This window comes from Chenopodium quinoa, unplaced genomic scaffold (assembly GCF_001683475.1).
Source record: "Chenopodium quinoa cultivar QQ74 unplaced genomic scaffold, ASM168347v1, whole genome shotgun sequence".
Lineage (NCBI taxonomy): Eukaryota > Viridiplantae > Streptophyta > Magnoliopsida > Caryophyllales > Amaranthaceae > Chenopodium > Chenopodium quinoa.
Genome location: NW_018743850.1, coordinates 4682549 through 4751571, shown reverse-complemented (window position 1 = coordinate 4751571; position 69023 = coordinate 4682549). Strand labels below are relative to the sequence as shown.

Genomic DNA, 69023 nt, shown 5'->3' with positions numbered 1-69023 from the left:
TTGCTACACCCCAATCCTCACCTACACCTTTCTTTTTACCATCCCGTACACCAAATCCTTCTCCTTTTCTTGATGATGAATTTCCTAATGTTTTTCATTCCATGACTAACATTCCAGACAGTCCTGCTACACCTCAGTCTATATCTGTTCCTTCTACTTCTACTTCTTCTTCTGTTTCTTCTTCTTCTACTTCTCTACTTTCTAATCCCCTCTCATCTTGTGTTGTTGATATGTCTCATATTGTTCCCACTCCTATGCCTGGTCCTCAGCCAGTTAGCCATAGAAAACCACCTAAATGGATGGGTGACTATTTTTGTGGAAGTGTTACTGTTGTTTCAGACCATTGGTGCAACATGGTTTCTTACTGTCATTTCTCTTCTGTTCACAAAGCTTTCATAGCTAATTTTCTCCCTCTTAAAGAGCCTTCTACATATAAAGATGCAACTGGTGATCCTAATTGGGAGTTAACAATGAAGAAATAAATCAAGGCTCTATTGGATAATAACAAGACTTGGGATTTGGTAGATTTGAAGAAGGCTATTGGTTGTAAATAGGTCTTCAAAATTAAGCTAAGAAAGGATAGAACAATTGAGAGATTCAAGACTAGGCTAGTGGCCTAAGGGTTTCAACCAGAAATATGGGATAGATTTTGAAGAAACATTCTCACCAGTCATTACGATGGCCACTGCCAGAGGTATCATTGCCTTGGCTGTTCATAGAGGTTAGACTATTTTCCAACTTGATGTGAACAATGCTTTCTTGCATGGGGATTTTCATGAAGAAGTATACATAAAAATGCCAGATGGTGTTCCTAATCCTAGAAACAAGGTGTGTAGACTTAGAAAGTCCTTATATGGTTTCAAACAAGCAAGCAGACAATGGTTTGAGAAATTTAAATTGGTGATTTTGGGCTTTGTGCAATCCAAGAATGATTATTCACTCTTTGTTAAGAGTACCAATCATCACTTGACTATTGCTGTAGTGTATGTTGATGATATTATCATCACATGCTCAGATGTTCTTCAAATTACTTTATTGAAGTAGCATTTACACGATGTTTTCAGCATTAAGGATCTGGGGGTTCTCAGTTATTTTCTAGGCATGGAAATTGGGTATGACAACCACTGCATTACTTTGTCTCAGGCAAAGTTCACTAGAGAAATTCTGGAAGAGAGTGGTATCAAGCTTTTCAAGTCTGTAGCAACTCCCTTGCCATTGCATTTGAAGCTGAATTCTGATGATGGTGATGTTCTGGATGATCCTTTGTCTTATAGATGTCTTGTAGGGAAACTGAATTTCTTGACACACACTCGGCTAAATCTAGCATTCACAATTCATTGTCTAAGTCAGTTCATGCAGATTCCTAGATCATCTCATATGCAAGCCTTAATACATACTCTCAATTATATGGCATCTACTACTGGTCGGGGCATCATTTTCAAGGGTGGCTTAGATCTGAAATTACAGGCTTTTTCATATTCTAATTGGGCTGCTTTTGTTGATAGTAGAAGGTCAATTACAGGTTACATCATGATGCTTGGTTCCTCACCCATTAGCTGGAAGTCCCAGAAGCAAGCTACTGTCTCTAAATCTTCCTCCGAGGCTAAGTACAAAGCTATGGCAGTTGCTGCCTCTAAAGTCACTTGGTTGGTCAGGCTTTTAGGTGATCTTGGAATTACTAATTTGAAACCTATTACCCGGCACTGTGATAACCTGTATGCACTACACATTGCTAGGAATCCTGTCTTCCATGAAAGGACCAAGCACATAAATATTGATTGTTATTTTACCAGGGAAAAGGTGCTTGAAGGCCTTATCTAGCTTACTTACCTTCCCACAACTTCTCAGTTAGCTGACATTATGACAAAGATTTCGCCTTCTCTTCAGTTCAATGCTCTGAAGTCCAAGCTTGGCATGTTTCCCACACCTTAAGCTTGAGGGGGGATATGAATTAATACCCCGTGCCACGTCAACATAAGCCTAACAAACTCATGCCATGTCAGCCATAGGTTGTTAGAAGCTTTTAATTCTATTATCAATTGTAATAACAGGGCATTTATAAGCCACTATACACTGGCTTCCTTTCATTCATTCAATACAACACTTTCTCTCTCTAAATATTTCTCCTTCATTTTCTCTCTCTAGATTCTTCTCTCATGTATAGAATATTCGAGCTCACCATTAATGGAAAACATCCTTCCACTTCTTTGTCAGTTCATATTGCTATACTTATGTTTTCAATGGTGATAAGTAACAGTTAGTGTTCGACAATGCGAAGAGGGTGGTGGAGGTAGCAACCATTGCGTGCATGGAGAACAAAGGAAGCTAAGGAAGGTAGTACTGCGTCAAGTTTTCTGAAACAAGTCCCGGCCCATATGATTCTCTATGCATGTGTGCCTATAGTAATGCACGTGTCTTAGTGTACGACATTAGTGTCCTTATGTGTTATTTCCTTACTTATGGAAGGAAGAAATGTTTGTCGCACACATGAATAAGCCTGGCCTAGATCAAGAGTTTGGGTTAGGCGTCGCCCAATCGATTTATGCTCATTTTGTGACAAGTGGTTTTCATGGGGATAATGGGCGTATTAGTGAAGAAGAAGAAAGATTAGGCAGTAGTGTGGGGTAAGAAAGATTCCTTATCACAAATAAAAACATGTCAACAAAAAAGAATTAGTATCAACTACGGAGCAATTTGAAATAGAGGAGTAAGGTTATTTGATTTTAATTTATCAGATTTTATTTTATTTTTAATGGAGTGCATGCCAAATTAATGGATAAAATTTTAATAGATTTTATTTTATGTTTAATGGAGTGAATAATTTAATGAATTTTTTTCACAAGTATAAATTTTATAAATATATCTAGCAAAGATAAATTTTCATCTTAAATCACCAAATGCCCCTCTCTTTCAAGAATAATAAGAGTTACTTCGAATAGGATGTACTCGCTCATCAACGAGTGTCTCTCTATTGAATTCCGAAATAGGAATGGAGTGGCACACAAACTAGCTCATGTAAGTAAAGAATACGAGGAGACGAGAGTTTGGTTAACAGAAGTTTCCCCTAGTGTCTCTAATCCTGTAAATTGTAATGCTTGATTCTTGAGCCTTCAATTTCTCAATTAAAGGTGTGGTTCTCTTGTAAAAAATAAATAAATAAAATAAAATAAAATAAAATAAGATAAATAAAATATATTAACGTATAGTATGACTGTATGAGTATTAACGTGATTGTTATTTTGCATATACATTGTCGAGAATTATATTGTTTAAATAAAACTTGTATTTGTCAAAATTTCTTACACTCTATTAATATAGTGGTATAGTTTAATTTCAAAATAATTTTCCAATAATTATCGTACGGATGATGTCTTTTAGTATCATATCTTTAACTATGTTCTTGTATAGCCAATAGTTGTAGACTTAGTTTTATGTCTTCTAAATTTCTTTGTGTTAACCTTGTTTACTTCACCTTACAAAAATCGGAAAAATTGTCCAAAATAGTCCCAACTTGAACTTTGATGCGAATTTGCTTCTAATAGTCCCAATAGGTCATCCAACTTGTTATAATAAGTCACTTGACACGTGTATTAGTAAAAAAATATTTTAAGAAAAATCAAAAAATAAATAATTAATTAATTAACTATAAAAACACCACCTCACGTCCTCACCAGCCACCCTACCCTCCCCGCCAGCCTACCCCCCGCTGCCGGCCACGCCCAGACCCTCTCCCCCAGCGCCGGTGCGGGCGCCAGCCCTCTCTCCTGTTCGCGCGTCACCCCCCATCCCCCGAACCACCTACCCCCCTCCCTCCTCCGAATGAACCAATTCCCCGTCGATTCTGTTCTCACGAATCTCACCAGTCCTTTATTCTCCTATCAATGAGACTCTTCGTAGGAATTCTGCTATTCTTCTCTAATTCACTTTCATGCCCTTTGTCTGTAAGTCTTCTTTTTGGGTTTTCGAGGGTGGAGGGTGGTTTTTAGGGCAGTTTGTGGGAGAGGGTGGGGCGTCAGGGGTTCAGGGGAAGGGGGGTAACGCAATAAAGGGGGAGGAGGGGTCGGCACCGTTGCCGGAGGAAGGGAGACAGGATGCGGCCGGCGCCGTGGGGCAGAGGGGATAGTGGCCTGGGCTAGGCAAATGGTGGAAGGCGAGAAGGGGTGGCTGGGGCTGGTGGTGGTGGGTTTTTTTTTTTTTTTTTTAATTATTTTTAATTATTTTTTTTAATATTTTTAAAATACAGTAGTTAGTTTTAAATTAATTAGTCAAGTGTTAATTTTTTTTTTAATTTTTTCTTAAAAAAATTTATAAAACTTATTTTTGACCAATCACATGGTGAAACGTGTAAATTAATTTTTTTTTTCAAAAAAAATTACCTATTCAATAGGTTACAAGTCACTTGGGATCGTTGAAAGTAAATTCACATAAAAGTTCGGATTTTTTAAAAATAATCCAAAATTGGGATTATTTTGGGCGGATGAGATAAAGTTGGGATTATTCTTGACAATTTTCCCAAAAAAAATATATTAATAAAAATAATTTAAGTTCAGTAAAAATAATTTCAGTTAAGTAAAAATCAGTAACTTTAAAGAAGAAATTAGGGGTGGGACTTCAATCTGGCGGTTTGGTTTGACCTTGGTTTGAGTCGGTTTCGGTTGCGGTTCGGATTGAAACGGTTTAGTTTAGCTGGCGGGTCGGTTTGGTTCGGTTTGGGTTAGTCACGACTCGGTTTGGTTTCGGTTTATTTCTTTACGGTTTAAATTCGGTTTAGGTCATAAGCGGGTCGGTTTATAAACGATTCGGATCAAGCTCGGTTTAGGGGGCGGGTTTACCCGGGTCAATGTCAGTTCGGTTTACAAACGGTTTGGATCAAGCCGGTTTGGTTTGAAATGGGTCGGTTTAGGGGTGGGTTTACCCGGGTCAATGTCGGTTCGGTTTATAAACGGTGCGAATTATGCCGGTTCAGTTTGAAATGGGTCGGTTTAGGGGAGGGTTTACCCAGCTCAATTGGTTCGGTTTATGAACGATTTGGATCATGCCGGTTCAGTTTATAAGCGGTTTGGGTCATGAATTCATGATTGTTTTAAAGATCGCGTCATGACCATGATTTAATGAGTTGATACTTAGAATACGATAAATCGATAATTAAGAAAGTACAAGTATTCAATTAGATCGATCAACAAGTGTTTTAAACTTTTAAGTTTTAATAATCAGATATGTTTATCGGTTATACGTACATACCAATGATTCAATGAGGCAATGATAGTATGATACCAATCGTACATTCGTACCATATGATATACATAATACATATACATTAACAATATCGTATTCAATCAATTTCAATTTCCAAACATTTGCATTTCTTATAATTTATAAGTTACACGAGATTAAATGGATTAGTTATTTAGTTTGTTACTTTATTTAGATTACTAACTCAAACAACTTGATAAGTTAAATGGACGAAATCACAAAATCACTAAAGTGGTGATGAAATCATTATGCAATACCAATGTACAAATAGTCAAATATACAACGGTTAGATTGAATGCCCATGTAAAACAACGGTTAGATTTCATTACTTTATTAGTTATTACTTATTAGTTATTAGTCTTATTACTTATTAAGTTATTAGTTTATTACATATAAAGTCACAGACTCACAGATATATTTATATATAAAGTTAATTAGTTATATACATATAGAGATGTCAAATATTGATGTACATTAACTATGTCGTATTGAATCAATTTCAATTTTGAAACATTTGCGTTTCTTACAATTTATAAGTAATAAACTAATAATAATAATAATAATAATAATAATTATAGTAATAATAGTAGTAGTAATAAAAATAATATTAACAAAAATTATACTAACAATAATAATAATAACAATAATTATAACAACAACAACAACAACAACAACAACAACAACAACAACAACAACAACAACAACAACAACAACAACAACAACAACAACAATAATAATACCTCAAAATAATAATAATAATAATAATAATAATAATAATAATAATAATAATAATAATAATAATATGTTTAAAGAAAAAAAAGAAACGGTCAAAAAGACCTCGAAAAGCACAAAAAAAAAAATGAAGACCGTTGGATCTAGATGAACATTCTGGATCCTTTATTACTACCAAAAAACCAAAATGAATGGTGAGATGCTGAGATTGGACATGGACGGTTAGATCTAGGGGATGAAGTAAAACCTAAAGGCTAAACCTAGAAAAAACAATACCACGCCTCATTTCATCAAAATCTCAAACGGCTCTCTCTCCTAACTTCCTAAGCTATCTCCCTCTTCATCTGAATCCTTCTATCTCCCTCTTCATCTGAATCTCTCCTATTTCTCACGTCTCTGAATCTCCCTCTTCATCATCCCTCTGCCTCTGAATCTCTTGAATGACGAACAACGATCCTACCATTTTTTATTTATTTAATTTTGTAAGTTCTGTATTTTCATTTATTCTTAAAATTTCATCTTTTTTTTTTGGAAGTTCTAATTCTTTTGTTCATTTATTCCGAATGATTCGTTTGCAATGTAATTGATTAATTTTTGCTTTTTTTGGAAGTTCTAATTTTTTTTTCTTTTTTTTTTGTAGATCTGTCATATTCTACTCACGGACGATATAAGGTATTTGTATTTTTGATTCTTATTCTAAGTTCCGATTTTTTTTTTTTTTGAAAACTTCTAAGTTCCGATTTTTTTTTCTAAGTTCTGTTTTTTCATTTATTATTTTGTAAATTATAATTTCTGCTTTTTTTTTAAAGTTCTAATTCTTTTGTTCATTTATTGTTTTGCAATGTATAATTTGTGCTTTTTTTTTTTAAGTTTAAATTTTTTTTTCTTTTTTTTTTTTGTAGATCTGTCATATTCTACTCACGGACGATATAAGGTATGAATTTTGTTTGTATGAATTTGATCTTAGTCTCTAGATCTTGATTTTCAGAGGGAGGGGAATTGAATTATGGTTGTGTGGGTTGATTTGACTTTTTTTTGGGTGGTTTTTCAAGGAATTTTGTTTTTGTTTTTTTAGTTCGGAATTCGACAATGTACAAAGAAACGAATTGAACATGTGAGAGATTCATAAATTAGTACCAGTATATACGAGTTTATGTTGAATGCCTTCAATTATTATTATTATTATTTTATTATTTTTTTCTTCTGAATTCTTTCCTTTCTTATTACTGGAAGTATTATTATTGTCCTGTATGGGTAAAAAAAATGTTGTGTGTTTCAAAATTTACGGCCTTGTTTAACAATTACCGTCGTAAATTACCTAATGTAATTGACATTTTCTTTGCCTTCCATATAATTGTTGGGATTATTAGTTGATTTAATCGCCGATTGTGCTATTAGTTGAGACCTGCAAGTAATTTCGTATCATGACTTTAGGTTGTCATGTTTTCCACCAAGATGATTATCTTTATCGAATATAATTAATTGTCTAAAATTATACATTATTATCAAATTTGTCATGTACAGTACTATGTAATTTGATCTAGCGACTAAGATCAAATTCATATCTCTTTTTATTATCTACTTATTCAAGCAAGCAAGCTACAGTTTACTTTCTATAGTCATGTACAGTACTATGTATTTGTGCAGCGGTGTTGCCTCACTGTGGCCGTTGTTATATATGTACTTGTTTTTGTTGCCTCACTATGGTTGTCTTATTTTATCTTGAAAAATCGTTGCCCTTGTCATTTATTTTGAGACTTGATGGTAGCATTTTTCAAGATTTAAGTTAAAATCGTTGCCCTTGTCATTTATGTTGAGACTTCAATGTATTTTGGTACTTGCTGGCAGCATTTTTCAAGTTTTAAGTTAAAACAACCATTTCTCAGTGATGATACGATAAACGTAAATCTGAGAGCAATTTTAAAAAACAAAAATTAGTTCTGAAGTTGGCAGTTTTGTGAGCTGCTTATCTACTTTTGGTTGTTGTTCCTGCCGAGTCCCTTTTGCTTATATTGTTGCTTGCTTCTGATGAGTTGCTGATTTGTTGTTGCCTGACCTGGTTCCTGCTTGTTGCTGCTATTTCTTTTGCTCTTGAGTGCTGTGCTGCTGCTTCAAGATTGTTCCTGCCTTTTGTTTTTAGGAATGTTTTTTTAGGTTAAATTTTGTTTATTAGGATAATTTATTAATTTATGATCATATGTAAAATGTAAATCTTTAACTTATTTATTTTTAATGTAAAATGTAGATGAAATGTATTTTTTTGTAATAATTAAAGTTATTTATTTTAAATTTATATTTATTGTTACCTTTGTTAAATTAAAGTATGTATATAATAATACTAGTATGTTACATTTGATATTAATTAAAATAATAAGTAATCTAAAACGACATTATTCACATTAATAATGCCGTTGGACTAGGTGATATAAACCGTTGTATAAACCTAAGCCGTTTGATTAGATCTACATTTATTAACGTTAATTGTATTTATTTTGAATTTATATTTATTGTTACCTTTGTTAAATTAAATTATATATATAATAATACTAGTATGTTACATTTGATATTAATTAAAATAAATAAGTAATCTAAAACGACATTAATAATGTCGTTGGAATAGGTGATATAAACCATTGTATAAACCTAAGCCGGTTGATTAGATTTATATTTATTAACATTAATTGTATTTAGGTTGTAAATGATTCAATTTGAATTAAGTAGTTTGTAATCGGATCAGTTTAAACTTTAAAGTTTTAAACAGGTTGCGATTCGAAAACAGTTCGATTTTAACGGTTTAACGGGTTATGGCAGTTCGGTTTAGACGGTTAGCGGATTATAACAGTTCGGTTTAAACGGTTTTTCCTACGGTTTAAACGGTTTCGGTTCATAAACAGGTCGGTTTAAACGGTTAGCGGGTTATAAATGGTTCGGTTTAAACGATTATTTCTACGGTTTAAATGGTTTCGGTTTATAAACGGTGCAGGTCATTAACGGGTTTATAAACCATTCGGTTCGGTTCCGGTTCGGTTCGGTTTTGAGCAGTTTGGTTTGTTATCGGTTTACTGTCCGTAACGGGTTGACATTAAGCGGTTCGATTCGGTTTCGGTTTGATATTGTACGGTTCAGTTCGGTTTTCGGTTTAAATTTATCAATTTATAAACGGATAGGTTCGTGATGGTTCAGTTCGGTAACGGGCGGTTTCACAGTTCGGTTTGAAAAGTCCTACCCCTAGAAGAAATATAATAGAGAATCAGTAAAAATAATTTCAGCTCAGCAAAAATAATTTTAGTTCATTAAAATTAATTCAGTTCAGCAAAAATAATTTCAGTTCAACAAAAATAATTTCAGTTTAGCAAATATAAAGTAAAGTGAACGGGGCCTTATAAATATACTATTGTGAAAATAATAAAAATTTGTAGTAATAATCATTGCACAACTGCTCTAGTAATTAACAAGCCTCTCTTTCAAACAACTTCTTCAAAGCTTATTCAAAATTAATTTTTTCAGATTTAAGCCTCACTTCGAGTCCTCATTTAATTACAAACTCACATTACTAGTTTAAACTAGTCATACCTCTCTTTGATTCAAACCTTTATCAACTAAAAACCTCATTACTTTCTATTTTTGTTTTGTTTTTATGTTGCTCACCATCTCGCTAGGCTAGTTCCATTTGTTGTAGAGCAGGTATAGGAGAATCATTATCCTAGTGAAAATCTCCCCATATGTACTTTCGGATATTTTGACTCTTACTGAATAAATGAACTAGCCCACTTTACTTTAAAAAAAAATAAATAAAAAATACTGTAAAGTTACTAGTATATTTAAATCTAACTTGTATATTGCATATTTGCACCAATAATTAATTTTTATGTCATTGCCCACATTGGGTCAATAATAATGAGTCTATTGGCCCTTGTGACGATCGGCAATTTAACATTTTTCGCCAACCAAATTGCATCCGTCACCACAACTTTTTCACAATTATTTTCTCGTTGAAAGTCATTCCATCCTTCTTTCTTGCCACCCCACCTCTTTCTCCATTGTTGTGTGGCCTACCGATGCATATAAAATTTTCATTTGGGTTGGCCCAATTCAAACATTATTTTTTTCACTTCGTTGTTTATTTAGATAAAAAGTATTCTGTATTTCTATTCACATCTAAATGACTTATCTTAACTAATACAAGTAAGAGATGCACTAATTCAATAACGATTAAAAAGTCAGGTGATACAGTCGTTCAAAAGTAAAGGCAATATAAATTTAGTCATGTACACTATATTCGATGTATGAATTAGTTTAGATATGTATATTGATGAGTCCCAACATTGGTTGTAGCATATTGGAGAATTGTAAGAAAAAGGCATTAACTCAAATACAATGGATAAGTAGAAAAAATATCCAATAAGTCCAAAAATATAATCAAACAAGGTCCAAAATATTTTCCAATGTATGGATTCTATTTGAGACATCAAGTGCATGGAGAAAGTGGCTTAATAAGGGGTGTGGGCGTGGGGGCAAAAGAACCCAACACTGTCTAATCGTGCGATACAAAAACAATGCACAATATAATTATAGTCTTTAATCATGCGTCACAGCAATAAATTAATTAATGCATCACCGTGCGATGATTAAATATATTACCTCCTACCTAAATTATACTCTGTACTTCCTCATTCTTTGACATTGGATTAGTTTCAATTCCTGACCTGACCTGTAAATTCGACCTGTCTCAATTCTAAACAAGAGTTACTAAGAGAAAACCCAACCTAACTCAATAGTAATCCGATATGACCCATTTATCATAATTTGTAATGACATATACAATCCAAACCACTCAAACCAAACGGCCTAAAATTTAACACGATCGAACCCGACCCGTTAATCTGAATTGACAAGTCTTGTTTCAAACTATATTACTTCCATGCGGTTCCATCAGTACAAACTCTACGTTGACTAGTTTTTATGATTTATGTATGAACATCAATTATTTCATGGTTTATATATATAAATTTATTCATTTCAGATCATATTAGGTTCTATCAATGTGTACATTTAAAATCTCAACTTTTTCACCTATATTGATAGATAATTAAGGATATTCATGATAAAATTTATGAATTGAAAATGTGATAAAATTATGACAATTAATTACTGCCGAAGAAAGCATAAAAATATCTACTTTTTTTTTAATGTAATATTAAACAACAATATATTAAAGATATTAATAGTCATATTTATACATTGACAAATATGATCTCAAATTGTTGCAATTACTAAAGAATGGAGAAAGTATTTTTCATAAAAAAATTAATTTTTATATGAGTTCCTTAGTAAATATAGTATGCTAAAATTACTTTAAAGAAGTATTTGTATAAATCTAAAACCTTAAACAAATATATTACTCCCTCTGTGTTTTAATAAGTGTTACATTTACCAAATCGGCCGTGTTTTAATAAGTGTTACATTTACCAAATCGGCCGTGTTTTAATAAGTGTTACATTTCTTTTTTGGCAAAAAACTACATTTAAATATTATATCTATCTCCTCTCATGGTCCCCACCTAAATCCACTACTACTTTTTTTTATTATATCTTCCTCTCACATTCATTACTTTTCAATAAACTATTAACCCTACTATCTTTCTTTTATAACTTTTTAATACTCTAACTACCCCACTTACCTCTTATTTTAATTTATTTAACTCAGTTAAATGGCCTAAAATCATGTGTCGGTCAAACTGTAACACTTATTGAAACACGGATGGAGTAACTGTACTATTACTTAAACAGAGTATACTGACGTTATCACTATCCATATGCCATTCTCTTAATAAAATTTTTCCCAGCCTAAATGGACTGATGATGTCATCTTATTTTTTTATAGGAAAATGCTATATGTAGCCCTAAGGGCTATGTATAAGAATTTAAAAGAGGAAAGTATCAATGAAATATATTCATTAATTACACTGATTTGCGCGTGATTTTGTCATGCATTGCTAAACTTATACCAAAAAGGGAAAGATATTAAATGCTTAATTGTAGCCCTAAGGGTTACATATAGCATTACCCTTTGCTTTTTTTTTTTTTAAGCTAGCTATCCTATTTAACATGTTTGGAATTTAAATATTAAAAGCATTACAATTACAAATTTACAACCTATTAATTTATCCTAGAAGATTGAAATAATTTTCAATAGCACACTAATAAATTACCTCCTAGGGCTCCTACATTGAAATAAGTATTTGGCGACCTTGAACAGGTACTATGTCATAATTTTGATGAAAATCTAAAATTTTAAAATTACAAATATTTTTGTACAAGGAGCATAATTCTTATATAGATTCATGTATAGTAGCTATTTTTTTTTTAAATGATTTACAAATTACAAAAATAGGTTCTATATAAACCGTGCAACACACGGGTTCTAATCTAGTATAATTAACATTAAACTATCAATATATTTTGGTTTTAACCCAACAATAATTAAAATGATGATATTTATTTTTACATAATATCAATAAAACATGGTTAAAGTTAATATGAAATAGTATAAAAAGTCAAAGTGGTGCAACTACTGAAAAATTTATAAACTTATACTTCATACTATAACCGATTTTTGGAATGACATATGTCATTTTTTAGTTAAGAAAATTAACCAAAATTTAACTTACCTCCGCTTCATATTGTATGCAACATTTGTTCAAAATGAATACTACATATTATTTACAACAAATTTTATCTTTCTTTTTGGATAACTTTTTTTAATGAATTTACCATAATACCCTTATGCGTAACATTATTTAAGTTAAACTCTAATAGATTACTACTCCGTAAGTTTATTACTAATTAATGTATGGTGATTCTAGAACAACTTTTGAGGGGAGGTTGATAGATGGTTAAGGAAGGAGCAATATAGAGATATGGAAAGAGCAAATTGACTCATTGCACCTATCTACCTAAATAAAAATAAAAAGAAAGTTGTCGGACCAAATGATATAACATAAGACTATGATTCCAATTGACTCACTTAATGATGCCGGGTTTAAGTTATAACAGTAATTTGTTTACTTCCTAGAGTTGATACAACAATCTGCACCATAGTTCTAATCGGAATTTTTCATAACTTAACCTGATCTGGATTAGCAGAGAAGCAAGATATTTTTTGGGAATTATTTCATAGATTATGAAACTAAAATACTTACAAACAAATATTTTAGAATATAGTCTTATCTATGTATATTTAGCATTTTTAAACTATTTATTTATACGTAATACAATATACGTCAGTGGTCTTGGGTGCAAGGTACAACAATAGACCCAAGACTCTAATTTCAAATGACTAACTTAGGTCCTGTTCACTCCACCTTAAAAATTAATATTAAGTAAAAATAATTTCATTTCTGTAAAAAATAGTTTCAGTTTAGCAAAAATAATTTTAGTTCAGTAAAAAATCAGTAACTTTAAAGAAGAAATATAACAGAGAATCAGTAAAAATAATTTCAGTTCATTAAAATTAATTTATATTCATCAAAAACAATTTCAATTTTAGCAAAAATAAGGTGAAGTGAATAGGCCTTAATGATGCCATGTTGAAGCTATGACAGTAACTAATTATTGTACAAGTTGTTTTAAATGTATGTCAACATTTGAAAATTAAATTACTTCAAATTGAACAGTAAATTTGTGTATGTATTACTACCTCTGTTTTTTTAGTAGACACGTTTTGACTTTAGCACTATTCACACACTCCCCTTTGACCGTGTTTTGTGCTTTATACGTAATGAAAATTATAATCATGAGGGAATCTTGTTAGATGCGTCATGATATATATATTTTCAAAATACCAACTTTTCATAATTTTTGCTTATCAGTAATTAAAGATATGAATGGTTTAATTTGTTCTTTGGCAAACGTAACTAAAAAGAAACGGAGGAAGTATCTTGTACTCTTGTAGTCCTATGTTGTTCCTGTCCATCGCCCTCAAAGGCCCTACAAAGTTGGGCTTTAAGTACTGTTAGCCCATTGCTCTCCAGTCCTAATTATATATCCCTACATCCTAGAGTAGGGAACTCTACCTACACCCTCGTTAAAACGACGCGCATAATACTAAATACAACTTTTCTATTTTCGCTCTTTTGTTTACTCCGTCCAGAAACTTTCTCCATTCATTTTATTTTTCACCAAATCTTCATTGCCGACACAAGATCGTTATTGAGGTAACAATTTCTCTCTTCTGTTTTTTGAAACCACCAATTTTTCTCTTCTTTTTTCAATTTGATATATTATTTTGTGAATCATTGTTGAATGTAAGTCTAAGTTTGAAATAAAAACAATGATATGATTATTCATTGACTATTGTATTACCCTATTTTTTCCCCAATTTGATTGTTTGATAACAATTTAGATCATCGTCGACGTTCTAATTTGGTTTTCATCGTAAGGTATACACGGTTACACACTTTGTATCTTATTGATTTTTTTTTATTGTTAATTTTACAATTTCACCAGAAAATTCTAGCCATTAAATTATTGTGGTTTTCTATAATCATAGTTGAATTATGTATGCTCTATTTTGTGTTAAATTAAATTGTGGTGTGTTATTAAATTACATAAGTGTTGGACACTAAACTTAAAAATGGATTTTAATTGTTCTACTTTTCTGGATAATTTGATCAATACTCATAGGGTTATTGAAATGTAATTTTAAGTTTATCATGAAAAAGATTTTGTGATAAATGTTCATTTTTGTTTTGATTTTAATTTGTAAAAATAACAAATGCTCATTCATAAAACGAATAATGTTCATTTCCATATCATTAATTCAAAAATGAGCTAATGAATTTTAAAAATATAATATCAATTTGTAATAATCATTAAAATGTTCATATTTGAAAAATATAATGTTCATTTCTTCCTAATAAAACGTTTATTTTGAAAACATGTACTAATATATACAACACCACAAGTCCACAACACTGTGTAGACAACCTTTATATAAGATTATTCAGTGTGGACTTGTGGATTATGTCCAATACCCAAAACAAAAATGAATTTGTGACTTGAAGACAAATAATGTAAGTATATAAATATAAATAATCATACTTCTATATGTTCATTTATATGTTATTGTATGTTCTACACCATATTTTATTACATTTATATTATTAAATTTTAGACACTTATTTTTTTCAATAATAAACTATAATATATATTGATTTTGTTATTATACAGGAATATCAAATCAGAAAACTGCCAATCAAATACACGCCTCAACTAATGTGTTTTGAACGAAATATATTGAAGATAAAACGAAGGAAGATAAGAAGATTGATGATAAATGAGTTATAAGCAATTTCTTGTTAAAATAATATATTGTTTTTAACATATTTGATCTATAAACGAGTTATATATTTTGTATGTCGAAATTCATATAATAATCGATACTGTTTGCTAGATGTTATTATAAAATTGTAAAAAAAAGGTCTTTTTTTTAGCAAATTAAAGTAGAATGAACATATTCATTATTATCTCAATTCTAGTTCATTAAAATCTCAATGCTATATCATCTCTTTAACTATATGTTCATTACCATATCATTAAATGTTCATAAACAATAACAAAAAAGGTATTCTTTACTAACATGATTTTTAAATCTTTTTCATTGATAAAATTTATCCTAAATAATAAACCCACGAAGGCTGGATCAAATCTTAGGGAAAGAAGCCCTAACTTGCCAATTCGTCAAAAAATAAATAAAATATGTTCATTAAAAAACTCATAATGTTCACAATAAATTATACTTGTATATTTTAAATCCTAAGAGTAAATAAAGTAATGACACACCAACATTTTACAGGATGATCTCCTAAACTCTATAAAGTGTTCATATTAGGAAAGTAACATGCATGATCATAAACAACAAAAAAAAATGTTTAGAAATCTAAACAACTTAATTGAAGTAATGATTTAGTATTGGTTTTAAATTTTCTTGAATAATTATCAGCTCCAAAAATGTACATTTCATATATACTAGGATGTTCAATTTAAAAGATAAATTTGTACATTTTGAAAGCTAGTATTATGCTTATTTCTAATTTAAAAATTCATTCTCATAAAGTTTTTAGAACTACTGCAAACAACCTTTCTAAAAAATTAATCTGTACATAAAATGCATTGTTAGTTATTACGCATCTTACCCATTGAATATATAAAATTATCGTTAACATATTGAACCTCCCCTTCTATAGTATACATTAATATGCTTATTAATGTTTCAAAAAATAACTTAACTTTTTTTTATTATATGTAAACATTCATTTTCATATTGATTTAAATGCTCATTTTTATTTAGATTCATGATCATTTCATACTGAATGAACAATTACTTGAATTTAATTTAAATGAACATATCCATATACTTAAAGGTTCATTTTGATACTAAAACACTTATTATATCATGTAGTAGTTATTTTTATAAAATTTATTATATTATGTAACAATGAACATTTACGAATTACGCATATAAAAATGAACATTAAATAATACATATTCATGATTCTATATGTTCACGTGCATATTACTAAATATTAACAATTAACATATCTTATTATTTTTATGTTATTAATTTTTAGATATGGAGTACTAAGATGTGTTTTTTTTTTTCACTGATCAATTAATAAATTTGCAAGTGATACGTTAACTACAATAGGTTAATTTTAATGCTCTATAATTAAATGTTCAATTATAAAATAATTAATGTTCATTTACAACCATTAAATCAAATGTTCATTTAGAAATTATATGTTCATTAATCAAAGCTTGCCAACAATTTCGAAATTCCCCTATTCGATATTCTAGCCCACTGCCATCCTAAATCAGTTCAAGTCACCGTGCTTCCAATCCACGGTGATGGTGATGCGATGGAATATCATCTTCCACATCTACTTCTACTCCATATAATGGAAGTCTTCTTTCAATTCTCAGCTTCCAATTCACCTACCGCCGCCATAACACTACTAGAAAAACTTAAATGAGCACCGCAAAATGCGCACCGGTTTTTAAAAAACGGTGCGAAAAAAATAGGCGGGATTGAGGGAAAGAGTTTTCGAATCGGTGCGAATTGAATGTTAATGTAAAAAAAAAAAAAAAAAAAAAAAAAAAAAAAAACCTCGCCCTTGCTCTTCTTTCCTATTTCTGTCTTCTTTCTTTCTCTTTCCTCCATCTCTCGTTCTCTCTCATCTCTCAATCAACTCTGATGAATTTTAGGGGTTTTAGTTCTTGTGAATCAATCGTTTATTTTCTGTGTTGAAATTCAAAAGTATGAAGAGATTTCCTCACTAATGTATTTGTTATTGTTCATCGTCTAGGGCTTGGCAATTTCATCGATTTACAGCTACCTACGGTTCTAAAATCGCACAACCTCTCTCTCTAATCTAAATGTTTGGGGTATTCTAACCACTATTTCGAACAACAGGTAATTGATTAGTTTTAACGGATGTCTGATTTGTTGTATGCGAATTAGTAAATTGTAAGGGCTCTTCAATTTATTGTGGGTTTTAATTTCTCTCCTCAATCAAACCCTAATTTCTCTTTTAATTTCTCCCTTTTTCAATAAAATGAAGGTGAATACTGTAACCCTAGATGCGATTTTGAAGATTATTGCAAACCCATCTCCTGATTCTTCTGAAGATCTTCCAAATCTTGTTGTTCAAGTCATTGATTTGAAAGCCGTCGGCAATCGTGAAACCCTAGATCTGTGTTTGAGTCCCTCGATGTCGGCCATGAATGTTTTCCTATTACACCTTCCTTCTATTCGTAGGGTTTCTTGTCTGACCCTTAAAAGAATTCATGGAGTTGGGGCAAAAATCTCATGCGATGATGAAGATGATGTGAATCTTGAGTCCCCCCCCTGATTCGCTTCTTAAGCGTTAGATCCAGTAACTGTAACTGTAACTGATGGGCAAATGTCTCTGTGAAACCCTAATTTATTTTTCATTCCGTTTATTTTCTTTTCTTTTATTTTTTTTTATAAATAGCAGCATGTTTAGGGTGGAGGATCGATTTGTTTGTGGTTGTGACTGTATGCCAGTAACTTCAGTTGCAGGCCGGGATAGATTTTGATGATATTTGTGTTGGTGGTCGTTGATGTTGTGTGGTGGTTGTTGCTTACTATGTGTAGCCTGTGTTATTGTTGATTACTTTGCCCACCCTGTGTAGCTGTTTGTTACTCTGCTCAGCCTGTGTTGTTTTTGTTTCATATGCTCATTCTGTGCTGTTTTTTTTGTTTCATATGCTCATTCTGTGTTGTGGTTCCTATGGTTAGCCTATGTTGATGTTGGTTCTAATGGTCAGCCTATGTTTTTGTGAATGCCTATGGTTAGGGTGTGGTAATGTTGCTTCCTATGGTTACCATGTGTTGATAATGCTTCATGTGACTAGCCTGTGTTGTTGTTGGTTCCTCTGCCTAGCCTGTTTTGTTATTGCTTCCTGTGCTCAGCTAGTGGTGTTGTCAGTTCCTATGGTCATCCTGTGTTGTAGTTGATTCCCGTGGTTAGGTTGTGCTATTGTCCTTCAGCCTGCGTTGTTGTTGCTACCTATGCATAGCCTGTGTTATTATTACTTCATGTGGTCAGCCATTGTTGATGTTGATTGCTTTGGTTAGCCTCTTTTATTGTTGTTGTCTATGCTGAGCTTGTGTTGCTGTTGTTGCGCATGTTGAGTCTCTACCTTTGCCTATGCTGAGCTTGTGTTGCTGTTATTTCAGTTTTAGCCTTAATTATGGATTATTCTTCTGATTTTGATCCAAGTGGTTGATGAATTATCCCTTTAAATGCATACATTCTTTGAATTTTAAAGATGTGTTGAGTCCTAGTGGTTGATGAATTTTAGACGTGTGCTATTGATATCATAATGCGTTGAGTCCCTTGGTCGTTAATAGTTACACTAGGATAATCCACATGATGAAGGGACTCACTTTCATCGTACAACTTCTCACTGTGATTTGCTCCGCTTTGTCCGTTAAGGTAACACAGTTTGAGAAGTTTTTGGATAAAAAAAAAAAAAAAAACCCCTGATGGATTCATGAATTATTTGCTTTATTTTGATGAAATTGATGTAGATCTTTGTGGTACTTGTAGAGTTTAGTTGATAGCTCCCTACAACAGTGAGTGAATTAGCTCCCCTAATATTGATAAAAATTATTCAATGAGTGAATTAGCTCCCCTAATATTTATTTTGCTGAGTTTTGCTTTTAATAGTTCAATTTCTTCCCAATTTCAATTAATTTTGGTTGTGTTAGCTTTAATAACATATTTTTAAATATTTTCTTCTAGGGATGAAATTGGTTGTTGTATTTTAACTGAATCAGTGATGTGTTATTCAATGATTGTATTAGTTTGTGACCAAAATCTGAGTTTCATTTGATATTTCTAGCTTTAATAACAAGGAAGAGACTGTATTGGAGATTTGCTCACTTGATTACCTAGTGAATGCGTCAACTCCTGTTTGTCAAGTGAGTTTGATACTTACTTCTCTAATTTCTGTTGGGGCTCACCAATCACTTTCTTTGATTTTTACATGTTTGTTGTTGCTACTTGCTAAATTGGTCACCATTTGCTTTGAAGGACTTGATTCAGACTTCTAGAACTCTCTTATCACAAGCTCCACATACTAAACCTCAGCTTATTTTGCTGCTTGTTGCATGATTGTATTAGTGTGTGTTGGGTGCTATGTGTTACTTATTTTGCTGCTTGTTGCTGCGTTTTATTGTGGGTAAAGTGTTCCTGCTACTGCTTATGTTTCTTCTTTGTGCGGTGCGTGGCCTGCTGCTTAGCTTGTGTGTGGGATGTAAAATTGCTATTTGATTGCTGGTGTGAATTTTTATAGTCTGTGATATTATGCTTTTCTTAACATGAACATATTAAAAAATATCTTGTTATTAACATTTTGTTTTACTAATGTCATTTAAAGCCCCGAGCTTATTGATTGTCGTTGTTTGTAATTTACTTAAAAAGTATAAGGTGTAGATTTGGTGGATTCTGTAAGTAAGGGTTCTTTATAGTGTAAAATAAGTTTTTTATTTATTTAATTTTTTTTTTGTTTTTTTTTTGGACGCAAATTAGCGTCAATAGTTCTTTAATTTGATTTCTGATTGGTATGATTGAACACATAATATTTTAACTTCATGTGTCAAAGTGTCTACTTCCATGATACATCTAATTTTTACGAGCTTATGTGTGTTACCTTAATTCACCACTAATATTACCTAATATTGTAGCTTTCTAATGTCAAAAATCATTCGTAATAAGCAAACCATGCAATCTGCTTTATAAGGTGTCAAAATATAATGTCGCAGTGCTCAAGCCTTAATGCTTTTCTTTCACCTACATGTTCTTGTACCACTGCTTTTCTGCTAGACTGGTGCAACAAATACTGCTCATAGTGCTCAAGCCTTAGTGTTGCTGCTTTGGTATTGTTGTTGTTTAGCTGCTCTGATGCTGCTGTTCTGCTACTATATATATTTTTTTTCAAGTGTAAAATTACAGGTTATTAATGAAAATTATCAGTTTCAAGTATATTATGTATATCTATAACAGTTTGGTGATAAATTCAGATGAAAAAAGCAAAAAAAAAAAAAAAAAAAAAAAAAAAAAAAAAAAAAAACAAATGATTTTTTTGGGCATTTTAAGCACCGGTTAACCGGTGCCAAAAGTAGTGAATTATATATTTTTTAAAAAAGGGTACCTATTATTAGCACCGGTCAACCGGTGCCAAAGAGTTTAATTCGCACCGGTTAACCGGTGCGAAATTTAAGAATTGGCACCGGTTTTGATCCGGTGCAAATGCTTCTGGTTTTTGGCATCCCTCAAATCTGGACCGGTTCAAAACCGGTGCTAAATGGGGGTTTTGAACCAGTGCTAAATGGCATTTTTCGCCTAGTGTAACCACGACTATTGTCGTAACCACAACTATTTCCACTAGAAGCACAACTAAATTGCCACTAAATTTAATTTCAAAGATCCGAGATTCTCTATCTATTGAATCGAGTGTTTTAAAATGATCAATCTTGGGATTTTACCGCAGTTTATAAACAGTGGTTTTGCGGACAAAACGAGTTATAGAATGTCGCCGGAGAAGAAGAGAATGGTGGTGAGATCGCTGGACTTTGCTAGAGTTGATAAAGATGGATATATAATTTGGAGGTAAGATGCGGTGATAATTGCTATAATTTGGAAGAGGGGAAGGATGGGGAGATGTGGTGGGGAAAGGTGTAGGGTGATACAGTGGGGAGGGGGGGTGTAGCGAATTCTACCTACAATAGAGTGTAGGTAAAAATTTGTACCAGTCCTCGCTTAATTGAGTCCACAAGATTTTAAGATAATCTAATACGGAGTGGAGTAAATTATCTTTCAACTTAACATTATCCATAAATTTTGTATTCCGTACAATGTACCGGTAATTAAAGGTTGTTTATTTTGGCTTTCACCTTTTGTGTTTTTGTTTCAGACCCCGTTTATTTTATAGAAAATATTTTTTTGAAAAAAAATCATGTTTTATGTAAAAATAATTTTTCTTTATTTGATTCCTTATAAGAAAAATTATAGAGGTTAGGCCTAATCCTGGGAGTAGGCAAGGAGTGCAATGGCCTAGGGTCCAAGGTACTTGGGGCCAATTCGAACATAGTATTAAAATAATTAAACATAAAAAAATAAAAAATAAAATAAAAAAGAAAACCTTTTTGCTGCATAATGTATCAATAACCATTCTCATGGATCAGCGATTAGAAGTTATGATACAATTTCTGATGGACGTGGAGGTTGTGGGTTCAAATATGTAATATATTAGGAATCGTTTGGTTGGGGTATTTATCAAAGAGTAAGGGAATAAATTGCCCTTATTCTCTTTTATTGTGTTTGTTAGGCCTTTTTTTCACATTCCTTTTACCCTTTCCATTCCCTCAAAACCTTCCAAGTTGATTTTCCATCCTCATTAGGTTTTCCATTCCCTTTCCTTAGCCACTATCACACCACCAAACCACTACCCTTCCACCCTAACCCAGGCCATCACCGAACCACCTGGCCACCTCCCCCCAACTCGAGGGTAGGGGTAGGGGCTGTTGGGGGTTTGCGGGGGTGGGGGAGGGTTTTTTTAGGGGGATTTGGGAAGGAGAAGGTGGTCGGGAGGAAGGGGAAGGGCGACAGGGGGTGCTGATCGTGCGGAGGGGTGTTTAATTTTCATGGTGGTTGAAAAAAGAGGGAAAAGAGTAGAAGTGAATTGGTGATTTGGTGGTTTTATGGTTGTTTTGTGGTGGTTGTGATTTCTTTATTATTTAAAAAAAAAATTGTAAATCAAAGGGAGCTACATTCTATTATTCTCTTTTCCTTTTGTCTAAGGGCGTATTCGGCAAAATGTAGCTGTAGAGATAGCTATTAGCTGTGATAGTAGCCAGTAGCTGTTAGCTGTGAAAATAATTAATTAAGTATAAGTGTTTGGTAAAGTAGGTGTTGACTAATATTAGCTATAAAATTCTAAAAATATAGAAAAAACATTCCAACAGCTACCTAGCTTTTAACAAAAGCTAATAATGTTAACTTTTCACAAAAGCTAACTTAATCACTAAACTCTACTCCCACTACTACATTGTCAAACACTCATATCTTTTACTAAGTAATGGTTTGAATAAGTCAAACCACTAAAAGCTACTTAAAAGCTAGTGTTGAACACGCCCTAAGTCATTCCCTTTCCCTTAGATTAACCAAACGGCCCCTTAATGTTTGAAAATAACAAATTACTAATGGTTAAACTTATCTAAATTTTAAATAATCATCGTTCATCGATCAAGTCTATAGAATTAAATTGAATAACTTGGGAATAGGGATGTCAGTGGGGTGGGTTAATAGGAAACCTGCCCCATCCCCGCCCCGATAGGGCGGGGATGGGTCTAGCTTTGGCGGGTCGCGGGGCGGGGATGAGTCTAAAATCCATACCCGCCATGGGTGATGGGGCGGGGATGGTTTTTATGTAATACCCGCCCCGCCTAGACCCGCCCCATACCCGCCCCGCCCCGCCTGACCCACCCCGTACCCGCCCTGCCTCGCCCCATACCCGACCCCATACCCGCGTTAGATAAATGTAATAAAAAAAATTGTCCTAATTCTTACTAACACACTTACTGACTTACCCAGTACCCATGAACCCATCCAACCTACTGCCCACCCTCATTCTCAAAAACAAAAACCCTAATTCTCAGTCGCTTGAGTGCCTGACTCGCCTCTCCTCTCAATCTCTCCTCTCAATCTACTTCCTCACATGGTCACACACACTCACATGGTCAGTCGCCTCTCAGTCTCTTCGATTCTTCTTCTTTAACCTCGTGTGCAATCGGATCTTCGTCTTCCACCTCGGTATATTTCTCGTTAATTTATTTGATAAATTTTTACGTTTTTGTTTAATCTACTTGAATTCAATTGTATTAACTTCGTTTCCCTGTTTTTTAACAATTGAATTCAATTGTATTAAGTTAATCTCGCCGCTCCGATCAAATCTCTCCTCTCAAGTCTCAACGCTCTGATCTGCAATTCTTCAATTCTATTCGATTTAGGTAAACGTTTTCGCATTATTATCTTTTAATTTTCCGGTATTCTGTTGTGATTTCTGATTTTATAATGTTGAATACGTATACGTTGAAGTTTTTCTTTCTAATGTTGATATTTATGATCTTAGCGTTAATTAGTTGTTCATGATGTTGATGTTTGATTTGTTCTGATTCTTGATTTTATACGAATGAATTGTTAGCTCTGTTGCAATATTTCAATGCTTGCTATTACAGCTACTAGCTGTTTAGTGGTTTCTCATGGGTATTACTTGATTAAAGCTATGTATGTATAAGTAGGGAAAGTTTAAGACAACTGTGTCTGTTATTACATGTTTCTGTCATCTTTTTCTTATTAATTATGAATAAATTCTTTTGGCATTGTGTTTGTTCATTTAGTTTCTATATTTTGTTCATTGCAAAATCTAGGACATAAAATATTGATGCAATTAAATATTGGTTGTGGTTGTGAAAGAGGTTGATGATGATAATCAGGAAAATGTTATTGGTAAGAATAATTATGTTAGTAGTGATAGTATTCAGAGGTCTGTTGTGATGAGATGCCCTGATTGTAATGAGAATGGTTTAGTGCTCTGCCCTATTTGCAGTTGATCAAATCATAAATTAATTTGTAAGTTTATCTATCTCAAATCTCCTCATTTGAGTTGTTTATGTAAACTATATCATACTGTTTATTATGCATTGTTAATGTAGTAATACAAGATATTATAAACTCGATAATTCGGTTTCTACTTTTGTTGTTGTTGTTAGTTTATAGATTTGACATGATTTGTATGAATATGGCTAATTGTTTAGTGCATTAACTGTCTTTATTTAATTTTTATAGGGGAGAATGGCATCTAAAAATGAGAATAATGCTAGTGTTCCCACTTCCGCTAGTAATACTCCAATTGCAATAGATGATGATGAAAGTCCTCAGGAGACTAATTTCGATCCTTCTCTCCTACCAATTACTAGTAGGCATACTTCGGCAGTGTGGTCTGACTTTAAGAGAAAGAGAGTTGGTGATGTGATAAAAGCTGAGTGCAACCATTGCTCCAAGCTACTTGCTGGTGGGTCAAAAGCAGGAACTACTCATTTGAAAGATCATATAAAAATATGTCCAAAGAGAGTATGTCAAGATCTTCGACAAACAAGAATGTTTGGTACAAAAAAAACTTGAATGATAAGAATGACACGATGACATTGGCTCCTTACGAATTCCAACAAGAAGATGGAAGAAGAGACTTGGCAGAGATGATTATTTTGCATGAGTATCCAATTAGCATGGTTGAGCATATTGGTTTTAGAAAATATAGCAAGACACTCCAACCTGGATTTAAAGTGCCGTCTCGCAACACAACTAGAAAATATATTATGAAAAGATATGAGCTTGAGAAGGAGAATGTTGCAACCTTGTTGAGGAAAGCAAAGGGTAAGATTGCCTTAACTACTAACATGTGGACAACTGACAACCAGAGAAAAGGTTATATGGCGGTCAACTCACATTTTATTGATAATACATGGAAGTTACAAATTCGGATCATAAGGTATCGTTTTCTGGTTACTTATAACTTGTTTATTTTTTTTGGTTGTCTTTGTATTGCTATAGTTTTTTTGTGTGAAATTTAAAATCATAAGAATTATAAGTTATGATGATGGATGATAATAATGAGCCCATATATCCACAATAGTATGTATTGAATAGACAAATAATATATGTTATTTTCATTGGTTTTGGTAGGTTTTTATATGTCCCCGCCCCTCATACTGCTGAGGTTCTTGCTGATGCTTTGAAAGAAAGCATTCAATCATGGAATCTTTATCTTAGGTTGTCTTCTATAACCGTGGATAATTGTTAAACTAATGATGCAATGATGGAAATTTTGAAAGGAGTGTTTCCATATGACTCACTTTTATTGCGAGGTGATTTTTTTCATATGCGTTGTTGTGCTCACATATTAAATTTGATTGTTCAAGATGGTTTAAGTGTTTTGGTATCAAATGGTGTTCAAAGAATCAGGGATAGTGTTGTGTTTTGGACTGCTTTTGATAAGAGAGTACAAAGGTTTGAATAAGAGGCTAAGCAAATAGCTCCTGAGTGTAGTAGAAAGTTAGCACTTGATTGCAAAACCCGGTGGAATTCTACTTATGAAATGCTTTCTATTGCTACTAGTTATAAAGAAGTGTTTGTTGTTTTAATTGCTCATAATAATGTATATAAGAATCCACCGACCCCTGAAGATTGGGAAAAAGTTGAAAAAATATGTGAACATTTGGAAGTGTTTAGTAAAACTACCCTTAATTGTTCAGGAACAAATTACCCTACGACCAATCTTTATTTTCCTAAAATTTGTGCTTTGAGAATTGCTATTTCTGGTTGGCTTTTATCTCCTCATGATTATGTAAGGAAAATGGCCGACATTATGTTACAAAAATATAACAAGTATTGGGCTAGTGTGAATGGTTTAATGGGAGTGGCAACAATACTAGATCCTAGATACAAAATGGCTCTTATTCGCTTTTATTTTGCAAAATTTTTTGATGAGCATGACTTTGAAATTGAGGTTGGTAGAATTAGTGATCTTCTACGAAGATTGGTTGATGAATATGGGTCTAAGATGGGTAAAACTCAAGGTAGTAGCAGCCAACAAGCTTTTGATTTGGGTAGTAGTAGCAAATCCATTGAAGAGACCTTTATGCAAGAATTTGCAGAATTTTTGCAACAAGATAAGAACTCAAGTCATGAAATATCAGATTTGGATAAGTATTTAGATGCTGCTAATGTGCCTCTAGTCCAAGATTTTGATATTCTTAACTGGTGGAAGACAAATGGAGGCACATATCCCATTCTTCAGCAAATAGCACGAGATATATTGAGCATTCCTGTTTCTACTGTTGCATCAGAGTCCGCATTTAGCACAAGTGGTCGGGTTCTTAATCCTTATCGTAGTCGGCTTTTACCGGAAGCTGTAGAAGCTTTGATGTGTACTCAAAATTGGATATGGGCTGCTTCTAAAAGTAAATAGCTAAAATAAAATTTTATTTAATTAATAATATTATTTATTTATTATTTTAATTAGTTCACATTGTATTTGCAGATTGTGGAGAATTTAAGGATGATGAATATGCTAAATTAGTGGGAGAATTAGAGGAAGGATTTGAAACATGTGATATCGATTCTGGAACAAGTGGACTTTGCACCGAATAATTCAAGGCCTAATGAATTTCTTGTTATGTATTTGAATATTTGTAGACTTGTAGTATTTTTAATATTTGGACTTTGGACAATTTGGAGTTACTGTTTTTTTTTTCTCTTATGTAGTACTAATTTTAAGTTTTTTAATATGTAGTATGTATGCCTAAGGTGTTGCACTTTATGAAAATGGTGGATCTTGCAGTAATTTTTTTTTGGATTTGAGTTAATGGGATTTGTATGCACTGCTAATTTTTCATTGGTCTACTATGAAGTCTGCAGGGTTTCAGTTGACACTTGAAAGACAATTGCTTTTCTCGATACTAAGTTGGCGGGTATGGGGCGGGGAATTGGCGGGGAATTGGCGGTGATGGGGCGGGGGTTTGACGGGTATGGGGTGGGGGTTTGGCGGGTATGGGGCGGGGACGGGGATGGGGATGGGGCGGGGGTGGTTTTAGAGTTGGACCCGCCGGGGCGGGGATGGGGATTATTTTCAGACCCGCCATGGGGATGGGGATGGGGATGAAAATGTGAGGCGGGGATGGGGATGGGAATGCCAAAATCCGCCCCGCCCCGAAGACATCCCTACTTAGGAATGTTTGCGGTTAAAATAGCGAGATATTGACATTTTGGGTCAAAGATATTGTTCCAATACCTAAGAAGTACCTCGCTCGAGCATCGCCTAAATTCAAAACTATTTAATTTAATTGAAAAGTACAAACAATATCTCTCCCAAAAAAACCCTAACCTCTCTCCTATCTTCTAAATCCTAGCCTCCATTATTAAATTTTAAGGGGCTTACATCAGCTATTGCCGGTGGAAAGCCCCAATCTAAGTTTTTTTTTTTGCATTTTGTTTGTATTTAGCTTATAATAATGGTTCCTCCGCTCGAGAGAAACTTGTCTCCCTCGAAACAAAGGGTTTTTCTCCTTCGAAAAATAAGGTTTTTTCGATCTCCTTTGAAACTTGTTTTTCGATCTCCTTTGTTCGAAAGATAAGGTGTTATTTGCGTTTAGAGTAGTATCAGGTTATGCGGGGCTACGATTAATATTGATTACTCGAATTCAGGTTACAAAATTATCTCATGAATTTTTTTCTCCCAAAATTTCGAAGCGACGACAAATTCACTCAAAAAGTTGTATGAGACAACGAACTGAGAATATGCCGAATTGTTATGAAATTTTTATGGTACATCCGAGTGCACCATGCGCATGGTGATCTCGGAAGAATATTACGTATATGTATAATTAAAGAACACATGCCAAAATAAGAATATTACAGACATTTGCAAAGAACGCGAGCATAATATGTTCTTTGAGTTTGATCATTATGTTCTTTGGATATGAACTATATATATGTTGTTTACATTTTAAACTATGTTATTTAATGTATGTAGATAAAAAAAAATGTTCATGTTCTTCTATGCTCATGTTCGTTTATATACTTTTATGTATTATTTGTTTTATCATTGTGTTATTTCTTTTATCCCTTATATTTTTTGAAGTACTTGTTCTTATTGTTAAGTGTGTATGTGTTTTAGTATATGATATAATAATAATGAACATATGGAAAGAATATAGTGTTAATAATATTTTGTATATTACAAACAAATATAATGTACATTATATTTTTAGGTAAAGAACATTATTAAATCATATAAAGAACATCCTAAGAAATACACATGACCATTATTGATATGAATAATATAAGGGTAAAAAAAATTGGTGAAACAAAATGACCGAAATAAAATATTTTGAAAACTGAAATTTTGTAAATGAAATTTAAAATGTTAAATTTTGATATCTACAAATGAAATCTTGAATTAATTTTAGGAGAAATTAATTTTAGAGAGAAAATTATTATAAAAACTCAGTATCATACATGTTATTTACAAAATAATGACATGTTATATATATATCCACATTCTTTATAATTTATAACAATGTTCTTACTGCTACTAGCACTAGCATGGTGCACCCGAGTGTATAAATCAAGAATTAGAATTGTTATACCTATGTATTTGAATTCTTAGTCCTTCCACAGTTAATTCTTATTTGATTTTGCTATATCTATTTCCTTTATCGTTAATTGTTAATTGTAGATGTCGTATGACTTTAATTAATGAAATTTAGTGTTCTTTGGGACTTTTTAAAAAAAAAAAAAAAAAAAAAAAAAAAAAAATTAGCTAATTTTAATTGTCCAACTTTTCGTTGCTAATATGATCAAATCACTTCACTTGTAGAGTTGTAGACATACTCCAAACTTAATTTATCTGCCCAATAAACTTAAAGAACTCATTTATTTTCAGAAACTGAAGTAACTAACACGAAGTATTTGGTTATTTTGATAGTAGGTAATAAATACATTTTTTTTTTTTTTTGAGGAAAAAATACATTTATTTAACAACAAAGTAATAATACATTTTTTATGACTAAATAATTATTTTATTTTAATTTTTTTTTTTGACAAGATATGACTAAATAATTTTAAAATAGATGTAGATGACAAAATTTAGTAAAATGATAATTCGTCTAATAAAACTTTGGTTTTGTACACACGTTAGTAGCAAGAGAACAACAGTTCCAGATTATAGTAGAGTTCTAGTGCCATACTGCCACCTGCCAAGCTCCAAAGACAAAATTTTAGAAATTCATTAATACTCCATATTAATATAAAAACTAATTACACTTTTGTCAAAGTCTCTCAAAATTTCCATAGAAAGTAAAAGACGACAATTTAAGTAGTGAACTTTCAAGGATTCTCAATTTCTTGAGTGTAAATGTAGTCCGTGTGAAGGACCATATTGCTGTTTAACAAGCAATCTTCACCGTCCATACTAGTGCAACCTTCTTTATTGATACTTGATTCCTACAAAAATAAAAATAAATTAATGTTCAAAAACTCACTAGTCACCAATTACCATAGTATATAGAACCTTTGCCCACACATAATAGCTAGTTAAACTACAGGTGACAATTAATTCCGGACAGAAGGAGCAATATATAATCGGAAACTGATCTCGGAATATAACCAAATAAACAAGGAAAGCTATAAGTTACTTACATTGGATGTTTGTGGCTTAATATCTCTAGGAAAAAGTCTTGTAGCTTGAACATTTACCAAACAAGAGAGTAAAAGAAGAGCAAAAATCAACGTTATGAAGCATTTGGCCATGTCTACCCAAAAAAAGCAATTAGAGCGAGAAATATAGAAAATAATAAAAAGATGGAAGAGTAGAGACATATTTATGGGAGAGTGGGCAAATAAATAAGAGAAGATTCGCATGGAATATTAAATGGAGAAAAAGAGATTGGGTGATTGGTGGGAAATGGAGATTGAAGACTAGAGATTAAAATTGATCGATTAAATGAATCTTGGAATTCTAAAAGCATACAAAAAGTCAAAAGTATCATCACATACCTTACCCACCAAGGTCAATTGATGCTATAATTAATTCTATTTTTGCTTCCCTAGGAAACATCATCGAGTACTCTTTAACGTTATTAAGGTGAGCTGTTAAATATTTGGGTTGGTTAATTTCATCTTTTTTTAACCATTTCAGATAAAATAACTTCTTAAAAATTTAAAAATGATTAATGGAGAGAAATAAAATAAATTCGAATAAAATAAAAAGTTCAGATAAAATAATTTCAGACAAAATTAGATGAGCCAAACAAATCCTTACTCCATTCTATCCTAATTTTATAATATCAATTTCGTTTTGTATGGTGTTCAAAATGTACGTTTGACACCTAATATCTTTAATAAGAAAACAAGTTCTAATAAAATAATTTCAAATAAAATCAGATGAGTCAAACAAAGCCTTACTCCATCTATCCCAAATTACAATATCAATTTCATTTCGTATGGTGTTAAAAATGTACGTTTGACCACTAATATCTTAATAAGAAAACAAATTCAAATAAATAATTTCAGACAATATTAGATGAGCCAAACAAAACCTTACTCCATCTATCTCAAATTACAATATCAATTTCATTTTGTATGGTGTTCAAAATGTATGTTTGACCACTAATATCTTTAGTTACACATTAATAAAAATTATATAAAAATAATAATATCATAATACTCATATAAAACTATACATTGAGTAATTAAGACGAATCTAATCATATCTCGCATATATGTTGTTTGTACGAAGTAACCATGAAAATAAGAATAAGAACTATAGAATATATTTATATATATATATATGAACCTCTCTTCTAAAATTATCTGACTAGGTTAGAAAAATAGAGAAAATCCCAGTTTATCTCCTTAATTAAATGGCAAAACTGTAAGTAAATTTATTTATCATGTTGGATATCCAAATATTTGATGCTAATTGTTATGTATCCAATATCTAACTAGGAGAATTTTTGTGTACCAAAGTTTGGGTTTCTAGAACTTCAATTCGGATGATATGTTCTCTATGTCATTTACTTCGTATATTGTTAATGGTTATAAAATACTAGTTAAATACCAATCTATTAGGGATATTGGTTTCAGCCCCCGATCCATGCCCACAGCCACCCAATCACCGCAATAGTCACTATTATGTTATACTAGTACCTACTCTAGGCGTTATTCCGGATTTCCTCCGTAATACATATCTTTATGTTTTAAAAATCCTTACATTAATTACCTACTTATAAAATAATTATAAAGTAATAATTTTTTCTCTCAAAGACATTATTACTAATGTTTAAATCTATCCACGTTTGAAACTTTTGTGCTTTAAAAGTTCATAATTGGATGAGTAATTTGATTTTACAGTTTCATTGATACTTAACAATTTGAACTCCTAGACTTTATTCAAAACCCTTAGTTCGAAAGTAAGTTTTCGGCTCCTAGACTTTTAGGATTTTTTTTTTTTGGAACGACGATTGGCTATTTGGAATTTTAATTATGGTGGCAATACCCGGTTTGTTTATTGAATTTTAAATAAAGTTTTAATCTATATGCCAAATTTTAAAACATATCATTGATACTAACATTGTTATGTAAGAGGTGTATATCCCTTATGATTTAGAATATTTTGACAAAGGATACCATTGTTTTTTGTAAGAGCACAATATATTATAGAAATTTAATATCATATCATATCATATCAATAATATATAAAGCCGGTCTCGCAGGCAGACCACGAGACAACGACACTTGGCGTTCCAGTTTTTTTCCAAGTGTCGAGCCACGTAGGCGAAAAATAGGTATTATTGTGACACATAGGATGCTAAGTAAACGAATTTTGGATGAATTTTTGTAAGATAAAAATATTGTATAGTGTTTTATTATCGATATATTTCTAATATTTCTTATATACAAAACTAAATGTAACTTTTAATAAATATCTTATAAATCAGTACTATTTCCATCATAAAATTCGTTTTAAAAAGTTCTTCAAAATGAGATCCATCTATAATATGTTTTGATAAAAAATAGAAAATCATTAAAAATAAGTTTTAATCAGAAAAAATAATTTTAGTTTGGTAAATTAATAACATAGATATCTATTTACAACTAAAACTACAAAAAGTACACTATAATATAAATAAGCGATATGATATCGTATGTCTAAATATTTTACATTATTAAAAGGGGTTATATGATCGTATTTAATATTCTTACATTATCAAAAGGGGTTATATGATCGTATTTAACATTCGAGTTAAAAGGTTTAGGACAATCCGGACATCGCCTGGGGACAAAACTAGTATATATATAGGGAATTTTTTTCCAAGATTTTAGAGAGCCACATAGGATTTTAATTTTTTAAAAATTATTAGAGTGCCATGTAGGATTAGTATTTTTAGAGCGTTACGTATAGGATTATGCCACATAGGATTATTATTTTAAACCGTCATGTAGGATTAAAATTAAAAGTTTAAATTTATTATAAAAATAAAATATTATCTTTTAAAATTGAAAATTTTATCTAAGAGAAAAGAAACAATTTATATTATTTCGTATACATACAAAAATACTATTAAACTTAAAAAATGATATTCAAGTAAAAAAATAATGAAACATGAGAAGTGATTAAAATAAATATTTTTTTGAAAAAATTCTAATTGAAACTAAAAATATATCCTTTCTTTTTTCCAGCAAATAAAAAAAATGTTCATCATTTATCATTTATTCGGCAATTAAGTTCTACGTTAATAAAATTTATCATATTTAATAAACTTTATCACCACTTTAAATCTAATAGTTTTTCAATCCTATTTAAACTCATCTAATGTTCCACAAAAATAAACGTAAAACTTTTACAGGCAACGAAGCATATTTTAGAATTTGAACACCATGAAATTCTTAGAATGCGATGAACAGTGGTGATCATAATTGCTCTGGAAAAATTAAAATTTAATTTATATATGTGTGAACCTTAATTGTATAAGATTAAAAAAATAGTAATATTATGTATTAACATTTTGTTATTTCGATTAAATATTAAATGTTAAGTTTAATTATGAATAAAACCTGTGCATCGCACGGGTTTAAATCTAGTATACACTATATACGAGAAAAATGATACAAAAATTCTTTCTTTATTTAATTCTGCTTGATAATCCGATCCAATGTCCTTAAAAAAAAAATCCAATCCAATGTTGCATAATAGTATCAAAAAATATATTGATATAATCCTTTTTTTTATTAATTGTACTGAGTGTAGTAAAATAAGCCCTTATCACTAAACTTATGGGCTAATTCCACCAATTTTTTATTTTGTTTTTAGGAAATTTTTTCATTTACTCACTTATGTCATAATTTAGGAAACCTATGGGCTAAGAATAGATTTATTAAAGTTATAATTAGTGAAAGGTATAAAATATTGGTATTTTATTGAAAATAAAACCCTAATCCAACAATTTTATCCTAAAGTTCTATCCAATTTTATTGAAAATAAATCTCTAAATTAACTTTTTTATCTTACAAAATCTATGTAAACTTATCCAACATTTTTATCTTATGTGTCATACTAATAATTTATTGCCTACATGGCGCGACATTTGGCGTTTTAATTGCTTTCATGTTACGACACTTGGCAAAAAATTAAAACGCTAAGTGTCACTGCCTCGTGGCCTGACTAAAAATTTAGCTTTATATATTAGTTATATTGTATGATATTCCCTCCGCCCGTAGTTATGTGCAACAAAGGACATATTTTCGGAATTCTAGGCAAAACTTTTAGGGGAGTGTTAATTGAGTTTTGGTGGGTTTAATTAATGAGAGAGAAAGGTAAAAATACAAAATTACCCTTATGATAATATACATAAACTAAACATTTAAGTGTTGAAAAATAAGGGTATATTTGGTATTTATAGTGTGAACACAAATATTTGTAGTGGGTAATAGATGGTGAAGGGGACCACTAACCAAAAAAGTGGGTAATAGTGGGTAATTAATAGTTAAATATTACCCAAAAAAAAGAAAAAAATTTGTTGCAAATAATATAAAACACCCATTTTAGGTAAATGTTGCAGATAATTGCAGACGGAGAGAGTATATGATATGAAGTATGTTATGTGTCGTTTAAAAAGTTTTCAACTCTAGTAAAGTCTAATACTGAGTTTGAGTCAAAACCCCAGTGTCAAAAATATTATCTGGTACTGTTGAATTTTTTTTAGTATCGGGAATATTTACTAATACTAAATTTTCTTACTACGTATACCTTCTATATCACAGGGAGAGATAGAATAACACTCATCCAAAACCGTGCGGCCGGAATTTTTCATCAATTTGGAGCTCACTTATCAGCATAGGCAAGTCATAACTTTTGCTGATAAACAGCACACCCTGCTCCAAGATAGATCCACACTCATGCACAGACAAGACGCATATACATGAACACTTGCGCAGAAATTTCATAAACATACTGATAGTTTTAACAGGAACAGTAGAAGTTAAACAATCATCAATAATTTTGCTGCACGAGATTACAAGTAAGCATCGAAACACGTATTCACAATTCGCTAACATCACCAAGACACAGACACAAGCTTAACACAGCCGAGTGAAAAGCATAATTTCTCATGTCTGGTTTGGGTGAAATCCGCAAAGACCTTCATGCTAGAGCGCTCAAAAACATCATATATCAGCAGTTTGTACAGCACATTCAGCACACTATGTTGAACTTCGAAACTTGACATTCACTTGAAGCATAATGTTATCAAAATTACTCATTGCACCTACCAGTGTGGCAGCTGTGGCTTAGTCAAAACTAAGCAACTACTTACTTTATACTTCAGAAACTGCTATTATCAACTGATGGCAGAGGCAATTGTTCTTGCTTATTGTTTTCTGTAGCATGATCAAGAGATTCAGCAGGTTGCTCTACATGCTCAGGTTGGTCTACATGCTCACCATTCTCTGGCTGAAAATTGATAGGAAACTTTGTGACTCTTGGCTTATCAGCTAAAATATTCCTCTGAACTCTGTCAATCAAAACCTTCTGAGGTGGTTCTTCCCTCAGCTGCTCATCATCATAATCATTGTTCACATAATATCCTACTCTAATAAATTCCTGCCCCATGTATGAGCATGTCAATAGTAACACTGTGACACCAATTATATCCGCTTCACAAATTTTTGAAGGATCTGGAGGGTCAGCCTAGCACAAGCACACAGAACATCAGGAGTGATTTAAAATTACAAGTACCCAAAATCAACACTTACAACGTGGAAGTTTATAGATGACCTGAAGAACAAAGCGAAAGTTGCCAGCATTGACAGGTCCTACAAGAACACTTTCCAAAAGTTGGTCATATGTCTCATCTTCAGCTGATCCCACATAGATTAGTTTCCATTCCAGATCTGTCAGAGAAAAATCGAAACCAATCAATCCGTTTAAAATATGTATGTTGATCAAAAACACCGCAGAACAAGAATTTAAAAATGCATCATCAGGTGACATTAAAGACAGGGATAACAATTATACAAGAAATACACAATAGGCATTTGTTACTTCTACCAATAACCCAATCATCCAAAAGCATTGAACCATCCTACTTTTCAATTCCACATACCTAATCACAAGATAGCAGGCATGTAATTAATTTTATTTGTTTGGACTAAGAAGGTGGTAGATACCAGCATCACAAATGATCTAGAGGTCAAGGAACAGCCCGCACTCACCCCTAACACTAATAGTTACTCCCTCCGTCCCTAATTGTTTGCCCCATGTCCATTTTTTACTTTATTAAGTTTTGGTTGAGTAAATTGACGAGAGAGAAAAGTAATGGGGCACAAAGTGGGTTTTTGTGAGAGTAAAGTGGTGGTCCCCATAGACATTTATGGCATGGGGTAATCTTTAAGGGACATCCATATATGAAAAATGGAGCAAACAAATAGGGACAGAGGGAGTAGGTTGAGAAGTTATACTCTTGTGAGTAGTTTACAAACATGACTCCTTATGGGTTAGAAAAGGAAGGGAAAGAGCATCTACATTTCAGACTTTAAGGTTTCCCCACATATGAGAGCAGAATGTAAGGACAGCAATGTAACCATGACCATTCAAATGCTCTGTTTTTGAAATCTTCAGCTGAATTCAGAGCCTTAAACAAAAACAAAAAAAAAAAAAAAAACTATCTAAACCAATAGAAATTTAACATAAAGGCATACCATATAGACATACACATTATTGGAACATCTGGAAATAGAGACTTGCGCTAAAAGTAGGGTCTGAGTATGGGCGTACTACATACAGTGATACAAGTACATAACAATTCAAACAAATTCCAAATTCCAACAAGTATTAGCACGTTTGCAAACACATATACAGATGTTTCAGGTTTACTCTAATCTTAATAATATTTCTACCTCAAGCCCACACATGACCAGGATATTCACATGACTCTTTTTTCTCTCTCTTCTTCCATTTATTCTTCTCTAGACCACATTCCAATTGAAAACTAAAAAGCCAAGTTCTTCATAAAACCATAGTTCAATTATGTACACACTCAATCACCTTGTTTTCTTCAACAAGGTTCATAGACAAAGAATTCATGTATTCAATGTGACAACAATCAAGCAGCATACACTCTTTCATACTTCATAATTTAGCAAGATACAAGAAAGTTTGTTCAAGAAAGCTTGATATTTTTAATGTGACAAACAAAATCAATATCAACACAAATTATCCAACAAACTGCTCCAGAAATTTGTCTGTGGAACCATCATTTGAGCATATGTGCCACTGCATGCTCACATATATGAATTCGCAAATTGTGATGCTCGCATATTTATGTGTACATTCTGATGATTCAAGTCCCCTAACTAGTTACCGAATCCAAAAGTGGATAGGTCAAACCTCCTAAATTGACTTTCTATCTGGGGTAGAGCAATTACCACCATGAGCAAGCAGATTGACAACAAACAAAGCTCAATAACAAGACACTAATCCATCAAAGTAAAAAATACGGAGAAACATACCATCTTTAAGTGAAACCAAACACTCATATGAAATCTCGAACCGAAATGGGCAGAGAAACGGTGCTGGATTATCCAAGATAGCGACATTTGTGATGTTAACCGCACTCATTGCATTTCTCTCTAAGCTGAAGAAGCAATGCAACAGTAAGACCCTTAAAACCAAGTTTAAACCTATGACAAAAGATTTTCATATTATCAGCGGCAGAAAAACAACCAGAGAAAGAGAAATAGTAGTACTAAACACAAAGCCAAACTAGTTCTAATTTAATCGTTCTACTATGTAATTAAATTACCTTATACCTACAAGAAAGGACAACAGCTACAAGAAAGGACAATAGCAAAGGATAATGTAGTTTACCAGCATAGTTTATTGGCAAGGTTTCTTTATCTAGTAATGTTGGCCAATCTTAGTAGGTAAAGATAAAAAATGATTCCAAAGTTGGAACTCAAGATAAATCTCGATTACGCAAGCGATTTCTGATATTAGGGAAAACCCTAGATCATTCACTAGTCTTACTTCTTGGTAGAAAATTCCGAAACTAGAATGAAACAACTAGAAAATTCATCAATTGGTGTAACTAAAAGATTATCATAACTCATCACAAAATCTAGGGTTTGTCAATAAACAATAATCAAAAGTCCAAAATTCAAATTCAGTCCACAAAAAACTAAAACAAATGCCTAAAAATTAAACTTACAAAAAATGAGTCATAAAATCAAAGTTGTAAACTTCATTAATTCAAAATTAAAGCAAGGAAATTGTAACCCTAATAATCGAATTAAAACCTAAAACGAGAAATTAAACTACAACTGAACAAGCAAGCTTCAGATCGAAGCTCTGTAACAATAATTAACGGAAGAATAAGATGAAGATAATATCAAATTAAAGTATAAAAGTAAGAAAAATGGCGGAAATTTATAGAATTTGAAGATTTAATTACCTGCGAAAGGAGAGAGAATGCAAAAGTGGAGAATTTAGTGAGAGAGAAGAGCGAAATAGAATTGGGTTGGGGGAATTTGGGGAAGGAGGGAAATTAACTAAGAAAGAGGGAGGGAAATTTAGAGCGGTTTATTCATACTACCATTATTTGATGACTTTTAATAGAGCCCATAGCCTTTCAAAAAAAAAAAAAAATAGAGCCCATAATTAATCATTGGGCTTTTGAAGATTGGGTGGAGTTAATTGTTTATGGCTAGACTCTAGTTTAGCCATTTATCCCTACACCCCCCCTAAACGATGCGTACCACACATTCCAGTAACTTCCTTCTAAAACTGCCAGTAACTTCCCACTACCCCACCCATATATATATATAATTAAAAAAAAAAAAACTTTTCAAATAATCACATTTTTCTTTCTCATCCTCTTTCTCCAATTTCTCACTCAACCTCCATTTTCTCTCTCTACTCCATTTTCGTACATGCAATTAGCAAGTAAAATTGTATAAAATGTCCGACATAAGAGACGAAATTGCACAATCTCGACAAATTTCAACAACAACAAACCAAAAATCTAATGAGTAAGTATGTTTTACATGTTTAGTGTAAAATTAATTGAAAATTGCGAAACAAAACCCTAATTTTTTGGTATTTTTTCTTTTTGATGATGCTTCAGGAAAAAAATTGAAAATACTGGAGTTCTAGAACAATCAAAGTAAGTATTACTATTTTTTTTTCGGAATTATAAGCATAAATTTATTTAAATTTGCTCATATTTAAACAAGTTACTGTTTAATTTCAAAATAAACATAATTTTCCTCTATTTCTGAGACGATAATAAAAATTTAAACAAGTTACTTTTAATATTGGAATGTATGCGTAATTTTGATTAAATGATCAACCAAAAAAAATATAAAGTATAGTATTGTGAAATATAATGAACAAATACAAAACAGTATATGTTCAAATTGGATTGTGTGCATATATGTGTGCATATATATGTATACATATGTTCAAATTTGTATATTATGTGTACAGCATGCAATTTATGTTTGTTTCTAAATTGTTCATTTCTAAATTTATGTGTATACATTTACTGACATATTAATTGTTCATGTCTAAATTCCATTTTGTACAAATAGAAAACATATACTTTATTCATCTGTGTAGTAAAATGAACATTTACAAAACACTATATTGTCAAAATTCATATTATGTTATATATATCCATATATGTGTATACAAATGTTCATTGCTACAACTATATTGATCATTTATATGAACTATTATGTACATTTGTCTAACATAGAAACATCATGTCAATTTTTATGATTTACAATATTAATTTACATTGTAGTGATGTACCATTTAAAGTGATACACTTGATGCAATTTGACAATGGAATGTTCAATCCTTATCCTATAATTCATGAGAGAAAAGAATGTTCTGAAATAGACAACAAATTGGATAGAAATGAAGTTATAAAAAAGTGGGAACCCTATTTATTAGGAGACAACCTACATCCCAAGTAAGTTGATATACTTACAAATATTCATATATGTAATATTTAATGTACAATCATTTAATTCAATACTTAATCTCATAATTGAAATAATTTGTAAAATTTTAGTGAACCAAAAAAGTTGAAAGTGAAATGTATAATGTCAAGATCAAGGCCAGAGAAAAATCAATCAATAAGGTATAAATACTTAATAAAAATTCAATAATTAATTTTTATACAGTTACATAATCATACTTTTATGTATTAACATTCGAAAAATTTCAGTGAACAAGAGAAGGAAACTTCAAAAATAGATGATGCATCAACAAATCAAGGGTATATTCTACCTCAATGTGTTTAATGTTCATTTATTTCTTAGTTGTCATACATAATCTAATGATTTGCATTCTCAGGAAAAAAAACAACTGAAGAGGAAGCAAAAACTGATCACCTACAACAAGAAAAGGCTGGATCAGAATTAGTGAATACAGGGTATTTGATTCCCATAATGTTCATTTTCATATTACTTAATAAACATTTTTAATTATTTAAAATTAATTGATTTTCAGAAATCAATCACCTAAGAAAGACACAAGAGAGGTTGAACAACTACAACCAAAAAAGGATGCAACAGGGTATTTTCAGAAATCAACTAATGTTCATTTTCATATTAGTTGATTAACATTTTTAATCATTTTCAATTTTTAATTTTCAGAAATCAATCAACTGAAGATGAGCCTCCAAAAGAGGCTACAGCAAAGGATCAGCCTACACAACAAGTGAAGGCTATAGCAGAGGATGAGCCTCCAACAGAGGAAGAGCCTCCAAAAGAGGATGAGCCTCCAGCAGCAGTTGAAGAAACACATTCATACATAATGCAAAAGTATGAACATATATAACTTATTAAATGTTTCTATTCCACATTTACAATATTATTGATCATAAATTATCTGTTGCCAGGAAAAAATTAAAAGTGTCAACTCAAGGAATACTAAAAAAACTGACAAAAAACTGGAAAACTGCTCCTGTTAGCAAGGTCATTGCTGCTAAAAAGGCCCCTGCTACAACTGTTGATACTGCTGGAAAAGCCACTGCTGCTGAAATGGCCCCAGCTACAACTACTGAAAAGTCCTCTGCTGCAGAAAAATCCCATGCAGCAAGTTCTGCAAATGCACAACAGAAGGCCCCTGCTGAAATTAAATAAATCCTATTAGGTAATGTACATAATTGTTAAATTAAATATTAAATTTTTTTAATCAATAACACTTATACTGAAAATGTTCATTTACCAATTTGTAAATGATCTAAATGTATAGGTGGTGAAGAAATTGAGATTGAGGATGAAACAGAAGAAGAATTGGAAAGACAAGAAGAGTTGCAAAGGGATGAGGAGTTGACAAGAATATTGAGAGGTATAAAACCTGTTGAAGAGTTAAATTTGTCTCAAAAGAGTGAAGAATCTTCACAAAATTCAAAGCAACCAAGAAGGAAAAGGGTTGCAAGGAAAAATCAAAAGAAAAAAGAATTGGAAGAAAATAAAAAAAAAACAGGAATATGAACAATCACCAGCAAGAAGAACAAGAAGTAAATCACGAGGTAAATAAAATGTACAATTTCTAATATAACAATGATCATATTAAATAAAATATTACAACTATATTAATATTTATATAACAATGTTTATTTGCAGATGTTAAGTTGCCTGGCATATCAGCTATAGCAACAGTTGCTGCAGCAATTGCTGAAAACCTACCAGTAGCAACAACACCCAAAAAACCTGGGCGTCCAAGGGCTGCAACTGCAGTTGCAGAGAAACCTGTTGAGAAAACAGGGCGTACAAGGGCTGTAGTTATTGGGAAAGCAGGCCAAAAAGGTAAAAGAACATATCTAAAACAATAAATGTTCAATTACAATCTTACACTTTTAAAATGTTTATTTTACTTAATGTAATTGATCAAATAATTAGGTGGTCAGAAAAGACCTGCTGCATCAGCTAAAAGTCCTGCAAAAAAAAAGAAAAGTCATAGATCAAGTGCCTTATAATGAACCATCAGAGGATGAAGAACAAGAAGAAGTCCCTGCAACAAGTTCTGCTCCTGCAGAAAAGAAAATTCTTAAAAAAGTAGAACAAAAAGGTAATGTACATATTAATAAAGTTAAATGTTCAAATACAAACTAGCAATTTACACTTTCATATATATATGTTCATTTTACATATTATAATTGATCAAATGTTTAGGTGGCCAGAAGAGGCCTTCTGCATCAGCTAAAGGCCCTTTGAAGAAAACAAAAATCATTGAAGAACAATCAAAGGAGGAAAATGTAGAAGATGATAAAAGTAATACTGATAGTGGATCAGATAGTGAGGATCCAGCTTTTGATGCTGAAAAAGAAGAAGATGAAGAAAGTGAGGAGGTGGAAGTAGTTCAAGAAAAGAAAACAACATTGAAAAAACCAAAAGCTGAAGAAAAAAGAATGGTTCTGTATGAGAGGGAACCAATAAAAAAGATTGTGAAGAGGAAAACTGAATTTTCAGTGGCTAAAAAAAAAGAAGAGAAGGAAGAAAAGAATGAAGAGGAAGTTGGAAGTTCGACAAGAGGAGGCCATGTCAAATTCATGCATTGGGTTAAGAAAATGAGTGATACACAGAAGAAATTAGTGCATGAAATAGGACTGGGGCCGTTGTTGGATATAGAACTTCCTCAGCTTGACAAACAATTCAACCATTGGGTTTTAGATAGCTTTGAAGTCAGTAGTTGTAGTTTTGAGCTGCCTAAAGGTGAGAAAATTGAAATTGAGGTGGAGGATGTGAGAATTGTATATGGTTTGCCAATGGGAGACATTCCCATTGTTGAAGCCAAATCAGACAGAGCAAGTGAAGATTTTGGTGTATTTATAAAAAATTGGAGGTCAAAATGGCAAGGCAAAACACCATCTGTAAACCAAATTATTGCTCAATATACAAGTGATAAATTCAAAAACCAAAGGCCAGCAGAAGAAGATTTTCTCACCAACTTTTTGGTAGTTGCTGTGAATTGTTTGATGAAGTGTATTTCAAACAACCAATGCCATTTCAAGTTTCTGTTTTCTATGATGGACAAAGAAAAAATAAAAAACTTGAATTGGTGTCAGTACGTGTTTGACTCTCTCATCAGTTGCCATGTGACATGGAGAAAGAGTGGAGGAAAAGGATTCTACAATGGACCACTGCAATTTCTGATGGTAAGTTTACAACACACAATAGTAAATTATAAAATGTTCATTTTAGTAACAATGAATGTTCATTAACAAAATGTTAAATATCGATTTCGTCTAAAATTTTAATCTTTTATATTAATTGTTCATTTATATTATATTATATGTTCATTTATAGTAATGGGTTTTGGTGCAGCTGTTCGACTTTGACAGAGTTCAAAGATTGAACAAAAAACAACCAAGAACAATTCCAATAATTTCTTGTTGGAAAAGGGATATGTCACTTGAAAGGATAAAAACAGAAAATGATTTGAACTATGGATATGGAAAAGTCCTTCCAAGAATAGAAGAAAAGCCTGCAGACAATCCTAAGGTACAAAATGATCATTTATAAATTATGAAATGTTCAATATCAAAACACATAATGTCTTATATGATTTTTCTTATATGTTCTATAAATGACAGATCTTTATGAATGAATTTGCATCAATGGTACAAGAAGTTGGTGCATCTTTGGCAAGACTTTCTACCAAATTGGTTAAGGCAAAAGAGCTCTTTCCTGGGAATCAGTTGGTCAAGAAGGTAGATGAAGTGTTGGGAAAGATGGCAAGAGAACCATCAATTCTCAGCCAAGATGATGAAATATTTGGATCAGAGGATTTTTTGAATGCCATAGCTCAAATTGAGAAGGAACTGATGGAGGCAAGTGAAGCAGAAAAAAAAAAAAAAAAAGGAAATGAGAAGGAATATGATATAAGGAAGGCATTCAGTTTGGGTTGCAACTTAACTCCCCCAACTCCAACAACTGGTAAATATGCTTAATTAAAAACTGTCATTAATTTGAATATCCTTACTTAAAGAGTATAATATAATTAAAGAATTAAAATTTAATTTATTTGAACACAGAAGCACAGATTAATGTTGCAGCCACAACTTCAACAACAACTGATGCAAATGTTTCTTCTAAGCCAGAAGAGGGTAAAACTTTAATATCTATGTACAATTATGAAAAGTATAATGTTCATTTATAAAATAATAAGTTTGTTTATTCTAAATATTCAAAAAAGTATATATTCAGAATAACAAATGTTCATTTACATTAACAATTTCATATATTTTAAATCAACAGAAAGAGTTGGAGGTTCAAATTCTGAAGAACCACAAGATGGAGGAAATTCAAAAAAAGGTAAAAAGTTCACTTATATAGTATTAAATGAATATTTGTGATTGTAAGATATTCTTCTTTAATGATACTAAGTCTATATATGTGTGAATGCAAATTAATACAAAAGGCATTAAACAAAGGTGAAGGTTCAAAATCTGAAGCATTAGAAGAAAATGTTGAAGGAAATTCAAAGAGTGGTACAATGTTCACATATTACAAATAAATGATCAAATTATTAAGTATAATGTTCATTTCTAGTTATATTAAATTTTTTTCATGTATTTTGTTTGCAGCATCTGATTCAAAAGTTGTGATCCCAAGACACCAACTGAAAATAGGGAAGCTGCTGGAGATATTTCTACAATCTTCAAATCTCCAGCATGTTTAAGTATGGAAGATATCCTTGATAAATCAAACAAGAAAGGAGGAAGCATGGGGTAAACATGGAAGACCTATCTTGTTAGAAAATATATAATTTTGAATGGACATGTAGAATAAATTTGGTTATAAAGTGTAATTATTTTGGACAGTTTTTGTTTATGAAGTTAGTAATGGATATGTATTATAAAATCAGAAGGGAATATTTTGCTTTAGGGTAGGAATGCACAATTTAAGATATGTAAATTATGTATTTTAATTTAAATGTTTTAGTAATATTTTAAGTGTTTATTGTTCAAAAAAGGAGAATAATGTTTTTTTTTATATTAATTACTCTTCATTACTAACCATGATTAATATTTCAGAGAAGACAAGAAGAAACAGATATATGCTTCAAATGTGAAGGAAAGGTAAATGATTATTCCACATATACATGTTCTTTTACATTAAACTGAATAATCATTTATACTATATTTATATTCAGTGAGACAAAAAAGGATTCAAAAGAAATTGAAACAGAGAAGATTCAAATTTCCAAAAACACAACAGGACAAAGGTAAATGGTCTTTACATGTGTATAGATTTATAATGTTCATTATCAATATACTAAATGATCATTCATAATTCAATATTTATTCAGTGACAGAGAGAAGACTTTGGAAAAAAAAAAATCAAGAGAAGCTGAGAAGGAAAAAACTGAGATTGCAAAGGAAAAAGATATAAGGTATTACTATTTGTTCTTTATATAAATTATTTGTTCATTATTAAAAAAATTCATATTTGTATTAATATATGGTCACATTAACTAGGCCACAAAGGGAAATCCCAAATGTTCCTCTTGCTTTCCGATCTCCATACATGGTCAAGTATAAGGATTTGTTCAAAGATGAAGACACAATGAACAAACTTGTAACAGACTATGCTTATAGTGGAAAAGATCAAAGGTATACATCACTTACTTCATTAAAACTTTAACATTACGTGTGTTGTAAACTCATAAAATTTAAAAAATTGATATTTTGCAGTGAGCTACTATACTATGATGGAGTGAATTCGATCAATAGGGAAGAGATGAAAACTCTTGAAGGGGATACATTAGTAGTTAACAATGTGATCGATTCATGGGCAGTACTTCTAAATCAAAAAAGGTCAAAGAACAAGTTATACTTTTCAACATTTCCACATGTAAGTCTTTATTGAAATTACACATGTATACATTGGTGTACTAAAATGATCAATTCACTTATACTAGATGATCATTATGAATATTAAAATGATCCTTGTGCATTATTTGCAGCAAATTATGTATGCAAATACAGTGTGTCCTGAAGGATCATCAATGGAGCTTAGAATTGCATACTTCAAAGAAAGAATAACAAATGAATTGAGGTTATACAAAATCAAGAGTGCAGTTGGATATCAACAGGTATTAATGAACAATATGGAATTATAATATGTTCATTTACATTAATGTGTATATATAATAATATTGTGTACTATGTACAGATTTTTTTTCCAGTGGCCATATATGCACATTTCTATCTTCTATGCATTGATCATATCAATGAGACAATGCATATAATTGACAACAGGAAACTGCCAAAATATCAAACAATTGCAACAAAGTATGAAAACCAACCCCAATTGGTGGTAAGTATATTGTTTAATAGATATATAAATGATCAATTTGTTTATACAAAATGATCAATATTGAAAATTAAAATGATCAATATTAATATGATCCTTTGAATTTTTTTTTCTGTATATGTTGCAGTTAAAAGGATATGCAGAATATTTGAAAGGGTTGGGGTATGAAGATGCAGATTCTATTGAGAAATATAAGGTGGAGGAGCAACGAAGATTACACCAACTGTGGAGTTTACATTATGAAACATATGGAAACTTTCACTGCTGATCCCAATGAAGAATGGGTTTGTGACCTAAAACCAAACAATGTATGTAAATTTCAACAAAACAAAAAAATATACTTCATGATCACTTTATAATACATAATGATCATTTATATCCCATTAATGTTCATGTTTATAATAAATTATTTTCTTGGAACAGGTGAACCAAATCAGAAAGCTCAGAGTACAATACACTGCTGAACTAATGCTGAATGAAGGAAACAGGCAGTCACGGAACAATAGAAGAGCAGCAAGAAGATTTGCACAAGCTTAATACAATATGTTCATATATAGACATATATATGATCATACTTGCTTTCAGTATTTGTATGGACATAAGTTTTTGTTGTTGGTCAAGTAAAGACAAAATTTATTATCTTTTTAATATTTACAAATAGTAAAGTGTTACATTATAATTGCCAGTTTTAAATCATCTAATATAATTATTCCAATTTAATAATGGTTCTTACTATTTAAAATAGTATATGATCACTTCCAAAAGCAAAAATAATCATTTATAGAACATTTAAGAATAGTTTGAAAAAAAAAAAGATTCAAATTACTTAATAAATCAAAATATAAAAAACTTAAAGCACTTGAATCTCTATAAAGTTGAGACAACTAAAAATGTTGATAGTTAAACACCAAAACATAATTGCATATTGATTTACTCTCTTATTTACCATTTGTAGCCAATCTCTTAGCCACACTAGTATAAAAAAACGCTAATAACCTATCATATTTGGTTGAAATCTGTGGAGAACCTCCTTGAGTACTTCTTGAAACAGTAGGAGATCCTTGAACATTCATTGAAACACTAGGAGAAAGTAGAACATTCCTTGAAACACTAGGAGAAACTTGCACATTCCTTGAATTTCCTTGAGTACTTCTTGGAACATTAGGAACATCATGCACATTTCTTGAAATACTAGCATCAACTTGAACATTCCGAAAACAGCCTTGAGGACTTCTTGGAACATTAGAAGGAGCTTGAACTTTCTTCGGAACACTAGAATGAACTTGAACATTTCTTGGAGTTTGGAGGATTTTGAACAATGCTAGAAACTTTAGAAGGAGCTTGAGCATTGATTTGAGCATGCACAACTGTGGGAAATTGTACATTTCTTGGTTTCTTTGGTGGCAATTGAGAACTTGTTGGAAAATTATCAACATCATGAGCAATTGCAGCTGTTTTACCCTAATGATCAAAATTAAAATAATTAATGATAAAATTCAAAATTCATAATGACCTTATACAAAATTAAAAGGTAGATGAGTAATATTTCACCTTAACAATAGAAGATATGTCTGGATCAACAGTAACGTTTGATTGCATAGAGCTATATCCATATTCCTATAATAAAATGAAAATTATAAAAACATTATAATCACAACTTAAACTACTAAAATGAACAACTACAATTACATACATAATCATTTACATAATACCTGTTCAAAGTCATTTGAAACACTATCATCTGAAAGGGATATCTTCTACAATGGCAGTCTTTTTATTACAAACCTTGAAAAAAAAATTAAAAGTAAAAATGTTTAATATTCTAAAGAATTTGATAAAAACAGATAAAAAAAAAAGAAAATAAGTTTTTACCTGAGCACTTGGATCTTCAATCACAATTAACTCATTAGGATCAGCCAAAGAATTAGCATAAGATATAGGACACCCATTCTCGTCCAATTCCTAAGGCAAAACAAAAATGTTCAATTCTTGAACATAAATGATCAATAACAAAAACATAAATGTGCATTATTACCTGAACTACTGCTTGACCTTTAGATCTTTTATAAGGAGTGTATACTGACTTTTTCTTCAACCACTGACCCCTGGCTTTGTTATAAGCCTTCTCTAAATTACTCTTAGGCCTATAATTCCTCTCTCCAATAGGTCTTGATTTTGCCGGATTCTTAACTTCATGATCAACAATTTCAATACCTTCAACCGGTTCATTAAAATCAATAGTACCAGTAACACTCTCAATCTTTTCTTTTAAAAGATTGAAATAACATTCAACCTCTGCTCTAGCATTCAAAGAGTGTTGACAACTTGTTACCAACTTAACAAATTTCCTTATTGTTTGTGTCCTCCAAACACTTGTAGATACTACATTGGTTTTCATTGTAGGTTCATCAAGGCCATGACTACACATAGCAGCCTTAGTCCACCTCTTACATATATAGTCATCTGGAATCTTATGAACACAATTCATATGATAAATTCGAAGAGCATGACAACAAATCAAACCCATTTCACTAAACAACATGCATGTACAACATATTGCATGTGTTTCTTTATTAAAAACAACCTCGTGCTTGATCATATCTTTCCCAGGTCTCCACAAATGATAATAATATTCAGGAAAATTCACACCAGCATCCTTATGATCACAAGCAGTACCCTTAATGAACTCTTCCTCAAAAAGCACATAAGCTTGAATAGTATACAATGATCTAGCATGAACAAGAATCCCAATGTATGCAAAAGCCAAATGACGATTACCTCTGATTGTATTATAATCTCTCCCTTTTTCTTTGCTTCTATACTCTTGAACCACATCGAGAAACACTTGATAGAAATCACATAGACCTTGTGTCTTGTTAAGCCTTTGAGAAACTGATTTGTTAGTTGTCTCACTACGTTGAGATGAAAGCACACCTCCTGACCAAAATTTCTTTGAAAAAGCTGGACACCACATCTCTTTGATTTTATACAAATCATTCAACCAATCAACATTTGCACAGTCATATTTCAACAACATTCTGTAAATGAAACATGATCATTAAGCATAACAGTTATGATCATTATAAATAAACATTTATAAAAAACTAAATGTTCATTTCTATAAAAATTATTTAAGAAGCTAAACAAGTATAAAGCAGAAGTACCTTTTCCAATAATGCTCAAATTCTGGTGGAGTTTCACAATACTTCAGTAAATAACCAAATAAATCAGTGAAACCATCCAAAGCTCTCAACGCCCCAATGTGTTTCTTAGAATTTTGTTCAATATGCCACACACATAATCTATGATGAACACCTTTGGGGAAAATATTTCTTATCCCAGCTGCAATTGCTTGAGCTTGATCAGTCATAATAGTAATAGGACTTCTCCTTCCCATAGAAGTTAGAAAAGTATCAAATAACCACTCAAATGATTCTGTTCTTTCATTAAGTATAAATCCCATGCCAAACATCACATTATTTGCATGATGATTCATACCCACAAATGGATCACAAATCATACCATATTTGTTAGTTCTATAAGTAGTATCAAAAACTAACAAATCACCAAAGTAATGATAATCTCTCATCATCCTTCCATCTCTCCAAAAGAAATTAACCAATGCACCATTTTCATCTTGTTCAAAATCATAATAGAAATCTGCTTCATCAATTTGTCTCTTAGCAAAAAATTTGATTAGTTGATTGCTGTCACCTCCCCCAAGTTTAGCTGTCTTTTCAACAGAAATAGCATTATAAGCATCAGGAGCTGTAAAACAAAGGTTAGGAGACCCTCCAACCTCCTTCTTCAAAGCTCTCAAAGAATCAGAAACTTTAACTCCACTCAATCTAAGTGTAGAAATGAAATTAATATGTTCCTTAGAAATATCCCTTTGAGACCTTATTAAATGTCTCTTGTCAACAAGAATCATTTCATGATTATGAACCATCTCATGTCTTGTACATGTATATACACCTGAACGGTCAATACTAAACTGCACAAAAGCTAAGCAACCAGTCCTTATGTTAAGTCTCTCATACAGCCTATTATTCCTGCACTTATCATCTTTAAAACCCTCATTTGTACAAACAAATCTTTTCATAGAGAATGAATCATCTCTTCGCCTCTTACTTTTTCCAATTCTAATTCCAAAGCCCTTTCTAAATGCATATTCATCAAACATTTCATAAGCCACATCTTCAGAAGGAAATTGTTTCCCATAAAATTCAGAACTAGCTGCTTCCTCAAATAAAATAGCATTCTTTTTTTCCACTGCAATATTAAAATGTAATAAATGAACACAAATAATAGCAATAATGTACAATAACCACATGTAAACTGTTAATGAACATTTATCATTACATAAATGGACATATATCAAAATGATAATAAAACATATAAATGAACATTTATGATTACATAAATAAATGTAAATTACAGTAATTACACCTATGTTAACGTAAATGTACATATAATATAACATACATGAGCATTAATTGAATGCCAAATTTTATAAAACTATAGACAATCATTAAAATGCAGAAAACTGGAAAAAACATCAATCGAATAACAACATTACAAAGAAAAACAATAAAATCACAACAATACATCACAAACTATAAATTAAAATAATCATAAATAAAAATGAAATCAAATATTATAATCGACCATAATTTTGATTTTAATCCATACAATAAGCAATAATAATTAGCTAAACAATAAAATCAAAAATTATAATTGAGCATTATATAAACTATAGTTCATACAATTAGAAAAACTATGAAATCAAAAATCAAAATCGAACTATTACACGCGAAAAACAGAGCATAATCAAAATCGAATGATTGAGGAAAAAATTACTCACATTGTTTCGAAAACGAGTCGACTAAACCAACTCCAGCAGAAAAAATAGAATCACAATCACGATCAAAAGCAATTAAGCTAGAATCACTATCACGATCAAACGCAATTGAGCTAGAAATTTCCATGGAAGAAGAGAGAGAAAAATTGGGGGAAAAATAAAAAATGCAGGAGAGAGAAAATGAAATAAGTAAAATATGAGATAAATAAAATGGAAATTAGGTTAAGAAAATCATTATATAGTTGCTTGAATAGAAAGTTAACAAAAATAAAAAAGATGAAGAAAAAAAAATGGCAGAATGGTTCAATATAAAACGACGTAGTAGCATGGGGGTGTAGGAGAAGCTGGCTACCCTAGAGTCTAGGCAAAAATTTGTAACGCAGAGTATGTTTATTCTATACTCGGGTATATTATTGGACTTTTAAATATTGGGTGGAATATGTTTATTCTATACTCGGGTGTATTATTGGGCTTTTAAAGATTGGGCGGAATATGTTTATTCTATACTCGGGTGTATTAAAAGTGTTCAAATTGTAAGTTATCAAGTGGTGTTTAATGTTAGTGAGTGTGTGTTTTGATGATTTGAGACGATTTACTAGTACATTAGATTTTTAAGATATTATGATATCGAATATTAGATACACTCGCCCTCTTAATCTTATTGATCATTTAGGAAAATGAATGATAAAAGGTATTTTAAGCCATTTCTTTGACTTTAAAAGGGAAAAATTCATCCATTCTCATTAATTGTTAAAGATTTTGCTCATTTTCCCTTTGTCCCTATTTTTTTTGCCCTATTTAACTGCGCACGGTTCCTAAGATGCGTCTTAAAACCTCTATATCTTTATTTTCATAAATCTAAAAATTATTAAAACGTGATATTAATAAAATATACAATGAGACGAATCTAACAAGACCACTCATGACTAACGGTAATTTATGGTCAAAGTTTTTAAAATTTGACCCAAAAAATGACAATGGGGCAAAAATAAAAGGACAGAGGGAGTAGTTATCTATAACCCACTTGTTTGAATAGTCAAATGTCTAATTTTTCATAAATTTTAAAAATACTTTATAATTTATGCTCTAAACTAATGTGATTGACTAATCTTCATCACTACTAACATCATCAACATATTTAATAAAGAAACATACAATTTTAGCTTTTTTTTAGGATAATTATAAAACGGGTAAACGGATCCAGGTTCGAGTTTGGGTGTTAGACCCAGATCCAAATCCGTTTTTTTCAACAGAACCCGGATCTATCGAGTCCAAATTTAAAGACCCATATCCGTGAAAAAGGGATATGGATCCACAGATCTGGATCGGGTTCAAATCCACTGCCATCTCTAGCCATGGAGTATATGTATTTTGCACTACATAAACCTATACACGAGTAGTATATTATCTTGAAAAAATTCTAGTGATTTACTTGGTATTATTTTTGAATGTTAAGATAGCTCCAAATTGAAAGACAATAACAAGTAAAAGCGACATAATTTTTATTCTTTTCTATTTTAATTCTAGAACGCCGTAGCTTAGGCTCGAATGTACCTAAAAATGTAGATACATCCGGGGTCTAACAACACCGATGCGTAAAACTAAAACCCCAATTGGACTAATGGCCTAATGGGAGATTATGGGACACATCATTTGTTTGGGGCTTTGTAGACAACTAACTAATTACCCTTCCCATCTCACTATCATCAGGTTGGCATGAGATGAGAAATTTCGGCATACGCCAAGATTAAAGAAAAACAAAGATATTGCTTCAAAACAAATTGCTAAGGCCCTGTTTGGTGGTAGCGTTTGAGGGAGCGATTAACGTTTTGATCAGTCAAAACACTATTAAAAAAAAAGAATAAGAGTGTTTGGCAAGGTAGCGGTGTGAGTAGTGAGTAGCGAGTAGCGGTAGAGGTAGCGTTTAGGTAACTTTGCTCAAAAGTTAAAAATAGTAGCTTTTAAGAGTAGCGGGTAGCATTTGTTAATTTTTGGTTACTTTTTTTTTTTTTTAAACAATTTATATTATTATTAATATATTTTAGTAATGCAAGCGCTACTTTTGCCAAACACCCATACTATCCACTGTTACTTTGACAGCTAACCCCTACCAACTACTAATTGACAGCTAATCGCTACCTTAACAGTTACCGTTATTCGACCGCTAAAAGCTACCTGCTACTACTAGATTTGCCAAACAGGGCCTTAGACCATCCACATTCATTCAGCTTCTTATAATTTCTCTCTCCTTACCTTATTAGTCCACATCACTTTCCACTAACTTTATCATATGCCCCTTCCATTTCTTAATTACATACATACATTCATTAACCTCTCCATTTACTTTCTCTCTCCTATTTTTCTATATCCCACCACCTTTTTTCCCTCCTACCTTTCATACCCCGCTAATATTAACAAAATAATTTATAGTGTAAAATGGGACCACTTTACTTTTGAGAGGTTCCAATATTATTAACCTCCCCAAACTAAAGTGAGGAATGAAAGTGATGGATGGGGAGCTAGTACTAATATGAGAAGGTCCCCACTTTTATTTTTAACCAATGTAGATGCTCTTAACACAAGTGTCGAATTTCAAACATTGCGGTGTCGAATTTCAATTGCTAATATACAAAGCGGTGTATTTTATCCGCTTTTCATAAATTCTCCCCCTTCAAAAACGTCACCTTTCTTCTAATTTGATCTTCTTCTGTTGAAAATCCCTGAGAAAAAAAAAAAGAGATTGAGATAAAATGTTGATGGGTTTATTGAGTATTCAATCAATATTGGATATGGCGTTGGCTGGTATTTCATTGATGATTGGTCTTGGTATTTTCGGCTTCATTGCATCTGTTCTTTGTTCTGCTGCCTTTTTGCAGCATGCTAAGCTTGTTTCTGCTTGATTTTTTTGATGCTCATTTTTGGATTCAGGTATGATATTACCCTAATTTAATTGAATATGTTGATTTATGTTTGTTTATTTTGAAATTTGAATCTTTAGAATGAATATGAAATTGCCCATGATTTGGAATTTAATTATGATTATGGTGTTAGCTTACCTTTTAATTTTTGAATTTACTGTGCTTTGACATTGATTTATTGGATCTAAATATCTAATTTGTTATTATTTGAAGTTTATACATTTTGTGTTAGATTTTTGGGTGAATTTTTGTAATGTATTATTAGTATAGTCAAATTAAATTAGTTGAACTTTGATAAATGATAATTTTCAGTAATTTCCACAAATTTGCTTCCCCTTTTGCCATTTTTGGCTTTACAGATTGACGTACTTGTCAATATTGTAGCTCATTAAAACGGTTGTTCCAAACATGATGGTAATGGTGTGCGGGATTTGATAGACTAAGCTAATTGACACCCACACCATCAAAGACAACACAAGTGGGTGTGCAGTTATCAGACTGTTGGTTGTTACTGTCAGGCCGGTGGCCTTAGAATAAAAAAACATTAAGATTTGAATTTGTTACAACTTACTAATGGATGGTGAGGATGATGGGAAATGATGACAGATTGTTCGTTTCTTGGGTTCAAACCCTACAGTCTAGCCTTAGGATTAGTTATTCCATGTTAACACCCGGAACTCTAACGCGACATTACTTATTCACATGGTAATGTCCGGAGATGGGCTGAAAGTTCTCGTGGAGAACAATCAGAATTGCAAAGAAATTGCTTTGTGTTGTCCTGTGGCCAAACTGAGTCAATTGCTCTTTTTACCCCCATTTCAACCACTGCCTGAATTCCATTGACATTTGCTGCAGCAGTTGATGAGTTCGAAATTCTTTATGTGGTGGGTGTGAAACTAGTTTTGAGAAACCGGCCTGGTGATCTTAATCAGTTGCTTGTCCTATCTTTGCCTGTATAACCTTTTCCAAATATTGATCACTGTGTCTTGAAGCCTGAGCCAAAGGGTTTTGAGTTACGTCAAAGGTAGGCTAATGCATTTGGGATTTAGCAATGTCTGATCCATATGAATTTAAATAAAGCCAAACTCACGAGTCATGACCATGATAGAACTTCTCTAGGAGAAGAAAGCTGTTGAAAATAAATAAAGAAGGCTTATGGAAGGAAGAAATTAGGAGGGAAGGAGAAGAAACAATAGAAACGAAGGAAAAAGGGTAGGGGAGTCAAAGCCAGAATGTTTCCTAGGAGCTCTAATTTTTGGTACTAGAGTGCCATGACATTGCCAAATAATGTAAAACCCTACCAATTATTGTTTTATTAGATACCCCCCAAAAGAGGCACTTTTGGAAGGTACTAACCGGCACATTTTCCTCTTTTTGCATCCTCAACATTCTAGTATTATGTCTCCAACCTTGTGTAAATGTTGCCATTTCTCACATAACCAGTCAAGAGATGTAATACATGGTAGATTGAAGAATTCCCAAAGGACAGGATTGTGAAATTTGCAGCCTGATAAAGGAGAGTTGTTGTCTAAGACACTTTGGTCTTACTATTCCAAGACCGATAATAGAAGATAAAGCACGCTGAGACAGCTAAAACATTAATTATACAGCGTTGGGATTAATCAGACTAATCACCAGATCAGTGACCTTTGTTAGGTGCTAGGATAGTTATTCCTGGATATAGCTTTATACTAATAAAGTGATTTTGTGCACTAATTAAATGAAACAGTGCCAGTGTAATTTGGGCAGTTAAAGTTCAGATAGACAGTAATCTTTTACTATCACTAATAGAATGAATTATCAGTCATTATCACAAGAATTATGGGGAACTAGCTGCAGGCACCCAGGATATCACTTTGGCATCTGTAATTTGTCTAGGTCTTTTTATTGGCATTTCAGGATCCACTGAGCAATGAGAGCATGAATGTATGATTAACCCGCAGTAAGAGTGTATGATTGGATTTGCACATTAAATCAGCTGGGAAGCTCTAGACATAAGGCAGAAAATAAGTTAAGGGGAAAGGGGTCCTGTAAATATATGATAATGGATTGTGTGAAGAATTGTTTTTTTTTTTTTTTTTTTTTTTTTTTTTTTTTCTAAAAGCATTACATAGTCAGCTTCTCTCGAATACTTGACATCTATCTTTCTACGTAATTTTTCTTTATCAATCAAAATCACATGCCTCATTGAGAAGTAACATATGTTCAAAAGTTACTTAGATTTGGAGTTTACGTGCAGTTATCTTTACCTATGAGAAGTAACATATGTGCCCTGTTTTTTTCCCTTGTTTTGCAGATTTTGAAAAATTTATTACATTACTAAAAAGATTATAGATTTCTTGCTGCTAATGTTACTTTTAATTGATCTGCAGGGCTGTAGGGTGCATGCTTTCTTTGGGAATGACTGGACAAAAATGTGGTTCTATTTGTTTTCATCCGTTTTAAGTTAGGTGGGCTTCTGTTGAAGAAAGTTTCTACTAACAATGTGCGAAATAGTGCATGAAGATATGCATGTCATAGTCAATTTACAATACTAACTGTAACTTGCATCCTCTACGGATGATGTATTGATGCACTCAAGTATTCTCTATATGCAAGTTTGTGGTGAATTCAGGGTTAAAGTCGAGGATCTCTTGTTATACTGCCCATGTGATAATGCATTCGTGAATATTAGATATGCAGTTTCTGCTGAGTTCAGGGTTAAAGTCGAGAATCTCTTGTTTTACTGCCCATGTGATAATGCATTCGTGAATATTAGATATGCAGTTTATGCTGTGTTCAGGGTTAAAAACGAGAATCTGCTAGGCAAATGATGTAAATTAAACTGCCTAGTGCCTACCCCCTCTGTTGCTCCCTCAGACTTGAGTATGATATTCTTCTGCAATATAAGATACGATCCCAAAGGCCTGAACGGCCCGATATAAATGCTAGGATACACATTGGTTGTCGTTTTTCCACAACAGAAGCTTCCCAGGAAGCTAATCGTTTGTCCGTGCTGGTGGCTAGGATCATACATGACTTGGTCCTAGAAAATGATGTATAGTTAGACCTGACAACCGTGTCGTGTCGCATCGTGTTTGTTTTTGTGTCGGAAATTAAACGGGTTGGGGAAGGTCAATACTAACCCGACCCATTTAATAAACGTGTCGTATCGTGTTGACCCAATTAATTAATCGTGTCGAAAACCCTTAACATTAATCCGCTTTTTTCGTGTTCGGTTCGTGTCTTGTTGTGTTGAATTGAAAAATATTGGTCTTGTCAATATATATATCTAGGGCTGAGCAAAATCGGGTACCCGGTTAAAAACTAAGGACCCGGTCCCGGAACCGGTTACTATCGGGTCAAAGATTTTGGAACCGGACCCGGAACTGGTAACAACCGGGTCCCACCATTTGAGATCCGAAACCGGAACCGCTGGGAACCGCTTCCAAAACCGGGTACCCGGTTTTTGAAATTGAATTTTCTGAACCTAATTAAGGAACAATGGCGAGGCGGTGAAGAAGAAGATGAATTAACCAGCGATGAAGCTTCTGCTTCAGTGCCATTCTAGAATTTCCTCTCATCTTCAAGATGGATTTTCTTCTTCAAGATGGATCTTCTTTTGCTTCAGATTTCCAGTATTCTAAATCTTCTCACGAATGGTGATGTGGTGAAAAATAAGATTAAGAAATGCTTGAGAACGAAATAGAGAAGAGAACGAGACCGAGATACTCTCTGAATTGCTGATGAATGGTGAAGGACTGAAGGTGGAGGCCGGCAATGATTGAAAAAAAAACCCTAAATAAAGTGAAGTGTAGTGAAGACTGAAGAGCTAAAGAATAAAGAGTGAAGATGAAGATCCGTGAAAACTGAAACATAAAATTGCACTTTGGGCCTTATTTCATATGGGTAATGGACTAATGTCTAACGGGTATTGGGTCTTAAAAAAACTTAAAATTTATAACCGAACCGGGTACCCAGTGGGTATCGGGTCCGAAAATTCAGGACCCGGTTTCGGAACCGGTTACAACCGGGTCCGACATTTTGGATCCGGTCCCGGAACCGGTGAGACCAGTTCCGGGTCCGGATCCGGCGGGTCCTAACCGGTTTCGGGTCCGGTACTGGATACCCTGAGTCTTTGCTCACCCCAATATTTATCAATAATTCCATAAATTATTGGGTTTTTATATTAAGCGGGTTGGGTCATGTTAATTTCGTGTTGAGAATCTCAACACTAATCCAACCTTTTTAATTAAACGTGTCGTGTCGTGTTGACCCATTTAATTAAACGTGTTGAAAACCATTGACCCTAACCTGTTTTTTTCGTGTTTGGTTCGTGTCGTGTTGTATTAGTTTTTGCCAGTTCTATGTATAGTCTTTTAAGGAACTCTATTGTTCCTGACCTGACCAACTTGAACCATATTTAAACAGTATTGGGTCGATTTGGAGATGATGTTAAGGAAAGCTAACCAAGAACTAAAAATATTAGGCAAATTATAACCAATGATGCAATACCAGAAAGGCTAAGTTGAAAGGAAATTATGTTTAGCAGAAGTAGAATTGTAACAGGAAATCTGGAATTACATGGGCAAATGGGCAATGATCTTAAGCTCAAGTAGTCAAGTCCCTCAAAAACAATTCTTATATTCCCCATATAAGAATTGTTTTTCAACTGTATAATACAACTCTGGATAGGAAAGATTAACTTGGCATTGTAAAATTGAAGTTCAAGCTCGCAATCATCGATGTTGTATAGGGACAATAATATTGAAACTACCACAAATTATACATAATATATTGGCACACTGCACACCTAGTTTAATTAATAGCGTGTACATAGAAATTCAATATATTATTTTGGGTACCAATCCAACACTTTACCAACGAAGTTAGTTGGCATATAGAGACACACCGCATATCATTGGTGTAGTAACACTTGGTTTTGTTCCTTCCTACCAAAATATTACACCAAATCTTAAAAATCACATATTATTACATACGAAGTATATAAAGCACACATGCTTGGACCTTTACCTGACTGCCCATTGCCCCAACAACGATCATCGTTATATAGAGAGAGTTAGAGTTTACATGCCATCACCAGGCAAGTTGAAAGCAGTGTAAAAGTATACCAACCTTGTACCGACACCCATGATATGTTTTAGATCAAGAGGGCCAAAGTCTAATATTTTCAGGAAGCCATGGAGAAGGAAAGCTAACCCTTTGATTATAGGAACTTGTGAAATAGGTAAAGGGGCTACTGCTTTCGTTGTATGCCATAGTCCATCTTGTCGGCGCATCTTGTTCGTCATTGCATAATGTGGGGACTGCGACCTCCATAACTCGCTAACTTTCACAGTCAAAATATATGTATTTATGATCGATTGATGAACACAGAAGTGTTATTTGCGGAAGTGCTCACCACTTAGCTGGTTCGATTGAACTCAGAGGTATAACTATGTCTGGAGGCCCGGTAGGAGGCCAGTTGTTACGCTCATAATCCAAGTTGACACTTATCTGTACTTGAGGTATGTCAATCCACAACTTCTCCGCCATTTTGGTAAAAAATTCTTCAGTACTGCTTAATCCACTCCTTTTAAACACATATAATTTGAGTTCCTCCTCGAAATTCCGTGTCTCCTCATCCCCCTTGTTCTTGTAATACTTCCCAATGCTGCAACTAAATTTCTTCACTCATCTTCAACTCTTCCTGATTTTTGATCTCTGCCTCTTCCAACTCTTCTTTTTGCACTTTCTCCATTTTCTCAATCTCCTCTCTTTTTCTCTTTGATTCCTCCTCTATGTTACACTTTGCCTCCCTTAATTCCTCTATCTCCTGTAGTATCTCCTTCAATATCTCCTCTTTTTTACCCTCACCATCTCTAGCTCCGCTTCATGCTTACCCTTCTCCTCGTTTTCATCTCGTTTGCCATTCCTCCAAAATTCTATGTCATCTTGTTTCTTCATTAACCTTGCTGTGCCTTCTGCGCTCCACCTCGTTCACCTCCTCTTAATACATACACTTCAATTTATCTATCTCCTCAAATTTCTCCATCAATTCTTCTCCCTTTCTTTGCTCCAAGACATCCAATTCCTCCTTGTTCGCACGCTTCAACTCAACTATCTCATCATCTTTCAAATTCAAATCTTCCTGTTTTCTAATCTCTATTTCTTCTAATACCTACCTCTTGATGTTCCATCTTCATTTTCTCCATCTCCTCTTGCTTCTCCTTCAATTCCTCCTCTCTTTTACCTTCTACAACCTCAAACTCCGCTTTCATTCTATCAATCTCCATTCTTTTCTTCCTCAATCCCACCTCCATTTGGTACTCCACCTCATCCACCCGCGCTTTTCATACTTTTCCTTCTCCTTCTCCCTCAACTCTACCTTTATACCTTATATTTACCATCATCACCACTGTCATCCCTTTTTGTCTATTCTACTATATCCAAGGGACGACAGCCATACACGATGTCTCTTCGAGCCCCTCTAGTTGTCAGTGATGTTTTCACCCCATACTTAGACCAATCAATAGAGATCAAACATCCGATAGTACTCTAAATCCATCTCAATAGCCGCACATGAACTGGTTGGTAAGAAACAAAGGCCATCGCAGTTAACCATCAGCTCGGAGTTGTAAAGATCTTTGGTTAGTGTCTGCAAATGATCACCCCAAATTTCTTTGTCCCCGATCTTCAACGCTTCATATATGTTCCTGTTAAATATGGGTTTGGGTCGTACCCGTAAACCAAGAGAGAGTGTCCATTTCACAAGACCAAATGAGGTTTCATCACAAAACCATACGACAATAAGGGGAGTTGCCCCTTAGCCTTATAAAGTGGACACAACTTTCTTGTTTTTTAAGCGTGGAATACACTTCCCAACACTCTGTCAATGTGGGATAACACTTTCACTCACATGTGGGTTTGCTCATGAGCTCAACACTCCCCCTCACATGTGAGTTGTCCATAATACTGACTCATATCACAACACAATCCAACTTGGCTCTGATATTATGTTAAATATGAGTTTGGGCCGTACCCACTAACCAAGAGAGAGAGTCCACTTCATAAGACCAAAAAAGGTTCCATCACAAAATCATATGACAACGAGGGGAGTAGCCCCTTAGCTTTATAAAGGAGACACAACTTTCTTGTTTTTTCAGTGTGGGATACACTTCCCAACACTTTTACACTCTTTTAATGGGGACAACACTTTCACTCACACGTGGGCTTGCTCATGGGCTCGACATTTGCGGCCCTGAGATCATGAATATAGTTCCAGTGCTTACTTTTCACCGGTACCATGTAAAGACCATCCAACTCATACACTAGTATCCCATCGTCTGTGCTGTTAGATCCGATGAAAAACTTGTCTGATTTCATAATGTAAGTTGCCATTTTCAATAGATTATTAGAAAAAACAACTGCTAGGATAAGAAGGGAGAGTTATAGATTTGAGGTTGTAAGTGTCCTTATTTATGCTTTGAAAAGCATTATATTTTATAGGAAATTTGTTACCAAGTTGGAATTATAATATATGTAGTACTTCGTATAAAACATTTAATTTGTTGTGGAGTAATACTTTATTAATGTTTAACCCATCCATTTGCTTTTGTTTAAGTTTTATATAGAGGCGGCATGAGTTGTTTTATTTGACAATTTATGTTCATAATTAGTTAGCTGAGCTTGATGGTAAATGTCAGTGATGGCAAATATCACTTGATATTATCTTCTAAATTTAACAAATACATAAATAATTGAATCAAACAGATATCTCCTTCATTGAAGCTACGATTACTAGAAACTTTTCCCTTCCTCTAAACATAAATATTAGGTGCAGTAATTTTCTGATATATAAACGAATATTTATCTTTGATTACGGGCTAGTTTATTAGAAGGTTTTTGGGGGTCCGAAGAAATGATCGCTTAAAGAACATTAGATAACAAAAGTACATTATAATTCGATTTTGTGCACTTCATATTCAGTCAACTTTTGTTTTTCCATATATTACCCAAATATATTTTTTCATCTATACCGTATCACCCAAGATTATACGAAGTAGTTAATAAAAACAGTGACACTCCGTTGATTAAAACGTTAATTATATTTGGTACCGTTGATCTACTTCATTCATTCATTCTTCCATTTGTACACAGATCTACAATAATGGCGAATTTGTCAGTATCAACGACGACCACTCTTTTTTCTCTCTCTTAATACATACCCCCTTCGCCCTCTCTTCAAAGGCTTAGATCCCCTTTCTCCTTCTTCTTCCCCTCTACTCTCCGTTGATTCCAATTCTTTCTCTCCTTCACCCATCTCTTTTCCTCCATCTTCTTCTCCTTCTTCCGACATTGTTTCACCTTCACCATCTCCTACAAAAGACGTCGTTTCCGACATCGGTTCACCATCCCCATCGCCAGAAAACTCACCAGATTCTCTCTCATCGCCGAAAATATCTCATCCACGTCACCATCTCTGTCAACAGAGGCGGCGGATGAGGTTGCGTATGTACAGGGTGAAGAAGCAAGAAAGATTCATCTTCCGGCGGAATAAACAGCGGTCATAAAGCCGGAGTAGTCGTCGGAGTAATAATTGGAGTTGCGGCGATTGATTGCGTCGGGTGGATTTACAAGAAGCGTCAAGATAATATGGGTATAATGCAAGAACTACTACATATGATCTAAGAAATAGTATGAATATTATTCTTTCAATTTACATTTGTAATTGACGTTTTTGAGCAAAAGAGGCCTAATCCCTTTATGGCTTGCTATAAAACTCTTCTATTTGGACTATGCTATGAAAATTACGCTGGTATTAGCAAGCTAGAAGTGTCAATTGACTGTCAACACTTACTGAACCTCATTGAGGCAAATATAACTAATAGGACAGCAGCTCAGTTGATTGTCAATGACATCCTGAAGGAAGCAAACAAGTTTGAGTATTTTTCTTTTAATTTTAGTCCTAGACTATGTGATAAAGTTGCAGACTCCATTGTTATGGAAGGAATGCTTAATAGCTTGTTAATAGAAAAGTTGTTATGAGTTTGTTAGAATTCGATATGTTACAGGTTGTTAGTGGAAAATTTAGTTAAGCTGAGCTGTAGGCTAGCAAGTGGGAAATGATGTGGACTCCACTACCCTATGAATGTTGTAATAAAGTTAGCTAAATTCATTGATACAAAAATCAATTTCTTCTTCCTCTTTTCTTTGGTTCTATCTTCTTTTGAAATCAGCCGCCATTAAAGGAGCTTCAAGCTCTCCCTTATCATTGGTATCAGAGCTTCCTTAATGTTTTCCTTCAGTAAGAGATTTTGGCGCCTCTACTTGTTACTAGAAGAGTAGCTGCAATGGAGCAACAACTCAAGATCCTCGAACAACGAATTACTGATCAAAACTCCAAAATCGATCAGAAATTCGAAGAAATGTTGAAGTTGATGCAATCAATTCAAGCTGAGAAGGTCACGATTGCTTCGTCTTCGCCTTCTGAACCTTCATCTCCTACCTCTTCGTTCAACAGCTTAAGTAGGTCCAATCCACCAAGACCTTAGGTATGAACCCTAACTCGAATTTCCAAAGTTTAATGGGTCTAATCCGAGAATCTGGGTCAAGAAATGTTGCAAATATTTCAATCTATGTAAAATCTGGGTCAGAAAGTTGATTTAGCATCTTTGAATATGACTGATAAGGTTGAGAATTGGGTTATGAACTACTTGTCTATAAGGAGATATGCAGTTGTTGATTGGAATGATTTTGTGATAGATTTGTATGCACGTTTTAAAGACAATTATGCAATAGATGTTGTTGAACAATTAAATCGATTGCAGCAATTGGGTTCAATTGAGGATTATATTGATGAATTTGAGAATTTGAGATCTGTAATGTTGATGAATAATCATATGTTACCAGACTCATATATTCTTGAAAGTTTTGTGGGAGGCCTTAGACCAGCTGTTAAGCCCTTTGTCAAAGCCTTTAAGCCTATGACAATTGCTTAAGTAGTGGAGTATGCAAGACTGCAAGAAGAATCACTGAATTCTGCTTTTGTTAGCTATAAAAAAAATAAGTCCTCTTCTTACCCTTCAAAAACACTAACCCCAAACACACTGACCCCAAACACTTTACCTACCCTAATACCAACACCCAAAACTAGACCTACCTTACCGGCTTTAACTCAAACACCTCACAATACCAGAAATTACAGACACATTCCAGCTAACGTTAGACAGGAGAAAATTTCTAAGGGCCTATGCTACTATTGTGATCAACCTTATAATAGAGAGCATCAATGTCAATTCAAAAAAGCACAGTTGTTTACAGTAGAAATACCAGGCTCCGTGGATTCTGATGATGAGGAAGAATTGAAAATAGTTGTTGAGTCTAATTCAGAACCCCAAATTTTTGTGAATGCTCTTGCTGGGAATCAGTCTTTCCAAACTATGAGGGTTAAGGGCAGGGTCAATGGAAAAGATTCACACATTTTGATTGATTCTGGTAGCACACACAATTTTGTAGATGTGAATGTGGTAAATAAGCTGGGATGCAACCTAGATCAAATCCTTTTTCAAGATATTTCAGTAGCTGATAGGAATCATATTCCCTATCAACATATGTGTAAGGGATTTAATTGGGAAACGCAAGGACATAATTTTGATGCAGATGTTCTTTTAATTCCTTTAGGAAGTTGTGATATGGTTTTGGGTATTTAATGGTTAAGGCTATTGGGACCAATACAATGGGATTTCCCAAAGCTAAGAATGGAGTTTAGCTTACATGGTAAACACTTTGTTGTTAAGGGATTACCTTCTAAGAAGCTTTCAGTAATAGAGGGCAACCTTACTGTAAAGGTGCTGGACTTTGCAATTTCAGCTATGCTTGTTACAGGTTAGTGAGGCTGAAGGCTCTTTAATGCAATTGGAGTAGTACAACAAGGACATTTTGTTATCACCTGAATTTACTTCTCTCAAGCAACAGTAAGGGATGGTCTTTGCAGAACCTACTACATTGCCTCCAGAGAGATGAGCCTTTGACCATTCTATCCCTTTGATGCCTGGCAGCACCCCAGTCAATATCAGGCCTTACAGGTATCCATTAAAGCAAAGAGACATCATTGAACAGCTTGTTCGAGATGGTGGATAGAGGCATCATACAGAATGGCTCAAGCCCTTTTGCTTCACCAGTAGTGTTGGTGGGAAAGAAGGATGGAACATGGAGATTGTGTGTTGACTATAGGGAATTAAATAATAGAACTATTAAGAACAAATTTCCTATACAAGTAATTGATGAACTCATTGATGAGTTAGCTGGTGTTGCTGTTTTCCGTAAACTGGACCTTAGGGCTGGGTATCATCAAATGAGAGTCAATGCAAATGATGTATTCAAAACAGCATTTAAGACTCATATAGGGCATTATGAGTTCTTAATTATGCCTTTTGGCCTAACTAATGCTCCTGCCTCATTTCAAGGGTGGATGAACCATGTGTTCAGGCCACTACTCAGAAAATGTGTATTGGTGTTTTTTGATGACATTTTGGTGTATAGCAGGTCATTGCAGGAACATTGGAAGCATTTAGCTGAAGTATTTGAGCTAATGAAGGAGCATAGTATGTTTGCAAAAGAGAGAAAATGTATTTTTGCAACTTCTAAAGTGGAATACTTGGGCCATTAAATTACTCAAAATGGAGTGGAGACTGATCCTAAGAAGGTGTCAGCAGTGAGCAGTTGGCTAATTCCAGCTAATGTCAAGGAATTGAAAAGTTTCTTAGGCTTAACTGGGTATTATAGGAAGTTTTTCAAGAGCTATGCCATTATTTGCAAACCATTGACAGAAAAACTCAAGAAAAATGGTTTTGCTTGGAGTAATCAAGCTCAGAAAGCTTTTGAAGACCTTAAGTCAGCTCTGGTTTCCGCACCTGTCTTAGCTATTCCCAACTTTGAGAAACAGTTCATCCTTGAAACTGATGCTTCAAAGACTAGGATAGGAGCAGTATTGATGCAGGAAGGGAACCCTTTAGCCTATATCAATAGATCCTTGGGTCCTAAATGGCAGAAGTTGTCAGTATATGACAAGGAGTTATTAGCCATAGTGTTTGCTATACAAAAATGGGAACAATACCTTGTGGGAGCTCATTTCATAATCAAGACTGACCAAAAGAGTTTGAAATGGTTGTTACAACAGAAAATTTCAACCCCTTTTCAACAATTTTGGCTGTCAAAATCGATGGTATTTGACTATGAAATTCAGTATAAGTGTGGGAAGGAAAATGTGGCTACAGATGCTTTTTCTAGAGTGCAAGGTTCAGAGGTCTTGTGCATGGTTGTCTCTGTAGTAAATTCAAACTTGGGTCTCTAATTACTTCAAGTTATCAATTGGATGATAATTACTCAACCATAATCCAACAACTACAGAATCAAATTTTCGTTCCTGATTTCAAGTGGGAAAACAATTTGTTGAAGAGAAAGGGAAGAATTGTGGTTGGACCAGATGTCTAGTTAAGGCATAAAATCCTTTCTTGGCATCATGTGTAACACCCCCAAATCTCCCTCTATGGAAATACTAGTATAATACGTAAAATTATACCGTAGAGATAGACTTAGGCGTATTATTCCTGCCGCGTGATTACGCAAGGCTACTCAAACTACAAACCAAAACCAATACTTTATACCGGAAATTCAAACTCTTTCTTTATTAGTAATAACTATAAATAGAAACCATTGTCATGAGTACTCATAATTAAACAAAGACCAACAATCCTAATTTCAGGTGAAGAACATTCCCGTGACTCCCATATGCTCAATTATTGACTCCACCTGAAATTAGTCAACACTACTTACCATTACGATAAACAGGGCGAACAAAAAAAAATAGGAAATACGGATAAGAAAAATATGCTAAGTACGATAAGTGCAAGATAAGTAAATTCAATTTATTTGCAAACATGCTTTTAAAACCAATTCCAATAATATAATTCCAAACTCATGATTCAAAACCAATTCCAATAATTCAATAATTTGATAAAATGATTTATAAAATCAATTCCTCTTTTGAAAACCGATTCCACTTTTGAAAACCAATTCTCAAATATTCTCAAAACAATTCCAATAACTCAATAGTAATGATTAGTAAAATCAATTATTTTCAACAACTCAATCTCCTCTCTAAGTGTGCACACCCCCCAAGCTAGTCTCCTACTATTTCAAGGCTGTTCTTGAGGAAAGACTAGGTTATACAAAGTCCATAGTTTTCAACGAATCCGCATAGTGGGATTAATATAATAATTATGCTTGTAAAGCTTTTAATAAAATCCTCTTTGAATAAAATCAAACTTTTCAAAAACTCCTTTTGTATTAAATTCAACAAGCTTTTAAAATCAAACCTTTTTTTTTTCAAAAACTCTTTTAAAACAATCCAACATACTTGTAAAAACCAAACTCCTTTAAACATAATAAAAAATTTCAAACCATGATATAAAATCAATCCTCCAATTCATTTATCAAAACCAATTTTTTAAAACGTGCTTCATTTCATAAAATCATAATTCAATTCAAATTAATTCAATCGTCATTAAAATCATGTAAAACATACTTATTCAATCCAATCAATTTCAAAGGTACCCAGCCACCTAAACATACCTTTGATCCTTGCTAGCAACACAAAAATAAACTTCAAGAACTTTTATTGAACACACCCTAAAATAAATATAACCTTAATTAATATAAGGTTAACAAGTAATCACAACAATTAAATTAAAAACTCCCCTAACTATATGTACACGAACCTTATAATTTATTTTTCATAAACATGAATAAAAATATGATTTTATTTAATTAAAACTACTTATAATAATTTTTATAAAACCCCCATAATAATAATAATTAATTAAATAAGAGAAGAGAAGAAGAAGAGGTAGAAAACCAAGGAAAAAGATGAAGAAAGGTGGCGCAAGGGGAGGCGCCAGCTGCGGCTGCCAGCGGCTGGTGGTGGTAGCCGGTGGCAGCTGGCGGTGGCGATCGGTGGTGGTTGTGGTGTTTGATGGTGGTGATTGGCGCAAGAACAAGAGAGAAAGAGAGAAGATAAATTAAGAGAGAATTAGAGAATTTGGTGTGAGAGTTTAGCCATGAATCAATGGGTATTTATAGACTAGCTCATGCATGAATTATGGTAGGAGAATGTAGGAAGAATTATGGTAAATAGAATTAAGGAATTACTTGGGGAAGTGAATTAAAGATTTATGGAAAGTTTTAATATTAAGGTGCCTAAGAATAATAAAAATAAGGAAAGTATGTTGTCATGAAAAATAATAGGAAAAATTGCATTAAATAATACCACCTTTCACCCGTCCGCTAAAACAAGTCGACCTTTTGATTATCTCTAAATAATACCACCTTTGGAGGTTGTCCGTTTTAAACAAGTCATGACCTGTTGTTGACTTGATTAATAGGTATATGGGAAACGTGTCAATGTGATTGGTTAAAAAAAATTAATTTGTTTTTTTATTTAATATTTTAATTTTTAAAAGGTAATAATATTAATTATTATTATTATTTTTGTAAAAAAAAAATAACCCCCTCCCTTACCAGCCACCCCTTCCCCTCCCTGCTAAGGCTGCCAGCACCTCTTCCCGTCCGTCCGGCCCTTCGGCGACCACCTGCCGGCGCCACAGCCTCCTCCTCGGACCGGAAAAGCCGAACCTAGCATCCCGCCCCCTCAAATTACCTACCCGACTCCCACAACCCCATGAAAACCGCTATATACTCCCTCTCCCACCACCAAACCCCAAAAGTTGTTTCGGGGGGAAAAGGAGGAGCGACGACCGACAACAGGGGTGGGGGAAGGGCGTTGGTCCGGCAAGGGAGGGGATGGGCGCTGCCGGGAGTGGGGTTGGGAGGGCGTTCGGTGGTTTTGCGGGGAACAGGGAGTTTGGTGGTTTGCAGGGGGAGGGATTTTGAAGGAGGGAGTTCGGTGTTTTAGCCAACGCCGGGATGAAGAAAGGGGTGACGTGTGGGGTTCAACCCAACCACAATCTCGACCCATCCACAACCACCGCCAAAATCTCCCCCAAGCACCCTAAGCGCCGACATCTCCCTAACCAAACTGCCGCAACTCCCCAAATTTGATTTGGGTTCGAATTAGGGTTTGATTTTGGGTGGTGGTAGTTCGAATTAGGGTTTGATTTTGGGTGGTGGTAGTTCGAATTATGGAGGTTGTGTTGGTGTGTGGTGGCTGGTGCAGTGGTGC

The 69023-nt window shown here is 33.1% G+C and overlaps 5 protein-coding genes across 6 annotated transcripts in view; 3 read left to right on the top strand and 2 right to left on the bottom strand.

Moving 5' to 3' along the window:
* Nucleotides 1-795: 795 nt before the first annotated feature.
* LOC110685690 (uncharacterized mitochondrial protein AtMg00810-like) lies at nt 796-1821 on the top strand. Its single transcript, XM_021862217.1, has 2 exons — nt 796-983; nt 1065-1821. Exons 1-2 carry the CDS (start codon nt 796-798, stop codon nt 1819-1821), a joined length of 945 nt encoding a protein of 314 aa, XP_021717909.1.
* A 32790-nt stretch (nt 1822-34611) lies between these two features.
* On the bottom strand, nt 34612-38595 carry LOC110686038 (probable histone chaperone ASF1A). 2 transcript variants are annotated; one of them, XM_021862607.1, is made up of 4 exons: nt 38143-38595; nt 37202-37326; nt 35469-35584; nt 34612-35381 (listed from the first exon to the last, which is right to left on the bottom strand). In XM_021862607.1, the coding sequence occupies exons 2-4, from the start codon at nt 37308-37310 to the stop codon at nt 35016-35018; spliced, it is 591 nt and encodes a 196-aa protein (XP_021718299.1). In that variant the 5' UTR covers nt 37311-37326; nt 38143-38595; the 3' UTR covers nt 34612-35015. The 2 variants fall into 2 exon arrangements, with proteins under 2 accessions (XP_021718299.1, XP_021718298.1); XM_021862606.1 differs by having other exon boundaries at nt 37202-37372; nt 38143-38594.
* Nucleotides 38596-43273: 4678 nt separating this feature from the next.
* LOC110685689 lies at nt 43274-44387 on the top strand. The gene is made up of 4 exons (XM_021862216.1): nt 43274-43642; nt 43741-43812; nt 43964-44020; nt 44293-44387. The coding sequence occupies exons 1-4, from the start codon at nt 43306-43308 to the stop codon at nt 44385-44387; spliced, it is 561 nt and encodes a 186-aa protein (XP_021717908.1). The 5' UTR covers nt 43274-43305.
* Nucleotides 44388-47238: 2851 nt separating this feature from the next.
* LOC110685688 (protein FAR1-RELATED SEQUENCE 5-like) lies at nt 47239-51012 on the bottom strand. The gene is made up of 6 exons (XM_021862215.1): nt 50889-51012; nt 49189-50296; nt 48060-49062; nt 47897-47986; nt 47576-47641; nt 47239-47485 (listed from the first exon to the last, which is right to left on the bottom strand). The coding sequence occupies exons 1-6, from the start codon at nt 51010-51012 to the stop codon at nt 47297-47299; spliced, it is 2580 nt and encodes an 859-aa protein (XP_021717907.1). The 3' UTR covers nt 47239-47296.
* A 13901-nt stretch (nt 51013-64913) lies between these two features.
* The window catches only part of LOC110685687, a 6425-nt gene continuing 2315 nt past the window's right edge, over nt 64914-69023 (top strand). Inside the window, exons 1-3 of the mRNA XM_021862214.1 lie at nt 64914-65388; nt 65470-66081; nt 69018-69023. The exon at nt 69018-69023 is cut by the window's right edge and continues 342 nt beyond it. Of these exons, the coding sequence (XP_021717906.1) occupies nt 64914-65388; nt 65470-66081; nt 69018-69023 (1093 nt within the window). The remainder of the gene's footprint in view (nt 65389-65469; nt 66082-69017) is intronic.

Coding starts and splice junctions, on each gene's coding strand:
- LOC110685690 (XM_021862217.1), top strand. CDS start 796: ATGCCAGATGGTGTTCCTAATCCTAGAAACAAGGTGTGTAGACTTAGA. Junction 984..1,064: donor CACTTGACTATTGCTGTAGT/GTATGTTGATGA, acceptor CGATGTTTTCAG/CATTAAGGATCTGGGGGTTC.
- LOC110686038 (XM_021862607.1), bottom strand. CDS start 37,310: ATGAGTGCGGTTAACATCACAAATGTCGCTATCTTGGATAATCCAGCA. Junction 35,585..37,201: donor TTTGGTTTCACTTAAAGATG/GTATGTTTCTCC, acceptor TTTCTCTGACAG/ATCTGGAATGGAAACTAATC. Junction 35,382..35,468: donor ACTTTCGCTTTGTTCTTCAG/GTCATCTATAAA, acceptor TGCTTGTGCTAG/GCTGACCCTCCAGATCCTTC.
- LOC110685689 (XM_021862216.1), top strand. CDS start 43,306: ATGAATGAATTTGCATCAATGGTACAAGAAGTTGGTGCATCTTTGGCA. Junction 43,643..43,740: donor TCCCCCAACTCCAACAACTG/GTAAATATGCTT, acceptor ATTTGAACACAG/AAGCACAGATTAATGTTGCA. Junction 43,813..43,963: donor TTCTTCTAAGCCAGAAGAGG/GTAAAACTTTAA, acceptor TTAAATCAACAG/AAAGAGTTGGAGGTTCAAAT.
- LOC110685688 (XM_021862215.1), bottom strand. CDS start 51,012: ATGGAAATTTCTAGCTCAATTGCGTTTGATCGTGATAGTGATTCTAGC. Junction 50,297..50,888: donor CGACTCGTTTTCGAAACAAT/GTGAGTAATTTT, acceptor TTAATATTGCAG/TGGAAAAAAAGAATGCTATT. Junction 47,987..48,059: donor AAGGTCAAGCAGTAGTTCAG/GTAATAATGCAC, acceptor GTTTTGCCTTAG/GAATTGGACGAGAATGGGTG.